The sequence below is a fragment of the Aquarana catesbeiana genome, linkage group LG09, assembly GCF_042186555.1.
Source record: "Aquarana catesbeiana isolate 2022-GZ linkage group LG09, ASM4218655v1, whole genome shotgun sequence".
Taxonomy (NCBI): Eukaryota; Metazoa; Chordata; class Amphibia; order Anura; family Ranidae; genus Aquarana; species Aquarana catesbeiana.
In genome coordinates, this window is record NC_133332.1 from 233,690,017 (window position 1) to 233,742,206 (window position 52,190).

At 44.5% G+C, this 52,190-nt stretch overlaps 2 protein-coding genes across 5 annotated transcripts in view; both read right to left on the minus strand.

Annotated features, from left to right (window-relative positions):
- Positions 1–1,708, minus strand: part of PHPT1 (phosphohistidine phosphatase 1) — a 13,052-nt gene extending 11,344 nt beyond the window's left edge. The window contains exon 1 of the mRNA XM_073599953.1: positions 1,486–1,708. Within this exon, the coding sequence (XP_073456054.1) occupies positions 1,486–1,627 (142 nt within the window). The 5' untranslated portion in view covers positions 1,628–1,708. The remainder of the gene's footprint in view (positions 1–1,485) is intronic.
- Positions 1,709–20,663: 18,955 nt separating this feature from the next.
- Positions 20,664–44,507, minus strand: AJM1 (apical junction component 1 homolog). 4 transcript variants are annotated; one of them, XM_073599954.1, is made up of 2 exons: positions 44,418–44,507; positions 20,664–27,313 (listed from the first exon to the last, which is right to left on the minus strand). In XM_073599954.1, the coding sequence occupies exon 2, from the start codon at positions 27,257–27,259 to the stop codon at positions 23,984–23,986; it is 3,276 nt and encodes a 1,091-aa protein (XP_073456055.1). In that variant the 5' UTR covers positions 27,260–27,313; positions 44,418–44,507; the 3' UTR covers positions 20,664–23,983. The 4 variants fall into 4 exon arrangements, with proteins under 4 accessions (XP_073456055.1, XP_073456057.1, XP_073456056.1 ...); XM_073599956.1 differs by having other exon boundaries at positions 44,431–44,497; XM_073599955.1 differs by lacking the exon at positions 44,418–44,507 and adding an exon at positions 43,535–43,763.
- Positions 44,508–52,190: the final 7,683 nt, after the last annotated feature.

Genomic DNA, 52,190 nt, shown 5'->3' on the forward strand with positions numbered 1-52,190 from the left:
CCCTGTCAGAACTCGACAACCACGCTGTAGCCATCATTCGCCTATAACGCAGTCAAGAAGTGGTTAGAAGTCAGCAGCTATGGTTTCCGCCTCATCCCTTTAAAACCGAACACATAATAATTACACAGGTTCTGTGGCTGATTAAGGTGGTAATTAAACTCACTTAGTGCCTTATCTGCATTATATTACCCTCAGAATCTGTGTACTTCATATGTGTTCGCATTTAAAGGGATGAGGTGGCAACCCTACACAGAGCGGTCCCTTAGCTCCTCTTTGGTGGTCCTCTGACAGTGCTCTCCACTCCTCCTCTTTTGAGTACCCCCACTGTAAGCTGTGTGCTATGGGGACAGATGTGCAGTCGGGCAGTGTGCATGCCGCTCCAACACCCCTCCCCCAATCCCAACTCCTTCCTCATTGGATTTGACTGACAGCAGCAGGAGCCAATGGCTTTAGCTGTTCTCAGCAAAGCCTGTGAGACCAGGAAGTGAACAAAAGGGGAGCTGCAGATGGGCACAATGCTGGATCTATAGAGGCCTCAGGTAAGGGTTTAGAGGCGGGGGGCTACAACAGGTAGAACAGGTGATTTTTATCTTAAATGCAGAGAACACATTAAAGTAAAAAAAAAAACAGTTTAGAACTACATTTCCATGCATCAGTGGTGCATTCATGTGCATTCTGCTGCTGCAAAAAAATGCAGCATGCTGTATGTTTTCTTTCATAGGCGTTCATAAATGCATCCGGTGTAGATGACAAAAAAAAAAAAATAAAAAATGTACAATCTGATTGTACAGTATATACACTGTACAATCAAGAGAAGAAAAGGAGAAGAGAGCCGATAACCAGCTTGTGTTAAAGGGACATCTACACTGATAATCAGTGCAGTCCCAACAGTGCCCACCAGTACTGCCAATCATTGCCCATCAGTGCTGTCAACCAGTGCCCACCAATGCTGCCAATCATTGCCTATCAGAACCTCAATAGTGTCACCTTTCATTGCCTCCTACCAATGTGGCCCATCAGTGCCGCCTATCAGTGCAGTAAATCAATGCAGTCCTAGTGGGTACACATTGATTAGGTAGGGCCGCATATTACATAGTTTTTGGTAAATCTGATTGTATGGTCAGGTTGCAAAGTGTATGGCGACCCCACTCTAGTATTTCCTATGCTCCTTCCCCTGCAGCTACATAGAAGTTTATGTAGGGAGCTCAGGGGTGGAGGAGCTGGGCCAGCACAGAAAAGCAAAGGTCTGAGGGACAAGAATGAAGGGGGAGTGCTAAAGAAGTGACTCTCCCTGGAGTAGTGCAATACAATGTATTTTATTTGTTGGGAACAATGACATTTGTCACGTAACATTCCCTAGTGACAGACAGGTCCCCTTTCCAAAGTGACGTCACTGTCAGGTCTAGCTCCTGAGCACGTGTTACTCTGAGGGCGTGGCTACCCAGGGTATGGCAGCCCTTGGGAAAGATGGCGCCCTGCTCTCACCGTGGTACTCCGCCCAGCCGTATCCCCTCACGATGTCCCTGTGGTCGTCCAGCCCCTCTCTGTAGCTGACTCGTATCAGCACGTATTTGAAGGTGCCGTCTGGGTCTATATCCACCAGCGGGACCTTCTCCAGCTCAGTCATGACTGCCTCCCGCGCGTCCAACCAGCAATCACCCCGCCCTTTCAGGCCGGCTGCCCAATGAGAACGCGGGAGCCAGACCTAAGACCGTCCCGCCAATCAGGGTTAAACAGGGGAAAACCTCACTTCCGCTCAGCGTTGTCATAGAGATGTGCTACTGAGCTGATTTTAAAGCTGAAGACAGAGAGCTAAATACAGCAATGACTGAAATAAATATGATGGAGCTGTTCTACTGACCAACATATTTGTATTGATGTCTGCTCAGTCTTTAGATTTACACGGCACAGTCAGCCTCCTGACCTGACATCTCTCTGATACAGTCATGTTATATAGCCTGGTCACCGCCCTATCTCTCACTAGCCTGTGATTGGATAATAAAAGAGAAGCTGCAGACTGATGGTGTCATCACTCTGCTCTCTGCTTCAAGCTGAACTCCAGGTATGGGTTTTATTGCATAGTTACATTGGTCTAGCCTGGATCAATGTAAATATGAATAGGCTATACCTGTGGGACCGCCGCCAAAGCGGAAAATCACAGAAGTAGATCTACAGTAATCGCTGCTGCCTTCCGGGTCCCCATGCGGAGCAGCTGCCCTGCTGAATAGTACCTACAGGAGGATGCTCGCTACAGCACCGTTCACAGAATACCTTGCAATTTTCTTCAACCCCCTCCTATCCACACTATAGCTGAAAGACGGCTACAGAGCAGGCTTACTTTGCTGGGCAGGCGTCCATGGATGTCCTGTCCTTCCGTGATCATGCTGCCCACGCACCCCCCCCTGCGGCGGGCTCTGTGGTCGCTAAGTCCTTCCGACTCAGCTGATCACAGATCGGGGTAAAGGGCCAATCACGGATGTAAACACAAGCTGGTTATCGGCACCCCATTCCTCATGCTGACAACGTGAGGAGAGGAGAAGACGATAACTGGCTTGTGTTAAAGGGACATCTACATTGATAATCAGTGCAGTCCCAACAGTGCGCACCAGTGCTGCCAATCATTGCCCATCAGTGCTGCCAATCAGTGCCCACCAATGCTGCCAATCATTGCCCATCAGTGCTGCCAATCAGTGCCCACCAATGCTGCCAATCATTGCCCATCAGCGCCTCCTCAGCAGTGTCACCTTTCAGTGCTGCCTATCAGTGCCGCCTATCAGTGCAGTAAATACAAGACATTCTCTGATTGGATGAAGTGGAGATCAAGGAATCATTGTCACATCTCTCCAGCCCATCCAGTCAGAGCTAGCTCTTGGCATTCTTTGTAATAGGCACCCCAACACATTGTATAGTAGACAGCAATGCAGTGCACATTAAACCTACCGTGGGATGTGGTGTGCTGTGTTGCTAAAATTGTGTGGATTGTTTCATTCGTTGTGGTGCACTGGCTTCTCATTCATAATAAATTGGCTGCTTTAACCTCTTGACCCCCAGAAAGTTTTACCCCCTTCATGACCAGGGCATTTTTCGCTATTCAGCACTGTGCTACTGGCAATTGCTCGGTCATGCAACAACTGTACCCAAAAGAAATCTATATCATATTTTTCACACAAATAGAGCTTTTTTTTTGGTAATTGATCACCACTGGGTTTTTTATTACATAAATAAAAAAAAGATTGAACATTTAGAATTAGTTTTTATAAAACATATCCAATAAAATTATTTTTTTTTCATTAATTTAGGCCAAAATGTATTCTGCTACACATCTTTGGTAAAAACCAAACTGCATTTTTTTGGACACTATACTCATGGGAACACTAGTATACTTCAGATCATGATCAAGATACTGATCTTTACAGACACTATGCCAGTAATGGTGGTGATCAGCGACTTATAGTGTGACTGTGATAGTGTGGTGGGTAGTCTGGTGCCAACTGTCACTGGCTGGGAGGGACATTAACAACTAACTAACACTGACTTCGTTAGTGACAATAATACAGTGATCAGTGATAATACTGTACACTGTACTAATAACATTGGCTGGGTAAGATGAGTGATCAGGGGGGCAATCAAGGGATTAACTACATGCCTAATGAGTGTATACAAGTGTATGTGTGCTGCTTTTACTTACAGATACGAATGGGTCTCTCCTTACTTTCAGTTTTTGAATAGTAACTGAAAGCAGGGAGAAATCCAGCCAGAATCTATGTGTTGTGTTTACATTCACACAGATCTCTGTGCCGCGATTGACCACAGCTGATCCCCTGGTATGCAGCCAAAATCATTGTCTGTAACCTGCTGACAAACTCATGCTGTGTTCAATCACAGCACAGATCAGACTTAAACCAGGAAGTTCACTGCGATGTATGGGTACATTTCAGTGCCTGGAGGAGCTGCTTGCCGGTGTTCTGCCGAGAAAGTTCCTCTCGGCGGATAAGGACCCCCATCTACTGCGCAGGCGCAGCGCCTGCGCAGTAGGAGCCGGCGGAAATAGCCAAAGCGAAATACAGAAGAAATCAGCTGTACACGGCGCCTGTAAGAGGGCCCCTCGCGGGCTCGCTTCGCTCGGCACTTTTTTATTCCCCCTCTAGGTCCACTTGGATGGTGGGGCTTCAGCATGTGTGTTTCGTCTAGATCTGTGCAGTAATCTAGTGTAAAACTCTGCTTCTGTGTTGGAGTTCCCTGTAATAAAGACCGGTCAAGGCTGCTCTATCTCCCTGTGCTGGGTGTCTGGTCTTGTCTCTGCCCCCTACTGTAGCTTTCTACAGACAGCCTGTAGTGGGTGTGGCCTGCTGGGTCCCTCCCAAAGCTTTGCTCTATGCACAGGCTATGCATAGTGGTGACGTATCTGCTATTTTATAAGGTAATATCAGGGTTTGCAAAGGCAATTAGTGCACACAAGGTGAGTTTATAAACTTTGTAGTAACTGTGGAAAATCAAAAGTTTAAGCCTGGGTTTACACATGGGCGGTGCGAATTGAAGCTCAGGTTTCACTGGGAAGATAAAAATCAGTTGTTCAGACGTTCATCTGCGGTTTAGCTGCGGATCAGTGAGCAGGGAGAGGGGGAGGTGTAGTGAGGAGAAGGAGAAAATCCATGTTCAGAACGCAATGCATCTGCGAATCAGATGCGTTCCCATAGAAGATAATGGGCTTGTAATTCGCACCGCAATGCCCAGAAAACGCACACGTTTTTGTGCAATGCGCAGTGCAAACGCAACGCACATATGTGAACCAGACGCATCTAATTCGCATAGGTGTGAACGGGGGCTTAGTGTCCAGAGTTCAGCAATAACGCAATGCATATTGACATACCGCAATGCCTAAAGCAGTATTAAAGGGTTACTAAAACCTCATTTTTTTTTTTTTAAATAACAAACATATCATACTTACCTCCACTGTGCAGTTCGTTTTGCACAGAGTGGCCCCGATCCTCGTCTTCTGGTGTCCCCCGGCGGCGCTCGTGGATCCTCCCCGCATCGCGAAACCACCTAGGAAAAGTGCTCTCTTTGCCCGTGCGGGCGCGCTCCCAAGCCCAGCATTTGCGTCCATAGACACAGAATGCTGGCCCGCGTCATTGGATTTGATTGACAGCAGTGGGAGCCAATGGCTGCGCTGCTATCAATCTATCCAATCAAGAGCCGAGACAACGGGCAGAGAGGAAAAGCAAGTTTCCGCCGTGGTGAACGAACGGGCTCAGGTGAGTAAAACAGGAGGGGGGGGCTGGTCAGTGTCAGAAGTTTTTTTTTTTTAAGGTGAAAAAACACAAGGGTTTACAACCCCTTTAACTACTTCCAGTCTGGGCATTTTAATGCAAAAAAATATATAGCCCATTTTTTTTTGTAAAATATAAAGGATGATGTTATGTCAAGTAAACAGATACCAAACATGTCACAATTTAAAACAGTGCATGCCAATGCACCAGTGACAACGACGTAAATTTTACAACCCATAGGCAATGTTTTAAAAGCCTTTACAAGTTACCACTTTAGATTTACAGAGGAGGTCTAGTACTAGAATTACTGCCCACAATCTGACCTTCGCGGTTATACCTCACATGTGTGGGATGATCGATGTTTGTGTGCATGCAGGACAAGAATGTTCATTGCGCGGGAGGACAGGGGCACGTTCAATTTTTTTTTTTTTTTTTTTTTTTTTTTACACCGTTGCTTTAATTTTTTTTTTTTATCACTTTTATTGCTGTCACAAAGAATGTAAACATCCTTGTGACAGCAATGGGCAGCGACAGGTCCTCTTTATTGAGAGACCTGGCCCTTTATTGAGAGATCTGACCCCAAATCCCTCTTCTGCCCTTAAAAGCATTCAGATCACCAAGGTCAGTGTTTTTGATTTTTAAAAAATGGTGCCGATGATTTCCAAGTAAACCAGAAGTGATGTCATCTCATCGCTTCCAGGTTACTATTACGAACAGCTGATCAAAGCTGATCCCGGCTTTGCTTGGCTGTCCAGCCAGGAAACGGACGTGGCGGCTGGTCCCCCGGGTCTCCCAGTGGGACGGGAGAGTTCGAGAGAGCCGCGGGAGGGAGAACGTCCCCTCCCACTGCTTGTAATAGCAATCGAGTGGCTAGTTAGCCGCTCCTATTGCTATTACAAGAGAGCCGACCGCCAGGTCTAAAAATCGATACCGAGGTGATGCCTGAAGCTGTTCAGCCATCATCCCGGTATAACTGCACAGCGATGTCTCTGGATGAGAAGTAGTTCAATCCTGAAACAAAAAGTTTTAAATGTTGCAGCTTTCTAATCCTTAGATACGTGATGGCTGAATCAGTTAAAGAGGAAGTAAACTCTGGTCGATTTTATTTTTTTTTCTTTCCCTGCAAAGTAAAGACCTAATGTGCTGGTATGCATCGCGCGGGATGCATATTGTGTGACACTTACCTCCAAACGAAGCCCGTGTCATCCCTGCTAGAGGCCGCATCCATCTTCGCCCGTCTTGCTTCCGGGGGCCGCGGACTGCGGCTGTGTGACTGGCGAGACATGTGCGCAGGAGCTGCCAGTCACGGCACTGACTTCAGAAGAAAAGGCACAGGCGGCCGTTTCTTCAGAGCGCATGCACCGATGACATCATCGTCGCAGTATACAGTAAATATATTTAGGTTCAATAAGTTACAGTAAATATATTTACAGTACCTAATAGGTAAGCCTTATTCTAGGCTTACCTATAGGTACAAGTAACACAGGGAGATTTACAACCTCTTTAACTTTTCTTAGCTTTTTTCAGGCTCTTTTTCTTTATTTTGATTTCTTCAACCAGCGTAACTAAACCCCCCCCTATCCTTTTCAGCCAAAGAATCTGCCTTCTTAGCTTCTGTTTGATCTGCAGCTGTCATAATGCTGCACATGTGATCAGGTATGACACCAGCCATTTGATGGTTTGACAGTTTGGTTGAGAACACAAGCAAATCCGACTGCTAAATCGACGGGTTTAGTTCCGCTTTAACAGATGAAACTTTCCAGTAAAAATGGCAGTTAAAGGGTTGAGACAAACATTTAACACTTCAGCTTTTATTTATTTATAAAAAACCTTTATCCCAAAAGGGGAAAAAAAGCAAAACTGTTGCTCTAACTCAGTGGTTCTCAACTCCGGTCCTCAGGACCCACCAACAGGCCAGGTTTGCAAGATAGCTGAAATACATCACAGGTGATATCACTTGCTGCTCAGTGATTGCAGTATTCTAGTCTGCATCTCCCCCAAGGTAATACTTAAAATCTGGCCTGTTGGTGGGTCCCGAGGACTGGAGTTGAGAACCACTGCTCTAACTGCCTAAGGCACCTTTCACACATGCTGTCCAATCAGGTCCTCCTGTCAGTTTTTCAGGTGGACCTGATCGGACACTTCATTCACCTCTATGGAGCGACGGATGTGAGCTGTGACATGTCCGCTGACATCCGCTGCTATCTGATCCAATCCACCAAATCCAGATGGATGGAGACTGAATTTTCCAATCTGTCTGGCAGATCAGATCGGATGGAATTGGATGAAATTGGACAGGCGGATCGGTCTGTCTCAGCACAGTGAGCAGAGATGGACCTGTCATCCGCCTGCTCAGTGGAGATCAACAAATCGATCCCCCGCTGAGCTAGCGGAGTCTGTCAAAATGGATGTGCCCTCTGTGAAAGGGGCCTAAAAAGTGTTGCATTGACCTTTTAGGCTTCATTCACATGTGTGTCTGGGGGGGGGGTGGTAAAACCTGCCAAGTGGTGTTGGGTATGGAACTATGGAGGCACCATTGGATGTGGGAGGTCAATGAACCACAGCGGAAGGAACCCCTGGAGGAACCCTGGTTGAGAATGGCCGGCCTAGACTGACACATTTTTTAACAATAATAACATACACACAATAAGGGTCATAACACAGAATGATACATTCAAGTTTATATTTTATTATAATCCACTAAAACTTTTATTCTCAGTTCAGAATAGTTTTCATTTCAAAGGATTTTCTACAACAAAATATGAAGAAATACAAGTGCCTTTTGTTTAATGCTCGCTGAAAAATAAAAGTACATAGCTTTGCATGCTTTATTACCATTGACCTGAGACGTGAGCAGCCCCTACACCCGCGTCTAAGCCCCCAAAAACATCCTGGGCCTTTAATATCCTTTACTAAAGGTACATGCATATTGATACGTGATTTATTATTGTTATGGAAATGACATGAACAAAAGGCAAAGCAGCTAATGGGTCAGCATGGGAAAATACTTGTGCCCGTGGCGGGACAGAATAGCCATAAAGTCAAACAGGAGCACCACTCAACATTGATTTTTTTTTTTTTTATATTTTATATTTTGGTAGGAGTGGATGAATCCTCATCAAGTCTGTACTTCTGTCCTGGACTACAGCAGGGGGCCTTCTCCTTTGAGTGATCCTCTATAAGGCACAGGACATGAAAATACTGTGCCACCCGCCATAAGAATATATAGAGAATGCACTAAGGCCGATGGTTTTGGCAACTTAGTTTTGAAAACTAAGCTTGACCTTTCACAGTTGTATTAGGGGTCGAAGAAAGAAGACCTTTCTATTCATCTTAAAGTAGAACTATAGGCAAAACTTTTTTTTTTTTTGGTTCATTTTGGATAGAGTATAAGGTTCTCTTGTATCCAAACATTATCGATTTAGCAACTCCACCTGCCAATTTGCCCCACTTGGACAGGGCTGGAATGTGGCATCTAAAAAGTTTATGGCTCTGCCGAAGATACACTTCAGTCTGTGAAAGAAGAGAAGCACACAGAAAAATTATACCTGCCCCTCCTCTCTGCTGCCTAGTCACAGAAGCCTTTGTATTTTGTGAATGTGTTTACATATTACAAAGGCCCCTGTGAATGGGCATATCAGCTGCAGTGCCTCTACTCTTGAAGATGCCGAAGCCAGAAGGCACAGCATCAGGTTCTCCGAACTATAGCTGTCTTCCGGAAGTTCTTAAACCTGTCAGATGTAAACAATAGAGATAAGTCCAGGAGGTGTCATGCACCTCATTAGACTTAACTTATAATGTGCTTTCACTTTTTATAAAGGAGCTGAATTCCTGGAGTCCAGCTTTAATGAATGATTAAGAAACATTTTACATAACGTACAGGGGGTTAATCTACTGATTTTTTTTTAAAAGGGAGATTTTCTTTCACTTCCTGTTCTATAGACTTAACAGGAAGTGAGAGGATATCTTTCCAATGTCACAAGAACAAATGTACCTATTGGAAGATTTCCCCTCTACTTCTGTACTAGTGGCAACTCAAAATGTTGATTTACCTTCAACTTTTATTGCTGGTGACATTGGTTATTAAGGCAATAGAGAGAGTGAATCTCCCTAACAGGGACACAGACAGCGATAACAACCTGACAATGGTTTAAACCCATCGCCACTCTACCCAATTAAAAAAAAAAAAATTTGCCTTTAGCTATACTTTAATTTACCTGCTACAAGTCTAAAGCCATACATTATACAATCTTCTTGTACAATGTTCCTTTAGATTTACCAAAACCATAAAATATGAGGTCAAACCTAAACACCTTCAATTTGTATCAGGCAGGCCCTTGCACTACATAATTGAGGGTAAATCTAAAGGAAATTGAATGAGAAAATTGTATAATGTACGGCCAAGCTTTACTCATTTTAAGGTACAAGCTCCTGGGCTGTCATGCTTATCCTTGGAACAAGTATTCAGCCAATTAAATCAGAACTCACTTTTAAAATACTTGTTTTGGGCTAGTGACTCTTTGAGCAGCGGATACATATGAGAGCGCCAGGGCTTGCAACATTCAAAACAAGCTGGCAATGGCAGCTCCCACAATTCTACCTTGATAGGTTCCATTAATGATTACTTGCAGGTAAAAATGGCCATTTAGTGCATGAAACAATTCTTGATTTAAAGGCTGCCAACAAATGCTTCAGTGACATCAGTGCACAGTGGAGGAGCAAGGCAGCAGAGACTGCAGTGCAGATATTAAATGGCTCCTTCTCTGCTGTGTTGTAATTAGTTATTGCATACTGCCACTTCAGATGCAGGACTGCTATATGCCCCATCTGATCTGCATAAACCTTTTAAAACAAACTCATATTTTGGCTAAAACGATTCCATTTAAAGGAGAACTCTAGACAAAGCCCACCATTCAGTAACAAAAATGCAATATGAATTGCTGTTTGAGCTGAATGCAAGGCTTAGAACTTGGGTGTCCAACCTGCGGCCCTTCAGCTGTTGTGGCATTACAGGACCCATGAGGCATTGCAAGGAAAGTCCCATGAGGCATTGCAAGGAAAGTCCCCATTAGGCGTTGCAAGGAAAGTCCCATGAGGCATTGCAAGGAAAGTCCCATGAGGCATTGCAAGGAAAGTCCCATGAGGCATTGCAAGGCTGACCGTTGCACGCATGGTTCCCGAAGGCAGAGGCACGATGAGAGTTGTAGTTCTGCAACAGCTGGAGGGCCGCAGGTTGGACACCCATGGCTTAGAAGGTAATGTACCTCTTTCCCAGAAAAAAAAAACAGCCATTCCACTCAATGAAATTCTATCCATTGGTAGGCTCCAATCCAGAAAGGGCACAGACACAGCTGATAGAAAGTCATATTAAAAGGAAATTGATACTTAGAACAGTTTGGCTTGGTGGCAGGAGGCTTGCTCTTTCCTTTGGCACACTCACCAGTTGTCCCAAACCTGCACTGACCACCCCAAAAATCTCCTCTAAGGTTATTGGTGTTCTGGAAGTCTATAAAAACTCCCTATCCCACTAAAAGCATTAAGGCTCTTATATCTGCCCATCAAAACGGAGCACTCCCTGATGTTTAGGGCAGGAGGAATGTACAGGATCTGTATGAAGGGGCCACATCATGCCCTATACTGAACTGGGGTCGTTTCGCTAGCTGTATCCCTCATTATGCAACATTCCTCAACCTCTTTCAACATTAAAGTTGGTACTTGTGGGCAGTCTTAGGCTTGATTCACACCTATGCATTTTTAATGCTTTTTGCATTTTGCAGATTTGCACTACAGAATGTGTTCCATAGGAAACCATGTTAAATGGACTGTAGTGCAAATCTGCAAAATGCAAAAAGCACTAAAAATGCATAAGTGTGAATCCAGCCTTGAGCCTGGTTCACACCTATGTATTTTTTAGCGTGTTTTCAGTTTTGCAGAAACACACTACAGTCCATTTAACATGGTTTCCTATGGATGTAGTACACATCTGTGCATTTTATGGAAAGGGTCAGGGACTTTCTTCTGGTTTTGGTTCCATAGACTTCAATGGATTCAAAATGTGTATTGAAAAGTGCAAACTGCCCCTGCAATATGCAAACTGCAACCTGCCTAGGTGTGAACCAGGCCTTTGGGCTCAAGCAGGAATCTCAGTATTAACTCGTATTATTATAACTGAGCAGACTTTTATTTTCTCCTAAATTTAGCTTTGCTTACTATGTGCCAGAGTGTCAGAAACGATAGCCGACCTGTCAACTGCCTGACCAGCCATAATGCACACTCAGATGATAGAAGACAAGGTCAGACAATTGATACGTCAGACTTCAGGTGATCTCTGACTTTTGATCGCCTCAGCAATGGCTTTTCCTATATTTCTAGATTGCCAGCTTGCTTTTAAAGTACATCTGTTCAATCGTCAGACAGCCCCAGCAAAGCCATTGCCTAGCATGCTTCATAAGTTATCTGCTTTTATCTTACGTAGCTTATATCAAACCTTGCTGCCCACCGAAAACATCCTAGGCAATGGCTGGTTTATCAATTGTCAGTATTTGCATTTGGCTGGGACAGCCCCACCTGTTCACATGACAGTGCCCAGGCTGGATACTGGCCATTTAATCACTAAATTTTAGAGGTAGGTGCGAGGGGGCATGTAACAACTTTATATTAATCCCTAACGCCAGGAAGTACCAAGGTATCAAGTGGCAGCATTGGCGCAGCAGACATTGCTGGCAAGGTAAAAGCAAACACCTTATTTAATCTGTGGACAAAATCTTTGAGTCTGGCTATAATAAAGTTTTTTTTTTTTTCAAATCTTTCTGAAAAAATACATTGCTATTTTCTTTCCTTCCCTGTGGAAACGAAAATTGCTTGATTCCCCAATCAACACTGAATCCCTCTCACAGCTCTATTGAGCCTTCCTTGCTGGCAGAACGCAGTAATTCGTTTCTCTGGCTAAAGCTGGCGGAACTAATTGTTCAGGAAAAACCTGACAGGCTGGTGCCCATACATGGATCGAAATTTGGCCAGTCCCTGGTGAACCAGACGAATTTCGATCCTAGTATGGCCGGCTTAAGAGTGTCTGTTATTCACAAATGAATTATATACTTAAAGCTGAGCTTCACCCAAAAGGGGAAGTTCCGATTATCTGCCTCCTCCCCCTCTCCGCTACCACATTTGGCACCTTTTGGTGGTGGTGGTGGGGGGGCAGGTACCTGGTTTTGACAGGTACCCGCTCCCACTTCCGGCTCTCTTCGTTTTGGCGAAGTGAGCCAGAAGTTCAGTCCCCTCCTCCTTTTCCCGCAGCCAGCCAATTGAGAAAGCGCAGCGTGATTTCCGCAAGGCTTCACTGCTGGTGTCCCCCAGCCAAGATGGCGGTGGCAGCACCCCAGAAGCTGATTCAAGAATCGGCCCCGTTGAGGACACTCAGCCAAGATGACAGCGGCAGCACCCGAAAGCCGATTCAAAAATCAGCCCTGGTGAGGACACTTTTTTTTTGGGGGGGGGGGCAGAATTTCTCTTTGAAGTCTCATTGTTCCTATCAAATAAAATGCAGCTTTGGGGTTGCAAGAGTTATAGCACATGACACTCAATTGTGCAAATTCATACCCCTTCCTTTTAGGAACGGTGACTGGCTGTAGGTTTTTGCTGAGATTGTGATCTCCCTACAGTTCTAAATCCAATACAGACAACCCAATGGACTGGCCACACAGCAAATGGGCAACACGGAATAGAATTTTATGATCAGTTGCACATGAGCTGTGTTTTTTCCCCTGTTCTGATGTGATGGGAGAGGAATAGCTGTACATATCAAAAAGTAAGCATGGACCCCCATATGCATTGTGTTTGGGTTTGGAGTTCTCTGACTTTTGGGTGTCAACAAGGGACCTGTTGCATGGTCATAGTATAATGTAATGGCTGGGGTACTTCTTTAAGATGTTAACAACATACTCATTTATACTAAAGCATTGTCTACCATACACATCTGACTATACCCATGATCTCTATACACACAGCCTGTTCCCCTGGGAAAGGATTAGGTGCTTCCTATAAACCACAAACACAAAGTGGGAGCTTATGGTGCTGTCTGCTAACCGAAAACATATCATGTAACAATGGATAACACGTTGCTATTAAATCATCATAAGCTTATGTAGAACTCAGTAATAAATAGTTAGCACAAGACTCTTTTACCAAGCAAAAAGATTATTCATTCCTAGTGCATGAATATTATGATTTTTTTTTTTGTGACAATAGGTGAAATCAAACAATAGCAAATTCTGTACATGACATTTCTCCAAAATTATAAAGCCCCAAATTATATCGGCGACAGCAGCACAGTGCACAAAGGTCATTGTATACCTATTTTACATGAAAGGTAAGTCCATTTTCAACGAGAATTGAGTCCTATGTAGAAAAAATAATTATGAAAAGTTGTATTTCCTATAGCAACCAATCAGATTCTTTCTTTTGAAGCATAAGCCATTATTCTTACTAATAATGACCTAGTAACTATTTCTATTGAATGGCAGATTCAATATAAAATGCCTGACTCCTTTAGCAGCTTTAACAAGATAAATTTGAATTCCAGACACACAAGTTTAGCACTGTATTCATTAATACATCCTTAAATGCAAGCCATGTAAATACCTTAATTTGACTTTGAATCAGCCTCTTCCAGTCCCTGTACAGCAGAGCTCTAAGGGGAAGAGGTAGAAGCAGCACAAATAGCCAGTCAGCTTGCAGGCAGGTGCAGTCTGCTTTCTCCACTGCAGGTGGTGCTCAACCGCAGCGGTATTGCAGAGGGAGAGGAAGTCAGGAGGAGCTTAGTTCCTCTATGGTTTTCTGGGTCACAAGGGGAAGCTATCCGATTGGATGCTGGCACCTCATGCGGCTCTAGCGACCATCAGGTAGAGTCTATTTAACCGTTAGCCGACCAGCCGCTGAAGTTATACTGCGGCTGGTTGGCACGGCTGCGCAAATCGGGGTAGCTGTACGTTGCTTCTTTATGACGTCACAGCAGGCGCACAAGCGCCTGCCGCGTGCCCCTGTCGCCGCTGCGCGTGCCCGCCGGGCACCTGCGATCGCTTGTAACAGAGCGAGAACTGGGCTCTGTGTGTGTAAACACACAAATCCCGGTTCTCTCAGGAGAGAGGGGACAGATTGTGCATTCATACTAAGTATGAACACCGATCTCTCTCCTCCTCCAGTCAGTTCCAGCCCCCCTACAGTTGGAACACACCTACGGAACACAGATAACCCCTTCTTTGACCCCTAGTGTTAACCCCTTCCCTGCCAGTGACATTTATACAGTACTCAATGGCTATTTTTATCTCTGATCGGTGTATAAATGTCACTGGTCCCGAAATAGTGTCAAAAGTGTCCAATCTGGTTGCCGCAATGTCGCAGTCCTGATAAAAATCTCAGATCGCCGCCATTACTAGTAAAAAAAAAAATAATAATAAAAATGCCATAAATCTATCCCCCATTTTGTAGATGCTATAACTTTTGTGCAAACCAATCAATATACGCTTATTTTGATTTTTTTTTACCAAAAATATGTAGAAGAATACATATTGGCCTAAACTGAGGAAAAACAATTATTTATTTATTTTTTTAAAATTGGGATATTTATTATACCAAAAACTACAAAATATTGTTGTTTTTTTTTTTCAAAATTGTCACTTTTTTTGTTTATAGCTCAAAAAATAAAAACTGCAGAGATGATCAAATACCACCAAAAGAAAGCTCTATTTGTGTGGAAAAAAGGTCATAATTTTTGTTTCGGTACAACATCGCACGACCGCGCAATTGTCAGTTAAAGCGACGCAGTGCCGTATCACAAAAAATGGCCTGATCAGGAAGGGGGCAAATCCTTTCGGGGCTGAAGTGGTTAAGAACCTGGCTCCCGGGCTTGGCATGCATTTTGTGTGTGGCTAGAGTAGGGACAGCAGCACTCTCAACCTGTGCAGAGGATAGTGTTTGATGAACTAGCAGATTTAGAGTTGACTAAGAAATTAAAGCTGAACTCCAGCTATCACCTTTTAAGCAGTTTCAGTGACAGTTCTTTTTATCTTCTGGGATAAAGGTTTTATATAGATTAATAAAAGATGCCCATTGTCCGGTAAAGGGTAGATGAAAAATAGCAGACTTACTGGCCAGATCACCAATTGAAAATAAAAAAAACAAAATCTAAAAAAGAAAACTAATGCAGCCACCACATCTAAGAATTGGTAATCTCCAATATAATAGTTTTTGAGTTTAATACTCCTTTAAGGTATAGCCAATCAAACTAATGACTGCCTAGACCAGACACAAGCAAGGTCAAATGTATTAAAGGACACCTGGAATTAGAGAAAAACGAGTTTCCTGTCTGTCATCTTACGTCCACACTTTGAGTCCCTGATATGGAACAAGTATGTAGATAAGGATCTCCAGCTTTAGCCAGATTTTTATTCTACATGCTGGTTCTGGATCAGTGACTCAAAAAGCATTGAAGTTGTTGAAACAAAACAGCCAGGCAACTAGCATTTTCAGAAGTAGGTCAGGAATGGCTACCCCCCATATTTCTTAAATGACGGATTTATCCTGGGAATTTTACTCCGTCGTGTTGGCAAGTACGAAAGGATTGTCTGCACCTTCTGGAGATGATAATATTGCAGAACACATTGTGCTATAAGAATCCAGGGCGGCTGTTTATTAATGATACCCAGGATTAGGGTTGGTGTCATGTGACATTGTGCTGCTTTTGCTCAGCTATATTTCTCTGACACTTCTGCAAAAAGGAATTTGAGACTTTATCGCCACCTACAGACAAAGTAGGGTTACTGCAAGTTCCTTAAAGGAAATCTGTTTTGGGGAAGATATGGGGGGGCAGATATTGCTGGCCTACTTATGATAAATGCTAGTGGCCTGGATGTTTTGCTTACCACCTTGCAGTCATTATTTTCTGAGCAGTTGCTCAGTTGTGTTAAAACGGTATTAAAGCCAAAACCAAAAATGTAATATCCTGCAGCTTACCAATCATTGGGTATGGTGGCTTTTTCTTTTTCTTAGGTTTTTTTCCCCCCTCTGTTTTCACCTGGTGATCTGGCCAGTAGCACTCCTTCTATATTTGAGTCCCCCCACTCTGGATGAAGGATTGTAGGAGTGACTTTGGTCAGCAGCATTTTCTGTCTGTGGGGAGGGAAGTGTTAGCTGGACTAGCAGATTTAGATACACTAACACATTGAAGCCACACTCACGCTAACACTTGTTAAGCATTTACAGCAACAGTTTTTTTTTTTTTCCTTTAGGGATAATGGTTTTACATAAATGAATGAAAGCTGATCATTGTAAGCACCCCGTCAGTGTTAAATGGTTCGTCTTAACCGTCTAACTGCTACATTTGCAGGTCAGCTTATTCAAAACAAGAGACTTGCTGGCTGGGTCACCAGGTGAAAATAGAAGAAAGAAAGCCTAAAAAGGAAAATGAATGCAACCATCACATCTAGGAATTTTGGAAGCTGCACTATAATCCCAGATAGCACACAATTGTGCTGCAAGTTTGAAAATTACTTGCTAAGCTATTGCTAGACTTGCCAGGCCAGAGTGAGAACAATAATTCTAGTAAAAGAGCTTCTAGTTAACTCTAAATTGATGAGCTGTAATGGCATTTAAAGCGTCAACTATAGTGAATTTTGGGCACCGTCATTTTTGGCAATATCGTGGGCACACGCAATTTTAAAGCATGGAATGTTAGGTATCTATTAACTTGACGCGATCTCTTTTATATTTAAACCGAAATAGAGTATTATATGCTGTGGTGTTGCATTAAACTTATTTTGGTATATTTTTTTTTTCCAGAAAATTTGCATTTAATAAACAGTTGCGCAAATATCACGTGAAACAAAAACTTGCAATGGTCACCTTTTTATCCTGCAGGGCTTCTGATTTCAGAATATATATAACGTTCTGGGGGTTTATGCAATTTTATTTCCAAAAATTTGGATTTCTGCATGTATGTAACAAAGAAAAAACAAATTGCTTTGGAGCCGAACTGGATAATCATCGCTTCCTAGGAGCTTCACCTACATGTGGAGATCTTGGGGGTGAGAAGTCGAAGGCATACCTACATCGAGGGCATACCTACATCGAGGGCATACCTGCATCGAGGGCATACCTACTTCGAGGGCATACCTACATCAAGGGCATACCTACATCGGGGGCATACCTACATCGAAGGCATACCTACATCGAGGGCATACCTACATCGAGGGCATACCTACTTCGAGGGCATACCTACATCGAGGGCATACCTACATCGAGGGCATACCTACATCGAGGGCATACCTACTTCGAGGGCATACCTACATCGAGGGCATACCTACATCGAGGGCATACCTACATCGAAGGCATACCTACATCGAGGGCATACCTACATTATATTTGTGGGGTACTACAAGCCTTCCTGTATTACAGCTGTGGTTTCAATTCATGTCATATACCTTCTGGCCTCAATGGACAAATGATAAGTTTTGCTCTGAAACTGGATTGACATTTGTTTTCTATGGTTATCTAAACTGTATGTTTTGCTGCAGATGCAACAAAAACTATAAATAAAAAATAATCACAAAAAAAAAATCTACGGTTTAAAGAAAAAAAAAAAAGATAGATCATGTTCAATAACTGGAGCAGCAAACAGTAGATGAAAATCCCACAGGTGGGTAGCAAAGGGGTCCCTCTGGCCGAGTACCCCGCTGCTACCCCGACAACTGTGTATTTGAATAAAAGGAAGTCTGTTCACATATTTTTCTGCAGATCAGAAAATAATCTGAAGACTGATTGGTTGCTTTAGGCAAAACAGTCATATTTCTTTCGGATACACCACATGAGTCTCACTGTCATTCTTCTGATCATTTGCTTTAGGCTCCTATCACACTTCTGCGACTTTTCCTGCGACTTTGGACCTGAGTCGCATGACAAGTTGTACCCCATGATTCCCAGTGATAACCATTCATATCTGTGCGACTTCAAGTCGCACCGACTTCAAAGTAGTCCCTGTAATACTTTGGTCCGACTTTGATGCGAGTTGAAGTCCATAGACCTCAAGTTTACACAGGCATTCCCCCAAAATCGCGGCAAAATCGGGCAAATTTCAAGTAGCGGCAGTGTCAAAGGGGCCTAAGACAACCACGCTTTTCCAGGCTAAGCCCTTTGTCATTCTAGTTCTGTAACGCCAGCAACCTTTTTCAATATTTTGGTCTGAACCAATGCTCACTCTCCCGCATTCTTTTACTTTGCAGTGATCTCACTGTCATCAGTAGTCCTGTAGCCCAATGGGGCCTCATCCTTCTGGAAACTGCAAGCTCCACTGTTATGACTGTCAGTACTAGCTTCAGGGCTATCATTCTAGTCCAAAGGCATCAGTATTTTCGAATCATTGAAACTGAAAAAGTTTGCAGATCAGGAGTTCTGACTTTTCTGATCTGCATGCTTGTTCCAGGACAGCATACCAGAATATACTGATGGTAGTTAGCCAGGCAACTAGTATTTAGAAGAACTAGAAGAAGTCAGCAATGGCACATATTTCACTCAGTATAGGTTTACTTTAAAGCCCAGCTCTGGGAAAATAAAAATCCTCCTTTGCAGGGGGGCTACCCCTGCACTGCAAGGGTTAAATGCTTGGTTATGTCTAGGGGACGGAAAAAGCCTATTTACTTACCCGATCCTCTGCTCACCCGGCAGACGGCGCTTCCCTATGCTCCAGCAGTGGACTGATCCTTGGCATCCTTAATTGGCCCTGCATCAGTTTTAATTGCATCAGAGGTATTTGACCACCAGATCATAGGGAAGAAGAGGCTGCATGAAGCAGTCTTGCAGCTTGGAGGAGCCTGCAGGAGAGGAGGAACAGGTAAGTAAAGCTGCTGTGCTCGGTCCCCTAAGACCCCTTTCACACTTGTATGACCTGAAAGTCGCATGTCTTTGACACAACTTTTCTGCTTGACCTCAAGCAATGCCAAAGTACTGCAGGGACTACTTTGACGTTGCTGCATCTTGAAGTCGCACAGATATTAATGGTACTCATTGGAAATGATGGGGTACGACTTGTCATGCATCTTTGCAGTCCCAAGTCGCAGGACAAGTAGTACAAGTGTGAAAGGGGCCTAAATGTAAACAAGATTCAACCCTTGCAGTATAGGGGCAGCCCTACCACCAGGGAGGATTTTTACTTTCTCCGGAGTTACAGGATATGGTCATGAGAGAACTACATAGCCTGCAACTGCTCACTTACATCAGAAAATGTATGTTGCTTGGCATCTCTGGCCTTAGTAATTTCATCAAGTCACTGACCTGAAATAAGCAGCAGATGAAAGAAGAGCGAAGTAAGAACTCCAGGTGACAGTGACACAAAAAGGATCACTCAGACAGCAAAGCAACTAGAGTTTTCAAAAAACGATCCACAACGGCAGCCTATGTATATCACTTATGGCAGGCTTCCTTTAGGATAACAATATTTTCACACAACCCTAACATCCCCCGACCATCATCCTTATCTTTTTCTGCATAGAGGACCTGTCTAATGCAAGACTGCAGGAAGACACCATTTCCACTAGGGCCTATGGAGAAAAGCCTGCTCATGTGCAAGGCAGCTTGAAGGTTCATGAGATCGTTGCCTGGTGTAAACCATGACTCCTTGTACTAGTCACCCACTGATGGGAGGTACACTATATTGTCAAAAGTATTGGGAGGCCTGCCTTTACACGCACACGAACTTTATTGGCATCCCAGTCTTGGTCCACAGGGTTCAATATTGAGTTGGCCCACCCTTTGCGGCTATAACAGCTTCAACTCTTCTGGGAAGGTTGTCCACAAGGTTTAGGAGTGTGTCTGTGGGAATGTTTGACAATTCTTCCAGAAGAGCATTTCTGAGGTCAGGCACTGTTGTGGACGAGAAGGCCAGGCTTGCAGTATCCGCTCTAATTTATCCCAAGGGTGTTCTATTGGGTTGAGGTCAGGACTCTTTGCAGGCCAGTTCCTCCACCCCAAACTTGCTCATTCATGTCTTTATGGACCTTGCCATGGTCGAAATCATTTAGTGGAGGGGGGGTTATGGTGTGGGGTTGTCTTTCAGGGTTTGGGCTTGGCCCCTTAGTTACAGTGAAGGGAACTCTTAAGGAATCGGCATACCAAGACATTTTGGACAATTTCATGCTTCTAACTTTGTGGGAACAGTTTGGGGATGGCCCCTTCCTGTTCCAACATGACTGCGCACCAGTGCACAAAGCAAGATCCATAAAGACATGGATGAGCGAGTTTGGGGTGGAGAAACCTGACTGGCCTGCATAGAGTCCTGACCTCAACATGATAGAACACCTTTGGGATGAAATGAAGTGGAGACTGCGAGCCAAGCCTTCTCGCCCAACAACAGTGCCTGACCTCACAAATGCGCTTCTGGAAGAATGGTCAGACATTCCCATAGACACACTTCTAAACCCAATGGACAGCCTTCTCAGAAGAGTTGAAGTTGTTATAGCGGCAATGGGTGGGCCAAATCAATATTGAACCCTACGGACTAAGACTGAGATGCCATTAAAGTTCATTGTAAAGGCAGGTGTCACAATACTTTTGACAATATAGTGTATGTTAAAGGGGTATACATAGCTTGGTGGGAACCAGTAGAGGTTGTTATGGCTAAGTTATGTGAAAGTATTGTTATCCTTTAACAGCTTAAAACAGTTGGAGAAGTCAGTTTAAACACACAGGAACTCCTGCTTAGTCAAATGATTATGAAGAATAAAAATTCAGTGATTCCACACAAGCTGCGTCTACAAGACAAATAGCCAGAATGTTCACAACTGTCCTGGCTATAATGGAACCTAGACATGGATCAGGCTACTAGACATGTCACTGCCAGCAGATTCTATATCTAAGGCATTATATTTGCACAGTTCAACGTCCACTGCACCAGGGCATTCTGCTAGAGTGACTCTATATAGAACTTTTATCAAAAACCCGCAAACCCGCTTGATGATTGATAAAAAGCCTCATTGCTTTCTAAACAGCACCAGACATTAGGGTGGAAACAGCCTATACATATATTCGGTGCTCATATTTATACTTGAAGTACTCAAGGGGGTGTAGATGAAGGTCTAACAGAAGTATCAGCTTAATGTGGGCCTTCAGATTTAGAGAAAATATGTGGCCAGGGAGATGGGTAGGGAAAGGAATGATTATTATTATAGTGTATTTTTTTTTTTTTTAGAAAGTTGGTTTATGTGCCCATTCTCACTTTCCAATAATGTCCTTTTTCCCAAACTACAAATCACCTTTTTCGTATATGGTTTCTGTAAGGGGAATTAATATGGTAGATAGGTGTCACAACAATGTTCTGAGGTGTTGAATGACAGTTGAGCCATTTTCGTCTCTGGAAAACCACCACTGGCACATACCTCCTCTACCCCATTACATGTATAACTATAGTACAGGTGCTTTCCAAATGAGCATGTAAAAATGGTTTGTGGACAAAACATTTTGAGGAAGCAGTCAATGTGGGCGTGACTTTATCTCTATTAAATTACGCCATGACACTTCAGTTAAAGCTAAATATACACCCCCTTGAATATCATCATATAAGAAAGACCACTCTATCCCTAGATTAATTGCTCCCTGGAATATGCCATCTTAAAAGACCTGCCCTGCATCCCTGGGAACAGCTCAAGTCTAAGGAGCCAGGGAATTTAGTCAAGTATAGGGCCCTATTTAGTTAACATGGTACTCTTGGAACACCTGAATGGTAATGTCCTTTATTCAAGCTCTGCCCCTTCTGTCAAGTAATTATTCTGGTAAAATGTAGCATGCGAGGTCAGCATGCAGTCTGACATTTCAGCTGGAAAGATCACCAAACAAGAGAAAAAAGATGCTTCTCTAGAATGCATTAAGCCACATATGTCAAACACAAGGCTCGTGGGTTGAATGCAGCCCTCACACCCAGTTTTGCAGCAGGAACTCCATTTCACTACCTTCGGTTCTCACCCTTTACTCCTGCTCCCCGCTGTCACTTGTAAACACAGAGCCATTCTGTGTTTACAAGGGATAGCTTTTTCTCAGTGACTCCCGGATCTAACAGATTCCTGCACACATTCTCAGGGACATATCTCCAGAATCTGAGAGAGAGAGAAAACAATCTCCTTGCAAGGTGAGGCAGAGCCGTCTACACAGGGAGGTACTAGAGCTGAGCCAGGTAGGAGAGAGAGATGTGAGGAGGCTTTGTGGGGAGGGGGGGGGGCTATTTGGGTTGCACACATTTAGTGCACCCCCAAACCCTGGACTCTGTACATAGCACACCCCTGAACTCTGCATACTGTGCATAGGGCACCCCTGGAACTGCACTCTGTAGGTAATGCACTCCTGAACCCTGCACTCTGTACATAATGCACTCCTAACCCTGCACTCTATAAGTAGTGCACCCTAAATACAACTGGCCCTTTGAGGACAACCATACTGCTGATGCGGCCCGCAATAAAATTGAGTTTGAACCCCCTGCACTAAGTCTTTTGACCCCTCTCATTATCCCCTGCACCCCATTCCCTCTACAGTTTTGATGCTAAATTTGGAAATCAAAGAGCAGAATTAGATAATGGGAAATTGTAAATTTTGAGGCTTGGTGCCACCCCCTTTAATGCTTCTGTTCTAGGACTAGCCCACAAGTGTCTTTATGGAAAATACAGTCCATGTCCAACATCCTTGCCCTAAACAAGGCGCCAATAAAATTATCACCTACAATCTTAATATCAGAACCATGACCCACATAAAGGTTCACCTTCTACTCAAGGTTATACATTGCGCCCACATATGCAACATGTAGAACTAGGAAATGTTGCTTCAGTTTTAAAGCAATTATGTCAAGGTACTGTTGAAGAGGTTGACTACAACAAGGGCAAGGATGGCTTGCAAAGGGGAGTGCCTAGCAATTCAGTAGGATTCCCTAGCTCCTAGCATTTGAGCTTTCCCAGGGAAGACAGAGTGACGTTTTAAAGATGGCAATATAACCCAAAGAAGCATTTAATGCAAAGGTATAAAGGGTCCTTTAATTATGACCACCCTGTATATGTAGTCAGTGTCGGACTGGGGTATACATTGCCCACCAAGGACCAACCTTAAAATGAAAAATAATATATTTTTGCAATATAGATATTTTAAATCATAAATACACACTAATCTACATTTTGAATGCATTTATTCATCACCCTCTTGTTTGAAAAGCAATAAAATATACTTTTAAAAAATATTTTCCTTGTGTCAAATGCATTGTAGGGGCCCATATATATATAGCCAAGGTCCACTAAAGGATCCTTTGGTAGGTTTTTTGGCCAGTCCGACACTGTATATAGTATTAAATAGCAAACTACCATATCATCTTACTATAAAATAAACTATTCCGTAATTATATATATATATTTATAAAAAGCCACTAGTTTATGTGGTTGTGGCCTTTGGTACATGAGAGATGTCACAGTTCTCTCAGTGCCACGATTTGTATCTTACTGCATGCCTTCTGAGTGTTTTTGAAGTTCAATGTCCTCTACCTTTGCTTTAATTAACCCATTACTGCTGATACCCACGGTTTTATCTTTCATCCAAAAAAGCTGTATCTTAAGATGGCTCCTGATACAAAAGATAACGTAAACTACAAAACTAGAAGCCAAAAAGTCAGAGAAGCGTGTTATTTCTGAAAACAAATCTCACATGAGGTCATCCAAAAGGTTTGGACTGGCAACCCAATCAAGAGTCCTGGGTTCTGAAGCTGCCATGATCATGCACATGAATTGCTTGCCAGTCCTTCTATCAATGGGGTAGATGGTCGTGGGTGTAAATCTTTTATTGTTCTCCACAAACTCACACAGCTGCTGGTAGATCTTAGGATACTCGTGGCGTAGGAAGACCCCCCTGATCCTTAGTTCCCTCTGGATATGTATAAAACAAACTTCCCTGGCTTTCCTCCCCTCCTCCCCATCTTTATCCAAATCAGCGGTTCCAGGAGGTGGAGTAAGTATAAGGGTCTCCATGTCCTTTTCCTTTTTTGTGATCTTCCTCTCTGGACTAGAAGAGGCTAAGGCTATTTTGGCATACTTGCGGATGGTGGGTACATGGTGGGCTCTGGACGACAGCCGGTCCTGGCCACTTTGTCCCACAGCCACAGTTACATTCAACAGGAAACATTCCTCAGGGTCATACTGATTGCCAGCTATTTGCAATTCCTTGGCATGTTCTCCGAGGTTATCCGAGTAGCTCTCAAGTTCCCTCAGAGACAGATAGGTGGGAGACATGAGCAGGCCCTCCAGTCCTAGCTGAAGAAAATTATCTGCAGATCCTGGATTGGGAAAGCCAAGAAAAAGCACCCCCCTTCCTCTGGACAGATAGCCCACCTTGGCAATTCGAGAGAAGGCTTTGTGGACCTCAGTGTTCTCTCTGCAAAATTTGAGCACATGTCGACAAACACTTCCCATACGCCCATAGATGCAGCTTTCTTTATGTATATCCCAGTCCTCTCGTCGGCAGTTACGGGAACAGTAGTAGGTATAGCAGCTATGGCAAGACTTAAAGTAGAGGCAAGCATTAAACATAGTTTCAGTGCGTCTGCACTTGGCATTAGAACAGGTTAATAGGTCATCTTCGTCGGCACTGAGATCTGGTGAACAGTCCTCTAAGGGCTTATGAGGACTTGACACTGGCACCTCAGGGAAAGCACCCCTTCGCTGACCTCTGTGAGACTCAGGGAAGGTGGGAGTTGGCTGTTCTTTAAGGGGGTGGTTTTGGAGAAGATGAGACATCTGCCCATAGGACTCTGGTTTTCTTGGTATCCCTATCATGTCTTCCTTAATAAGCTTCCTCAGCTGATCAGCCAATGCGTCTGCTTCACTAGGACGACGGCTTGATGGTGGTTTATAATCGATCACTAGATCAGCAATTAGTTCATCAAGTTGCTCCAGGCTGCGGTGACGGGAAGACCTGCTTGTCATCTTCTCTTTGGTAGGGTAGGGGACATGTGTTGGATAGGTGGGTGGAGAGACTCCTGAATCTATCACATCCCAGCTAGCGGAGCGCCGCTCATTTCTTCCCACTCCGTTAGCTCTCAAGTCATTGTCTGTAATGGTAATTTCTGGGGTAACAAACCAAGATCTGCCCATGGTGTACCTCCCAGTGCCGCCATCTGTATGGACTTTCTCCAAAATAGAGTTCTCTGAGAGTGAGAGGGCAGCATAGCGCTTGGGAGAGCAGGAAAGATTAACAACCACAGGCTGGCGTCTATCATCTGGCGATAAGGCACATCGTTCACGGCACAACAGGTTTTCATAGCTGCGACCTCGTGAAAGTGGGTCTTCTTTGCGCCCACCAGTGTTTAAAATGTTGTCCCAAGACCTGGAATAGTTTCTGGAATCAGTCCCAAGTCTTTGCTGGTTCATGCTATAAGAAGCATGCCAAGATGATAACATTGCTTCTCTACTTGCTGTTTGTGTGGGAAATGGTGGCATTTGAATGGTTTGGTAAGATATCGGACTCTGATCAGGAAAATACCATTCACTGAATTGAAGAGGCTGCTGAGTAGTTCTGGGATATGGATATGTCCTAGATAGCGCTTCCCTTTCAGAATATTTTGCAATATCCTCAGAGTAATAAAGTTTTGACGATGTACTCTGGAGTGGATAAGAACGCGTGTCTTCATTATAAAGACTTTTGGCTTGGGCAGTACGAGGAGGGTAAAAACGGGGGTCATCACTATAAAACGTCCTTACTGAAGCTTCCTGGATAGGATACGTTCTAGGGTCTTCTATATAATAGGCTCTGGGTTGCACAAGGGGATTTTCTTCATAATATGGGTGTGTGGGAACCCCAGGTTCAGGATAAGGACGAGGATAATATCCCCTTGGTTTAACAGGGATTTGGCTAAAGTTACCATCTTCCTCAGTGTAAAAGTAAGCAGTGGGGATGGTGGGGCTGACATATTGTCCACAGTCCCGGGTACTGTACTGTGAAAAATCCCTTGGTGAAGCAACACTTTGGTATGGGATTCCTCGCACATCAGTTCCATACATTTCCTGCCCTGGAGTGCAAGCATAGTGGGTCATTCTTGGATCAACACTGTAGGAATCACTAGGTGTGGGTGTGCGAGACACTGACATCAGTCTTGCATTTGGCACTGCTAAGCTCCTAGGGGTGCCTGGCTGCCTTGTATAATGCTGTGCCTCCCCCCAAGCCTGGTTGGGTTTGGAAGCATGAGCGGCATGCTGAATAACTGCATCATCAGGCTTTATGTCAACCCGGCAACGCACATGGGGGCTTGAGATTGGCTTCCCACCATGGGGTTCTTCCATGCAGTTATTGCTTATGCACAAAGGAGAGATGCGGCTTGCACTGTTGCGCTGGGGTTGTAATTTTATGGGATGGACCTCATTCATTAATACCTTAGTAGGAGCATATGTGACTTCTCGTTTTGGAGAGGCTACAGATTTCTGGGGCTCTCTGGAAACCCTCACAGCCTCCCTGCCTCTCCTGGCAGTGGGTGGTGGGGACTGTGATGAAGACATCTGTATGGGAACTGAGGTGAAAGCGGTTTTGACTCTTGGTGCACTCTTTGATCTTGGACGTCTCCTTGGTTCTTTTGCTGCTTCCTTTGAGGTGTCCACCCCCTGAGAAGTGTATTGTGGGTCAGCCCTGGAAGTGGACTTCCTCACTACAGGTTGATTTGAGGGTTCTGGTGTGTCAGCACGCCTGCGACCTCCTCGTTGGTAGGCATCCATGGCTGGAGCGTTGGTCAACTGGTCATCTAGAGATTCAAGAAAGTCGAAGCTGCGGCAGTGCCTTTTGTTGAATGGTGGCTGGCTGAGGTCCTTCTGGTTGGACATGAAGCTGTCACATTGTGCAGGTGAACCACAGATTTGAGAATCAGTGCTCAGGGTCACCTTAACGTCTTGGTAAACTGTAGACACAAGTATGTCAGGTGGGTCTGTTCGTGTCATTTTAATGTAACGCAGTCGTGGCGAAGTTTGTGTTCACCTCATCTCAATGCTGATCTGCAGAAAACAAAGAAGAATCAGTTTATTTGATTGGAAAAATTACCTCCCAAAGAGACCAGAAGCACAATGATTCTTAGGTAACAACAATGCTGAAAGTGCAGCATCTAGTGGGGCCTGCAGGTACTTGTGTGCTAGGCTACAAATCAATCAGTACATCCCTGTGGCATCTCCTTATATCCTAAGCCCAGGCTTTGCATTGCAATTTGACTTTTGCTTAAATTAAGATTAAGCTCTACACTTTCCTGACACTAGGGCAGAGATTAAAGGACCAAATTCAAATCTTCATGTACAGTCTAAACCTAGGACTCCAGAGGACTTCACAGGGTGACAGAGATCGAACGAATGACTAACATGGGTACTTGCAGGCAACACATAGCATCTGCATTTTAGCACCGTTTGTTGTTTCCTTATAAATGTTTTAGGCCAGCTAAGGTACACTTTTAAAGTATAACTAAAGGCAAAACTGTTTTTTTTAGTATTGGATAGAATGCAGAGAGATTAGAACCCCCTGTCAGTTTGTATTGCTGTCTGTGCCCCCGTTAAGGAGATTCACCCTCTCTAATTGCCCTGTTTACCATTATCATTAAAAGCGAATGTAAAAAAATCCCAAATTTTGGGTTGTCCCCAGAAAGGTAATAGAGGGGAAATCTTCCAATGGGGGCACTAGGTCTGGTGACCTAGGGGTCCCCAAGGAAGTCCCTTCATTTGCAGGGATTTCCTCTCACTTCCTGTTTGGCTATGGGACAGAAAGTGCAGGGAAGGGAATTCTCCCCAATAGGACAATAGGACAGAGATAACGAAACAAAATCTGACAGTGGTTATAACATTCCCTTGCTCTATCCAAAATGAAAAAAAATGTCTACAGTTCTACTTTAGCCACTTACCGACCGCCCGCTGCAGTTTTACATCGGCTGTTTGAAGTAGGATATCGTTGTTATGGCAGCAGCTAGCTGCCATAGCCCCGGTATCCCCTTCTTCAGCAGGCGGTCCGTTCAGCAGGTGGTCTCTGAGGCAGATTCACTGCGAGATCACTTTTATCAGCGGCGGGAGAGGGCCCCCCCTTCCCGCCGTGATCCGGTGCCCTCCGCCGCTTACCGGAGCCATCAGCAGCGGCGGAGGCGATCGCGTCCTGACGTTAACTGTGCATGGAGACGAGTGAGAGTAAGATGGCCCCCCCGGTCTCCATACAATTGCTGGGCGAGAGCGTCGTCAAAATGTCACTTCCGCCCACAGCTCTTAAAGGGCCATTTTTTTAAAATAATTTTTTTAAATGACAATTTTTTTTTTTTAATTGCATTTTAGTCTAAATATGAGATCTGAGGTCTTTTTGACCCCAGATCTCATATTTAAGAGTTCCTGTCATGCTTTTTTTCTATTACAAGGGATGTTTACATTCCTTGTAATAGGAATAAAAGTGACAATTTTTTTAAAAAAAAAACTGTGTAAAAATAAAAAGTAAAAGGTAAAATAAATAATAATAAAAAAGGAAATTAAACGCACCCGTCCATGTGCAGAAGCGAACGCATACGTGAGTAGTGCCTGCATATGAAAACGGTGTTCAAATCACACATGTGAGGTATCGTCGCGATTGGTAGAATGAGAGCAATAATTCTAGACCTAGACCTCCTCTGTAACTTAAAACATGCAACCTATAGAATTTTTTAAACATCGCCTATTGAGATTTTTAAGGGTAAAAGTTTGTCGCCATTCCACGAGCAGGCGCAATTTTGAAGCGTGACATGTTGGATATCAATTTACTCTGCGTAATATTATCTTTCACTATATAAAAAAAATTGTGCTAACTTCACTGTTGTCTTATTTTTTAATTCAAAAAAGTGTATTTTTTCCAAAAAAAGTGCGCTTGTAAGATTGCTGCGCAAATACGGTGTGACAGAAAGTATTGCAACAACTGCCATTTTATTCTCTAGGGTGTTAGAAAAAAAATGTATAATGTTTGGGGGTTCTAAGTAATGTTCTAGCAAAAAAAAAGGTTTTTTAACTTGTAAACAACAAATCTCAGAAAGAGGCTCGGTCCTTAAGTGGTTAAGCTGTGATGATAGTTAAAATGATGATAGGTTGGGAAACACTCAAAAATCAAACTCCCTTATTTAATTTTTAAGTGACTCTCTAGTCATTGAAAAACATTGAGTAAACCCTGATGGGTTTTTCTTCCTTTCCTCATCTCTGTAAAGTAAAGGCATAATATGCTAGTATGCATCGCATAAACAGAGGCACGCCTCCAGCTCTGCAGCTCTCATTGGCCCTCTTATGACTCATCCCCCCTCCCTTCCTGGCAAACTCTCACAAGAGTGAGAGAGAGAGCTGTGCATGATGTCATAAGCCTAGGCTTTTTTCCAGACAAGAAACAGGAAGTGGGCTGTATAAGGTATTAATTGGCTGAAAAAAAATGTTTTACTATCCAAAGTTAAAACAACAAGGGCAAAAGACTTAATAGATGGAAAGATAAAAAAATTACTGAAGTTCTGCTTTAACCATACCTTTTCTAAAACTGACTGCTCAGTAGGAGGTTTAACATCATAAGTCTCACAGTTGCCCTAAGTAATGGAGCCACCCCAGCAACCCCTCATATATGCATAAATTAAGCCTAAGTTCACACTAGTGGAGCCGATTTTCAATGCAATTTTGAGTGCAGCTTCAATGCGAATCAGTGCGATTTGGATACGTTTGTAATTGAGGTTTTACTACTGCAACTCATCCCTGCTGTCAGCCAATGATGAGTCTTCCCTGTTGTCAGTGGGGGATTTCCTGCTGACAGCAGAATGTAAACAAAAGAGCTGGCATCCAAAAAAAAAAAAAAGAAGCAGCCTGGTGGTTCCCCCCAATCCATACCAGGCCCTTCGGGTCTGGTATGGATTTTAAGGTGAACCCCACTCAAAAGAAAAAAATCATGGAGCCCCCCTGCAAAATTCATACCAGACCCTCTTCTGAGCATTCATCAGGCCAGGAAAGGGGGGTAATGAGCAAGCCCCCCCCTTCCTAAACCATACTATGCCACATGCCCTTAACCTCCCTGGCGGTATGATTATTTTGGATTTTAGGTGCTGAAAGCGGTACAATTATTTTGCATGGAAATTTGGCGTTTTATATTGTAGGTCTGTAATTCTTAACAATAACACACTTAAATCTGTCCACCAAGAGTCTAGTAGATATCCCGGGTATGATAAAGTTTGAAACACAAAAACATAAATTATAATATAATAAATAAAAATAAATAATTAAGAAAAAAAAAAAATAATAATAATAAAATAAATTTCCCCACGATTCACTATCGCTCAATTCTGCAAGTGTTCTAATTTACTATTGCTGTTTTCTAGCTGATCTAAAGCCACTTTTGACATAAAGGGACACTTTTTGGTTGCTATGGACAATCTCCAGTTTCCAGGCAGAAAGAACAGTATATATCATATAAAACTGCATGCAGGGCATTGGACAAAGCATTGGGGACAAAAGGGATGTGAAATAATTTCATACAGTACTGTAATCTGTAAGATTACAGTACTGTATGTGTTATGTTTTTACAATTTTTTTAAAAATTTGCCGCCAGGCTCCGCCCCCGTGCGTCGCGCCGCTCGCAGGGAACGGAGCCTGGCACAGAGAGGCTTCGGAGAAGACAGAGCCCACGGATACAGCGGGGAACATTGCAGGATCCTGGGGACAAGGTAAGTAAAGCCACAGCAGGATCCTGCGATGTAATCCCGAGTGTGGCTCGGGGTTACCGCTAATGGTCCTGAATTTTAACCCCGAGCCACACTCGGGAATACCGCCAGGGAGGCTACCATAGGCAGGGGCACTTTGCCAGGGGGAGGGGAGGGACCCCCCCTGCAAAGCAGCTTGTCCCCATATTGATGAGGACAAGGGCCTCCTCCCCACAACCTTGGCCCGTTGGTTGTGGGGGTGCTGGGGGTAGCTTATCGGAATGTGGAAGTCCCCAGTGTAAATAAGTATGGGGTATAGAGTACTCATTTACCCCAAAAAAATTCAAACGTAAATAAAAACACTAGACAGTTTTTGACAAAGCCTTTGTTAAAAAACAAAAATAAACATGTCCCCCAAAGAAAAATAACGATGAACGCCAGCCACCGACCCACACAAAAACAATAACCTGCCGCCCAGTGTACATGACCGATCCCATCTCTTGCCAACCGACGGGATCGGTCATGACCGAATTACAGCGCTTCCCTGTCACCCAATAACATCATCGGGTTGACACCCGCCCACAAGATGGCACTCGGAGACCATGCTCCGTGAGGTCATAGGGGCGGGATCTCATGGGCTGCATCTGTCATTATAGGACAAGGTGCTTTGGCAGGGGGAATCCCCGCTGACAGCAGGGATGACTCATAAACAACCGCAAATCATATTGTAAAACAAATCAAAAAGGCATGCAAATTTGATTTTGATGCATGTCTATTGATATCTATGGGTCACAAAATCGCAGTGCAGAGCACTAAACATGCACAGGACCCTTTCCAAAATTGGATTGCAGTCGCACTGCATGTGAAGAAAAAATAATATAGCGTGCACAATTGCGATACAAGTCATATTGTAATTGAATGTTATAAAAATTACTTTTCCTTTTCAATCTGCAGCTCTGTAAATTTCTATATATGCAATGTAAAATGGCTACATGGAGTTGTTCTGTACACAGAATGTGTACTGACCACTCCCCAGAACCATAATTTCCTGCTTGTGTGATTGGCTCACCAATTTTCCCAGAAGTCTGCCTAAGATACAAGTCAGAATTCAGGCATCCCCTGCAACAAAATGTCATTTTTGGTGAGATATTCCCAATAGGAACACATCTAAAGGGATGCAGGCTTTCCTCATTAGTGCCCTGCAGGTGCACACCTGACTGATAATTATGAAACCACTCCCATTAGACCTACTCAGAACAGTGGGGCCTCTTCAATGTCGGAGGTGCGGCAGGGAGCAGCGAGATGACATCATCTCTCACTGCCCGCCCTGCATCACCGCACTCCTGCCCTCACTCAGAACCGACAACTGCACCTGCCTCTTTGCTAAATGGACCAGTGCTGCCCGCCTGCCACCAATGCAGCGACAATGCACATTTGGTGGCACTGGCTGGCATGGCAAGTGACAATCTGCAAATAGTGGCAGGTGACGTGGCATCCACATCTGGTGGCAAGTAACAATGCACATCTGGTGGCAGGTGATGTGGCAAGTGACAATCCGCATCTGGTGTCAGGCGATGTGGCAGGTGACAATCCGCAAATGGTGGCAAGTGACGTGGCAAGTGACAATCCACATCAGGTGGCAGGCGACGGTGGCGAGCGACAATCCACATCTGGTGGCAGGCGACAGTGGCAAGTGGCAATCCGCATCTGGGGGCAGGTGACAGTGGCAAGTGGCAATCCGCATCTGGGGGCAGGAGATGTGGCAAGTGATAAGCCCATGACTCCCATTGATTCTGCATTATGTTGAGTTCTTTATTTCATTATATATTACAGTATAACAATAGAAATAATGCGCTTCAATCACCCTGACACCATATCAACAATGGTGCCGTGATGATTGAAACGCCAACACCAGCTCGCGAAAAATTACTTACAACCCACATGCCCCCCCCCGGGCCTACAAAAAGGTTGGTGACTGCTGCTATGGGCTCGAGCCCCAGATCTTTTTCAGACCTAGCAACGCCCCTGGGGGAATGTTTTTTTTCCTCAACAAAAGTGGAGTTACGCTTTAAAAATAAAGGGTGGCAATGTACAGTTACTCAAAGAAACCCATCTTCTGTAGTTTAGTTTAAGTCAGAGTGAAACATGATTGCTGATTGGCTCTTATGGGTTACTGCACTTTGCACATTGCTTTATGCCTCATTAAATGTCTCCACATGAGCCACTCTTGAACAAATTCAAGGCAAGCTCTGGTCTAGATGAAAATTGCAAGTAAATCAGGTTATGTTGGGCTGAACAAACACCAACAGCTTGGTAGTCATGACTCAATGTACCTAAACACCACCGATGATTTACATTAATGGCTACAGATGATCTATTTTCCTGCCTCCTTTAAATAGCTTGCAGGCTTCTAGGCATGACCTACTGGCTCTTGGATTTCATGTAACCCCCTCCACTCCTGCATTATGTGTATTTGCAATTTCTTTCAGTAACAAACCACTCAAATTCCCACTAGCCTGTAGCATACACAGGGCCTAATGTGCTGTAGACTAAAGTAAAAAAGTCTCCTGAGCCGTATGCCCAGAAAATAAATCTTAGGTTCCAGCTGCAAATTAAGCTGCTTCGGAAGAGCCAACATCATGTTGCAATGGAAGGAAAAAGGGGAGCAATTTTACTGGCAGTGACATTGAACTCATTCAACGCTTCTGCTCTACAATTAGCTATGTAGGGAACTAGCCTTGGAAATGCCCATCTTTTTCTGGAGCAGCCCAGTCTGAGATCCATTACTCTTCAGTGAGTTGCCATGGCTGGACTGCCTCTATGTGGTGCAGTTGGTAAGCTCAGATTGGCTTTGTCCAAAAGATCTAAATGGCAGGGACAAGACTACCCCATCGTCATATTTGTGGCCACAATGCATCAGCTGTAAAGCCCAGGTACACACGATGAGAATATTGGACAAATGATTGTCTATTTTTTTTTTTGCATGCTAGTCTCATATGGAAAATGAAGAGGTTACTCAACTTACCGCAAAGTCGCGTATGACAGAATACAACTACAAGCATAGTTGTGCTCTTCCGATATTTTGTGGGCGAAAACTGTACTGATTAAAAGAAAATCATACGATCTGGAATCGTATGAGAACATTTTTCATGTTTGTCCGTTTGGATAATTTCGGATGAACTGTCGTAATCGGCTCTTAAAAAGATGTGTACTAACGTTCAGATTACCATACGATTGCTTCAAAAGTGGCATTTTTCATCCGATTTTCTGATCATGTGTACTAGGCTTAAGGGTCAACCACTTTAACGCTCAAGTAGAATCTAGTTGTCCTACACATGCAAACAAAATCAAAATGCTAAGAGTATTATGTGGCCACTCTTCCCTCCCCACAGCTTTTAATAGTCACCATAGCTGTCAATAGTGGGGTGGCCATAGGCATCCTTTAGGTATTCAATGGCAGATCATAGCATGTGTTCAGTCCTCAGTGTCTGAAAAATGTCACATGGAAAGTCTGGGATGAGACATAGGAAGAAAAGACACCTCAGGCGTCATACTGAAGAAAGGAGGGTGTCCTCTCCTCCCTGCACCGCCTGGCCATCTCCTACACTGTGCAGGATGGAGCTGTCAAACTGACAGTTTTATATATTCCTTAATGGCCTACCCTTACACAGGCTATCCCCCCTTCAGTCTATTATGAATGCTGCTGCTAGACTAATGCACCTCACTAATCGATCCGTGACTGCTGCCCCACTCTGCCAATCCCTTCACTGGCTTCCCCTACCCCATCGTATAAAATTCAAAATGCTAACCACAACATACAAAGCCTCCACAACATCGCCCCAGCGACATCACCAACCTCATCTGCAGATATCGCCCAAATCATCCCCTCTGCTCCTCCCAGGACCTCTTGCTCTCTAGCTCCCTTGTTACCTCCTCTCACACTCGCCTTCAGGACTTCTCCAGAGCCTCTCCCTTCCTCTGGAACTCCCTGCCCCAGTATATCCGATCAGCCCCTAACCTGTCCACCTTTAGAAGATTCTTATTCAGGGAAGCCTATCCCACATCCACCTAACAACTGCCCCCCAGGCCACCCCCCATCAAATCATTCCCCCCTGCATTTATTACCTTTTGTACCACCACCCCCTCCCTTTAGAATGTAAGCTCTATGAGCAGGGCCCTCCTGTCCCTTCTGTATTGAACTGTACTGTAATTGTGCTGTCCCCCCCTCTACATTGTAAAGCGCTGCGTAAACTGTTGGCGCTATATAAATCGTGTATAATAATAATAATAATAATAATATTCTCTTACCCAGGTAAACCTTACCAAGCCCCATCTGAAGCACTGATAAACAGATTTAGCAGGACACTCTGGAGGGCTGATATACTTTATTTTTATAGCAGCCAGAATTGCCAGATCATTGAAGACACTTTCCATCTCTTTTGAATTAGTAAAAGCTAAACTTTTCTGGCTAATGACCAATTAAAAATGACCTGCAATACTAAATTATAGGCTGGAGACCTTCAGGGGTGCCTGGGACCCCTGGATACAATATGTTTTAGGTGCACAGGAGAATAAGTAAGCAGTTGACCCTTCAGTATGGATACCTCTTTCCTGACCCTTAACCAACTCTCTCCTTGACCCCGCACCCATCCTTCTCTCCAACCCCTCCCTTATCTTTACATGGAATGTGGTCAACACCAATAACAATCATTGAAAACAAAAATGCTAATACCAATTAAGGCTACTACAGTTCCCAGATGGAAAAAACTCATTTTGGGGATGGCAATATGAATAGAACCTGGCTGTGTTTTAACATACTATGACTAAACTATGCTGTAAGACCTGCCCTACATCACGTTTGGTTTGCCATAGGCCAAATGGTGCAAACCCCAGGGTTGGTGTAAAGCGACTGTCATTAGTATCCCCTGCACCAGCCTGTCCAGCATATGTCCAGTTGTGGAAGCTCCATACCTCTTGGCTCAGAGGAGAGCGCACTTTGGCATCACCTTGGTGACCAGAGGACTTTGTCCTCGTACTACTCACAGTAATTTCATTGCGATAAGTGCTTGTTTCTTGTCTTCAACAGAAAATAAGAAGGTTCCTGTATTAGTAAAGGCGTGCACAGACACCGCCAGACTGCCAGGCTGCAAATCTGCATGTTACTACACAGATTTCTGAACATGACAAGGTGCAAAAACACTGAATAAATACATTTCAATGACGGCATCTTACATAAAAAAACAAAAAACAAAGTACTGAAAAAAAAATCTTTGCACTAAACTATAAAGGGGGGCTTGGCTGAAAAAAAAAAAAAAAAAAGTATTGTGAAAGGATAATGGGGAGCCAAAGGTTAGGCATCTCCATCTTACCGCTCTCCATATGTTCTGTTCTCTTTCCAAATTTGACTTTTAAACCATCAGACAGCCCACAACTTGGTCCCTATCCAAGGGGAGGATTCAGGTTGCCTAGGTTTTGGCTGGCAATTCTCCTTTTAATTGTTCCTTGATCTGTGTCTAGCACTGGCTATCTACTAAAGTGGAATAAGAACCCCAGAGATCTTTGGTATAACCCACAAAATATTACGGCTTCACTTGTAGAACATTTGCAGATATATGTGTGAGCCACACACTACTCTTTGCTACATGCATATTTCTGGGGTTAGAAAATTGATCAAGTAACTTAAAGCATATCTAAACACAAGACTAATATACTGTATATTGCGGTTTACAGGTCCAGGGGTATAGATAGACATTTTGGGATGCCCACCTCTGATCACCTGTGTTTAGATGGTAAAAAATCTGAATGTATAACCTACATAATCATAATAAATAAAATTAGAAGAACAGAAATGTGTACATTTTGCTGTGAAAAGGTAAATGTAGCACCCCGTCGGTGCCTGTCATGTGACCAATGATCACATGGTCTTTGCCAGAGATTCTTGAAGGACTGACGTCAAGGTAGAGTTGATCAGGCAGTGGCTCTGTTTGGAAAGTAATCCTTCCTTTTAAGAATGCCCAGGCCATGGTCACATTACTGTACTGGTCCCAAATATACCTTGTTACATCAAAATTATTCACGTTACTGGACGCCAAGTTTAACCAGTGTTTATTATCTATTTATTCTTCCTTTATTCCTAATTAATAAGTAATCACAATCATGTATACAGGCAGTCCCTGAGTTGCAAACATTCAACTTACATTCGACTCATACTTAACAATGGAGGCAACGTGACGTCACGCTGGTCCCGGAAACTGCTGGGTGGCCATCTTGCTGCTCACCGCATGCTGCCACCTACTGTCTGGTGGCCCTGTCAGCAATCCTACATCACTGCATGGCCAGTTAACCCTTCCCTATGCTATCCAAAACTTAAAGTGGTTGTAAATGCACAAGGTTTTTTATCTTCATCCATTCTATGCATGAAGGTGAAAAACCCTTCTGTGTGCAGCAGCCCCCCTAATACTTTCCTGAGCCCCCTCTCGATCCAGCGATGTCCACAAGGTATTTGCCTCTCCGGAGACTCGCACTCTTGATTGGCTTTTGGCAGCAGCGGGAGCCATTGGCTCCCACTGCTGTCAATCACTGCCAGTGAGCCAATCAGGAGACGGAGGGGGTGCAGCCGAGCCACGGCTCTGACACAGAGCAATGGCTCGGGAGCGTGCCTGTTTGGGTGCCCCTAGAGTAAGCTGCTTGCTCTGGGGGCACTCGGCAGAAGGGAGGAGCCAGGAGCGCCAGAGTGGGATCCGAGAAGAGGAGGATCTGGGCTGCTCTGTGCAAAACCATTGCACAGAGCAGGTAAGTATAACATGTTTGTATTTTTAGAAAAACAAACAACCAAGGCTTTAATATCGCTTTAAAAATAGTTTTTTGGGCTGGAATTACACCAATAAAATGTACCTGTTCCAACTTACATACAAATTAAGCTTAAAGCGCAGGTCCGCCCAACAAAAAATAATTAAAAGCCAGCAGCTACACATACTGCAGCTGCTGGCTTTTAATAATAGGACACTTACCTGTCCTGGAGTGCAGCGATGTCGGCACCGCAGCTGATATTTCCGCCAGCTGTCGGTTGCTGCCGCTGCCATTGCAGGTAAAGGAACCCGGTAATGTAGCCTTACGGCTTCACACCGGAAACCCTACTGCGCATGCGCAAGGCTCTGATCCTCTCTCCTACTGGCCCGGCGACAGGGAGAGGAGGGAGCCCCGCGGTGACTTCATGGGCCTTGGCAGGGACTCCCGGAAGTGGGAACAGGTATTTCCCCCCCCCCCCCCCGAAAGGTGCCAATTGTGGGGGAAGGAGACAAATGAGCGAAAGTTCCACTTTTAGGTGGAACTCTGCTTTAAGAACAAACCTACAGAACCATGTTCATAACCTGGGGACTGCCTGTATAGAAGTCTGCTAAAGCAGATCTGAATCATATGAAGCAAAGTAACCATGTTGTAGAGTAGAATGAAACAATTTAGAAATCTTGATGCTAAGTTGCTAACGCTGGTGAGAATTTAGAACATTGGCAGCTATGGCACTTTCTATTTAAATCTGAAGCAGCGTGGAGCTCAGAGATAAAGGCACTTCTCTGTGCCTGAACACTGCTGATTACTGATAGCTATTCGGAATAGGTACACCAGGGAAGGACTGGGCTGGGGGGGCATTTGCCCCCAGGGCCAGTAGTAATAAGTAATAAGATATGTTGGGATGATAACCTAGTGCGGGGTCTCTAAACTCTTCAGTTTGGGCGCCACATTGTATATTTTAAAAATATTTGCGGGTTGAAAAAAATCAGTTTAACCACTTGCTAACTGCCCTATAGCAGTTCTACTGCTACAGGGTGACCGCGCTGCACAGGATCTTGTATATATGTGTGTGTGTATATATATATATATATATTATATATATATATATATATATATATATATATATATATATATAAAATGCATGTATATGTGTGTGTGATCCTGCGCTTCCGGGTATTGGGCATGAGTGCACACCGCCGGCAGCTCGCTCCCTCTGTGATTCTACACAGCAGGAACTGATCAGCAGGTCCCGCGGCCCATTGTCCGCCGGCACCCGCTGATCATTCAGTACACAGGCAGAACGGCAATCTGCCTATGGAAACATGGCAGATCGCCGTTCTGTCAGTAGGGAAGGCATTGATTCTGTGTTCTTGCAATGCAGGAACAAGGATCAATGCCTTCCCCTAGTAAAAGCACCTTCCACACAGTTAGAAAAGTGTCAATAGTACAATAACAGTGCATATTTTTAGCACTGATCACTGTATTAGTGCCACTGGTCCCCAAAAAGTGTCAGTTAGTGCATTAAAAAGTTTTACTTGGAGTTTTTTTATAATCAGCATGATATGATTTAGAACAGGGGTGTTCAAACTTCTGACCTTCCTGAGCCACATTGGAAGAAGAAGAATTGTCTTGGGCCACACATAAAATACATTTACAGTAGGGATGAGCAGAAAAAGTTGGGCAGATCACAAGTTAATGATCAATGATGTACCTATCTGCCGCATGCCCCTGATTTAGAATATCAGAGAAAAAATGTCAGTAAACTAAAGCAAAGAAATTTTAAATAAACTTGAGCCCATCAGAGTCTCCTTCTGGGTCACCCCTGACAAATTCCCCATCAGAGTTCCCCCTTAAACGAGAGTCCCCATCAGAGGGCCAGATAAAATCTAGCAGGGGGCCGGATTTGGCCGGGGGCAGTAATTTAGAGACCCCTGGCCTAGAGGTTTTACTTTACCATTCAGCCATCAATTAGAGCTGAACCCCCAGTCATTGACACATATTGGCCCTTTTATAGCTACGCATTCCCCATTTAAATCACAGCATCTGACAGAGGGGAATCTTTCAACACCAACTGCTTTTGCTGCTCTGGATGTCATGTGAATGAATGTTGAGAGCTGTAAAGGAAGAGGATGCTGGAAGATGTAAAAAGGTGTGTGGCAATGAAATGTATTCTTTAGAAACAGACATCATTCACCATGCCCACCAATCAGTGTGGTACCATGTCACACTCTCCATGATACATTATCTTTAACTCACAGAAATCTGTCAATGGGTGTCACTAGGATTGGGCAACCAAAGCATGTGCCGAGCATGTTTTGCTGGGTTCTCGGGTCCCAAGGCCATTACCACCCATCTTTTACCCTAAGGCTATGACCGCTCAGCTTTTACTCTAGGACCATGACTGCTCAGCTTTTATCCTAAACCCATGACCGCCCAGCTTTTACCCTAAGGCTATGACCGCCCAGCTTTTACCCTAAGGCCATGACTGCTCAGCTTTTACTCTAGGACCATGACTGCTCAGCTTTTATCCTAAACCCATGACCGCCCAGCTTTTACCCTAAGGCCATGACCGCCCAGCTTTAACCCTAAGGCCATGACCGCCCAGCTTTTACCCTAAGGCCATGACCGCCCAGCTTTATCTGAGAAGATAAAGAGCCTCATCCACAAATACCACAAAAGACTTCAAGCTGTCATTGATGTTAAAGGGGGCAATACAGGGTATTAAGAACTGGGGTATGTAAACTTTTGATCAGGGTCATTTGGGTAGTTTCTGTTGTCATGATTTAAAAAGAGTAAACACAGTTGATTGATAATAAATGGCTTCAACCAAACACTAACCATGAGTGAAAGAAAAGTTTTTGTGTTATCATTCATATTCTCTGAAAAATGGCCAAGAAATCATAAATTCTGCCAGGGTATGTAAACTTATGAGCACAACTGTAGATATTAGCGCCATATGGTAACAATAGCCAATGTCAACCTACAGCAAAACTCCATCTAGACAGACATAAAAAAAATACAGCTTATGTAAGTACTCAAATGATGTCTTTTTTTACCTTCCTTTTACTTCCAACATGGCAGCACAAAGAATGGAAGGGAAGGGTCACCACTATGAGCCAAAAAAGGACTCCATATCCTTAATTTCTTTATACAGACCTGTCAGTCTAACACAGAGGTCATACTTACAGGAGAAAAGAGCACAGGTTGACTTTATCAATGTGCTGCTTCCATCCATCATCCAATCATCAGCTGGGAGCAGGTCAGTGACCAAGCTGTAATGCTTATGTGCAAGTTGTCACCAGGACTGGCTAAATAGGATTACAAATAGGTATTATAAACAACTGACATATGTATTTCAGCTTTAAATCTTCCAATAGACCTAAAGCTGGACATACACCATACAATTTTTTTATTCAATTTTCTATAGATTTACCTTCAACTATGTAGTGCAAGAGCCTGCCTGATTGCATACAAAATTGAAAATGTTTAGGTTTAACCTCCTATTATATGTTTTTGGTAAATCTAAAGAAAAGTTGTACAAGAAAATTGTATAATGTATGGCCAGCCTAAGATCCCATACATACTATACAACTTTTGTTTTCTAATTTCCTTTAGATTTACCAAAACCATGCAAGGCCCTGCTTGATTGCATACAAATTGAAACGATTAAGGTTTGACCTCATATTATATGGTTTTGGTAAAAATAAAGTAAAAAATCTACATACAATTGTATAGTGTGTATCCAGCTTTAGACTGCGCTTACCAAATCTGTGGCCAACTCCTCAGTCCTACAGAGACTGCGAAGCATCATGACCCCTCTACCATAAAAATCGTATGTCTGCAAAACGGACATGAGAGAGTACCGCATTCAGGGCTGGCACAAGGATTTTTGACACCCTAGGCAAAACCTCATTTTGCCCCCCCACCTGGCTCCACCCCTGACTCCACCCCCTTTGGCCTGCCCATGTATACCCCACCTTTTTAATGAAGCGCCCATCAAATGCAGCACACCAGCACCTATCAAATGCAGCCTCACCAGCGCCCATCAAATTCAGCCTCACCAGCGCCCATCAAATGCAGCCTCACCAGCGCCCATCAAATTCAGCCTCACCAGCGCCCATCAAATGCAGCCTCACCAGAGCCCATCAAATGCAGCCTCACCAGAGCCCATCAAATGCAGCCTCACCAGAGCCCATCAAATGCAGCCTCACCAGAGCCCATCAAATGCAGCCTCACCAGAGCCCATCAAATGCAGCCTCACCAGAGCCCATCATATGCAGCCTCACCAGCGCCCATCAAATGCAGCCTCACCAGCGCCCATCAAATGCAGCCTCACCAGCGCCCATCAAATGCAGCCTCACCAGAGCCCATCAAATGCAGCCTCACCAGAGCCCATCAAATGCAGCCTCACCAGCACCCTTCAAATGCAGCCTACCAGCGCCCATCAATGCAGAATACCAGTGCCCATAAATGAATGTTTGCTTGCTTCCATTCATTTTAGAGTTGGGACACAGACACAGGCTGCTGCGCCTCTGACACTATGTGTGAACGGAGCTGCGGCTGCCTGCTAACGCTGAGACTTAGGGGCTTGCTGCAGATAGAAGAGAGTAGGAACACCAGTGGCTGGGTGCCCTAGGCGGCTGCCTAGTTTGCCTAGTGGTAGCACCAGCCCTGACCACATTCGGATAATGTGAGGGATTACTGCATGTCATCCAATTACTGGTAGACGGAGATTACATGCAAAGATTGTACAATGGAAATAGTTTGGAAAATTCCAAGAGAAGTGGTTCTGGCCAGACTGTTGGAAGTTTAAGGAAAATTTTTACAAATGATCAACTCAGCATTGTGTGTTTCTTAAAACCATAATCTCATATTATCCAATGCTTCTGAAGTGCCACTTTGTAACTATAAATATATACAATTAGCATCCTAGGTATATAATAAAACAAAAAAAAAAATCATAATTACGAAGAATATATGTCTTCCTCATTTGAACGAATCCTTTCCCTTTCCTTCCCCCCTTTTTTTTTTTAAATATTTTTTGAAAGGATACATTAAAATATTTCTTGACATTGTCCTACAGATTTTCAAGGGGAAAATTTAAAAAGCATAATATTGTATAATCCAGTGAATAAATGTGCCTTGTTTCATAGCGTCCCTGGAAAAAATCGTAAAATACTGGCATCTTTGGTTGTGATGGTAGTGATATCTAGAATTACTACGGGAGGTTAAAATTTATATGCAACCAGTCTAATAAAAATAAATAAATAAATAATACATATATATATATATATATATATATATATATATATATATATATAAAAATCCTCAATTTTATCCTTAAACATGTTCTTTAGAGAAGATGTGTATATGTGTGTGTGTATATATAAAAAATTATATTACAAATGAGTATATCTGACTTTACCGGAAAAAATGATTGGTGAGGGGCACTTTGTTGCATCGATCTGTACCAATGTCCCGGAAATCCAGTGATCCCCTACATCATCCATCGTACCATATGCTTTAGGTCAGTTTGTAAAAATGCTCCTAGAAATTGACCTGACAGCTTGAGTCTACCACATACAAGAAGAAGCCTCTTGTGTCCAGCCCAAGGTATAAGCCAGGGACATTTCCAGGGACAGATCTTTAAAGCCTCGGCTTGTCCTCCAGCTCTCAGCTGACAGCTGGCAACTATGCCATCGCCTTGCCGCAGCAGTTTGCCGAAGGATGAAAGCCGGGGACAGATGAAGTCATTAAACATGGCTGCACACACCTCAGGAAAGGATATGACATGGATCCCGGTGTCTCCCTCATGTGATCAGTCTGATCTCCGGCTCCTGATCTGCAGCAGCTAACAAGCTCCTTATCCTACGAGATCATTAGTCAGGGTTAATCCTCATGTGAGTTCACCCCTCCTCCCCCCTGCAGCATGGATGGGGAGAGGGATGGTGTGGTACCCAGGATGTAGGATGCTGGATGCTGAGCTGTCCTAGAGCCTGGACCAAGGATGCACAATTCACCAAGAGCCTGCAGAATCCTACAAGGCTGCATGCACAATGTGATGTGACTCTGCAGCTTGATTGCAGATCTGTAGTTGGATTTCAGGATGCTGGATCACCCTCCACCCTGGATGCAGGTTGTTGCATTAGCCTGGACCCAGGATGCTGGATCACCCCCCACCCTGGAAACAAGATGCTGGATCACCCCTCACCCTGGACCCAGGATGCTGGATCACCCCCCACCCTGGAAACAAGATGCTGGGTCACCCCTCACCCTGGACCCAGGATGCTGGATCACCCCCCACCCTGGATGCAGGATGCTGGATCACCCCCCACCCTGGATGCAGGATGCTGGATCACCCCCCCACCCTGGATGCAGGATGCTGGATCACCCCCCACCCTGGACTCAGGATGTAGCATTAGCCTGGACTCAGGATGTTGGATCACCCCCCAGATGCTGCACTAGCCCCTCTGCAGGATGCTATTACCTCTCTCCAGTGTAGGTGACAGTGGTGCAATTCCCTCCATCTGCCCCCTTGTCTCCCCACCCTCATCTACACCTCTCCATCCATAGCGCCCCCCCCCCCAAGCATTGCACTGATGGTGTCCCCCCCCCCCTATGTTGGATCCCCCTGGCCCAGGAGCCCCCCCAGGTACCTGTTATACTCACTGATGTCTTCTTAGAAGAAGATTCGACTTTCAGCCTCCGCAGCGCCCCTAGTGGCCGCCGAACGTGCAGCTTTTTTTAAAGGGCTAGCCAGGAACGTCAAGGCAAGGACGATGTGATTAGGAGCTGGCAATGAGGGATTTATGAGGCTGAACAGAGGTGGGGGCAGGGCACAGGCTCCTTAGATTTGCTGCCCTCAGTTGCCCCTCCTGTAGAAAGCAGCCAGGGATATAAGGGTGGCCCATACACGTACCGATCTGATGGAACCATTCTTTCCAGAATCAGATCTATGAATTATCACAAAGACACATAGTGGGGGGATTTACTAAAGCCAGAGAGTGGCAAAGCTTCCACGTTTTAGCCACCGTTTACACCGGTGAGGCTTGTCATGCAATTTACAGGTCCAAATAGCATTAAAAGTCGCACCCGACTTTGCAGTGCCGCACCGATTTGAAAAAAGTTTCTGCGATATTTTTTGCAATTTGCGGTGCTACTTGCACAGACATCTGTGCATGAAGTCGCTCCATATCCATGCGTTTGGCCCCCTAATCTACATGCAGGGCACCGAATGCATGGATTTTTTTTTTTTAAGCAGGTGATTAGAGCCAGAAGCTTTAATAGGCTTCCAAAAAGGGTGGGCTTAATATTCGCTATTGTCTTCCTGATTCTCCTCCCGGCCAATCAGGAAGCGGGTCCTGAGACCCGTCACCCAATTGGCCGATAGGAGAAGTGATCCTATTGGCCGCCTAGGAGAACGAGGGAGGAGACGCAGAGGAAGCCGCTGACTATGACCTAGATGGGGTAAGAGTGCGGGGCTGGTGGGGGGTCTTGCGGGTGACCTGACTGACTGGAGGGGAGGGGGTGGATGTGGGTGCATTGTTTGCCACCACCCCCCCCCCAGAAAATATGCCGCCACTGAGTCACACTGACTTTAAAATCATGCAATTTCAAGTGAATTTGCACAATTTCAAAGCTGTATTCAGTGTGAGCTGAAGTTAGAGGCTGATTGGCTACCATGCGCAGCTGCACCAGATTTTGAATGCTCCAGTTTTAGTAAATCTCCCCTAGTGCGTCATCAGTCGATTTAGATAAAACCGATCAATTTCTGATAGGTCTGGATAGAAAATCTGATAAATAAAATAAATAAATATGATCATTAATGCTGAACTTCAGGTATGGATTTAATTGCATAGATACATTGGGCCAGCTTGGATCAATGTAAGTAAACACTTCCATATGTGTGGGACCGCTGTGGAAGCAGAGAATCATTGTAGTAATCGGACGTTTCCGGATCTCCCCCCACTCGTCACTCTGATAGTAGTACATGTAATACTCCCCTCCCCCCAAGCTGACAATGCTGCTGTCCAAAGGTGCCCCTGTGCTCCTTTATCCACTGTGGAGACACCCTAAAACAGGAGGTGTGTTACTGGCAGGATCACCAGGTGAAATCGGAGAGAAAAACGCCTAAAAAAAGAAAACTAATGCAGCCACCATATCTAAGGTTTGGTAAGCTGAAATATATTACATTTTTGGCTTCGGCTTTAAAGGGGTTGTAAACCCTTTTTTTTTTTAACTAGTTGCCGCCCGGCCCTCCATCAAATGACGGCGGGGCGGTGCGGCTCTTGTTCTGGGACGCCATCATATGACGACGTCCCAGAACGGCCGCTCCGTGTTGCTAGGACATGGCGTGACCCCGATCTCTGTAAAGAGCCACGTCCGCGGCTCTTTAACCATGTGATCGGCCCTGTCCAATCACAGCTGGTCACATGTAAACACGGAGATGCCAGTAATCAGCGCTCCTCGCCTCACACTGACAGAGTGTGTGGCGAGGAGAGCCGATCAGCGGCATCTCCTCAGAGGAGACATCTACACATATAATCAGGGCACTGATCATCAGTTCCCTGATTACAATAGCGACAGCAGTGCCACAAATCAGTGCCAGCAATCAGTGCCCACCACTGCCCATAAGTGCCACCAATCAGTGCCTATTATTGATTACAGTCTATGCTGGCTATCAGTCCCGCCTATCAGTGCTGCCCATCACTGCTGTCCATCAATGCCCATCAGTATCGCTCACCAGTGACGCCTATTAGTGACCATCAGTGGCACCTAACAGTGCTTATCAGTGCCACCTATCAGTGCCCATAAGTGTGACATATTAGTGCCTCCTCATCAGTGCCACCTAATCAGTGCCCATAAGTCCATAGCCGCCGAATGTATGACTCGGCCCCACCCCCCCAATGACCGCGTCATTGGATGTGATTGACAGCAGCGGGAGCCAATGGCTGCGCTCCTATCAATCCAATCAAAAGCTGAGAACCCCGGGCAGTTCCCGCCAAGTTCCAGGGCTCAGGTAAGTAAAACGGGGGGGGGGAGCTGGGGGGGCCGGTCACTGCCAGGTGTTTTTTCACCTTAATGCATAGGATGCATTAAGGTGAAACAACACGAAGGTTTATAACCCTTTTAAATCAAAAATCAAAAACATGCCTATACTTACTGTACCTGCTCTGTGCAATCATTTTGCACAGTGCAGACCCGATCCTCTTTTTCTGGGTTGCCCCGCCGGAGCTCCAAGCCCCTCCACCTCTTTGGGTGCCCCCACCGAAAGCCGCTTTTCATGGGGGCACCCGTGCGGGCTCACTCCCAAGTCCCGCTGCTGCGTCCATTCATACTAACTTGGTCCCACACCCCGCTCCCTTGTCACTTGATTTGATTGATAGCAGTGGGTGCAAATGACTCCTGCTGCTATCAATCTGTCCAATGAGGAGAGAGACAGTGGCTAGAGCCGCTGGGCTCCTGCACATCGCTGGATCGAATCGGGCTCAGGTAAGAAAAAGGGGGAGTCTGGGGGGAGCTGCAGCACAGAAGGTTTTTCACCTTGAGGCTTTACAACCACTTTAATATCACTTTAGGTGGTTATTGTAACACTAGAAGATATCCTATACTCAGTGGTGGCTGGTGTTTATTTTCTTTGGGGGGGTGGCAAACAACCCCCTCTCCCGGGCAGCCGGCGGTACTTAACCAGCCACTCCCCCCGGGTCAGTTAGCGGATGACAGGCGGCGAGCTGTGGGTCAGGCAGCGGGTGACGGGCGACGAGCTGTGGGTCAGGCAGCGGGTGACGGGCGACGAGCTGTGGGTCAGGCAGCGGGTGACGGGCGGCGAGCTGTGGGTCAGGCAGCGGGTGACGGGTGGCGAGCTGTGGGTCAGGCAGTGGCTCCTATGTCCTCTCCTAGATCGCGGCAGCTTCCGCCGTGCATCTCTTCTCTCCTCCTGCTAGGCTTCCAATAGGATTGCCTATCCTTTGTCTCAGACCCGCTTCCTGATTGGTCGGGAAGAGGATCAGTGTGGCGATAACGAATATTCATTCACTATTGTCACACAACTGGGTGGGCTTCGGGTGCAGTGCACTGCGCCCGGAGCTCACCCTTTTTTGAAACATTTTAGAGCCTCTGGCTCTAATCGCATGCTTAAAAAAAAACACCCCTGCCAGTGGAATCCATGCATCCGGTGCCCCTTAATGTAGATCAGGGGGCCGGACGCATGGATAGGGGGCCGGCGGCCGTGCTCCCCAAATGCATGCCTATTCTCCAAAAAACAGTCCAGACACATCCGATACTTAAAGGCCCTGTAATGTATTTTTTATGCAATAATTTCTTACAGTGTTTTTCTACCCCCTTGTAATATCCCAAAAAAGCCCCCAAACTTCTCCTTTTCCAGATCACTTCCATTAGTTTGGAACAAGTAATGCACATTGGTTGTGGTCATGTGGACTGCTCTATGTACACTACAAATCCCATAGTCCATCTCAGGAGCGAGGAAGAGAGGGTGACTACAATCCTACATATAATGGGACCATGGAGAACAAACATAGTCACCCGCTAACAGGAAGTCTGATCACAGCAACAGAAAAAAAAGGGATTTAGAGACTTGGAGGAGGCTGGGAGCAATAGAATGGACTTTCCTGAGTTGGAATACATACTCGAATAGATTTTCTTTAATCCCGAGTTTAGTATCACTTTAAGGGAAAGTCCAAATTGGCGGTTGGACTGCGTCTGAATAAGAATATAAAGTGGTATTCCCGCGCTAATAAATAAATGAGGGCTAACTGCTGCAAGCACCGAAATGGCTTATCCAAGACCAAAAAAAAGAAATAAGTGTAAAATGGGGATGGTGCTGCACTGTTATAAGAGTAAATAGGTGATGCCAACGTCACTTCCAAAATCCCTGATGAAGTCACATGGGCGTGACGCTACACGTTCGGACAGACAGGCACACTGGAAGTGACGTCGGCGTACAAGCTCGCCGCTCGTGGATTATATGTTTTTTACCCTGCATGTTTATGTGAGTATAACAGCTGTTGTTTGAATAAAGTACCGTTTGTTTTTACAATATTATACTATCTGGGACCCTTTTTCTTCTATATATCATACGGGTAAGCCCAGGAGGGACATCCAGAACATACATTTGTGCCAAAGAAGCTTCTCTAATATATTTACTCATGGGAATCATCTACCAGGAGAATAAAACGCCCTAGATGAAATCGTTGGTATCCATTTACAGAAGCCCACAGCGAGATTGATTTTATCACCCAGGATCTGCAATATTATCTTCTTATACTGTTACCTTACAGATGTAAGGTGAGAGGCCACCCTGCATTTAGGTGTCACCACACAGGAAAGAAAAGACACCCACCTTTATTGGTTTTATTCTGCAGAGTGATAGAGGAAACACATCACTTCACTCACTCCCTTTTTAGGGTTGAAAATGTGTTTATTGTAAATATCACAAAGAACAACATAAAAGTTACAACTTAGTGACAACCACTAGTAAACATAGGTAATGAGTCACCCATAGCTTGACTCCCACTAACAAACAATGCATTATAAGGGTTGACAACTGTTGTCTGTGGCAAGGAGTAGTTCTGGCCGGGGAGCCTTGTTGTTCATGATAAAACTATATGAGGAAATAGTTAGAAAAAAGAAAGGGGAACCAAATCAAATAAAAGGCAGCAGTAACCCAAGTAAGGGCGTAGATAGAGTGAGAGAGGGAAGTAAAGAAGGGGAAAACAGATCATAGAGGAGAGAGAGAGCTGCTGGGGAGACACTCGCAGAGAGAGGTAGATAGTGGACAGAGGGTGGGACACCAATGGATAGACACCTCAACCCTCCCTATGTTTACACTCACTCCCTTTTTAATATTGTCAGCACTGTCACCCAGGACTCTATTTGTATGACCAACTACACCATTGTTACTTTATACAGTATCTCACAAAAGTGAGTACACCCCTCACATTTTTGTATATATTTTATTATATCTTTTCATGTGACAACACTGAAGAAATGACACTTTGCTACAATGTAAAGTAGGGAGTGTACAGCTTGTATAACAGTGTACATTTGCTGTCCCCTCAAAATAACTCAACACACAGCCATTAATGTATAAACCACTGGAAACAAAAGTGAAAGTGGTCCAAGTGAAAAGTGAAAATGTCCAAATTGGGCCCAATTAGCCATTTTCCCTCTCCGGTGTGACTCATTAGTGTTACAAGGTCTCAGGTATGATTGGAGAGAAGGTGTGGTAAATTTCGTGTTATCGCTCTCATTTTCTCATACTGGTCACTGGAAGTTCAATATGGCACCTCATGGCAAAGAACTCTCTGAGGATCTGAAAGAAAGAATTGTTGCTCTACATAAAGATGACCTAGGCCAGTGATGGCGAACCTTGGCACCCCCAGATGTTTTAGAACTACATTTCCCATGATGCTCATGCACTCTGCAGTGTGGTTGAGCATCATGGGAGATGTAGTTCCAAAACATCTTCGCCATCACTGGCCTAGGCTATAAGAAGTTTGCCAAGACCCTGAAACTGTGCTGCAGCACATTGGCCAAGAACATACAGCGGTTTAACAGGACAGGTTCCTTTCAGAACAGGCCTCACCATGGTTGACCAAAGTAGTTGAGTGCATGTGCTCAGAGTCATATCCAGAGGTTGTCTTTGGGAAATAGACGTATGAATGCTGCCAGCCTTACTGCAGAGGTCGAAGGGGTGGGGGGGTGGGGGGTCAGCCTATCAGTGCTCAGACCATACGCCACACACTGCATGAAATTGGTCTGCATTGCTGTTGTCCGAGAAGGAAACCTCTTCTAAAGATGATGCACAAGAAAGCCTGCAAACAGTTTGCTGAAGACAGGCAGATTAAGGACATTACTGGAGCCATGTCCTGTGGTCTGATGAGACTAAGATAAACTTATTTGGTTCAGATAGTGTCAAGCGTGTGTAGTGGCAACCAGGTGAGGAGTATAAAGACTAAAGTGTCTTGCATACAGTCAAGCATGGTGGTGGGAGTGTCATGGTCTGGGGCTGCATGAGTGCTGCCGTCACTTGGGAGCTACAGTTCACTGAGGGAACCATGAATGCCAACATGTACTGTGACATACTGAAGCTGAGCATGATCCCCTCCCTTTGGAGACTGGGCCGCAGGGCAGTATTGCAACATGATAACAACTCCAAACACACCTCCAAGACGACCACTGCCTTGCTAAAGAAGCTGAGGATAAAGGTAATGGACTGGCCAAGCATGTCTTCAGACCTAAACATTATTGAGTATCTGTGGGGCATCCTCAAAAGGTAGGTGGAGGAGCGCAAGGTCTCCAACATCCACCAGCTCTGTGATGTCTTCATGGAGGAGTGAAAGAGGACTCCAGTGGCAACCTGTGAATCTCTGGTGAACTCCATGCCCAAGAGGGTTAAGGCAGTGCTGGAAAATAATGGTGGCCACACAAAATATTGACACTTTGGGCCAAATTTGGACATTTTCACTTAGGGCGTACTCACTTTTGTTGCCAGCGGTTTGGACATTAATGGCTGTGTGTTGAGTTATTTTGAGGGGACAGCAAATTTACACTTTTATACAAGCTGTACACTCACTACTTTACATTGTAGAAAAGTGTCATTTCTTCAGTGTTGTCACTTGAAAAGATAGAATAAAATATTTACAAAAATGTGAGGGGTGTACTCACTTTTGTGAGATACTGTATATATTGCACCATTTGAATTCTTTATTGATTCACTTGATTTGATTTATTTTGATTTGTTTTACACTATGCACGGTGACTTATTTATCTATTAATCGGATCACCTATTTACTCTTATAACAGCGCAGCACCCGCCCCATTTTACAATTGCATCTGAATAGATTTATGCACTTGTGTTGCTTTGACTATGCTTACACCTTTGGTATTATGAGAGCAGGTACAATGCCCTGAATGTGTTATTTAGCTACAATTTGCATGCTTTTGTGTTTCTGGATCAATACATTGACATGTGATGTGTAAGTGACATCTAGTTGTACGGATACCCCCATACAGCCGGAGCTTCCCTCTGACACTCTTCAGGCCCAGCCTGTGGGGGATCGGGTCTCTGCTAATGTGTGACAGCTCAGGATTGTGTAATGACTTTCTGGCACTGTATTGTGTTTACCGGGAGTCCAGGCAACGGCAGGCCTGGGCTTGTAAGCTGGAGCTGTATGGCTCACACTGTACATGGCCACTGCGGGCAGTTCTCACATACCGTCCAGTACAAATATGTGATAAATGTGACAATGTTCTGGCAGCTTCCCTTCATCCGCTGCAGATTTATACTTAAAGCTGGACTCCGAGCAAACAGAAATACACAGATGATACTCAGGAAAAATAAATATTGTTGCACTGCAAACCATATGTTTTATTTTCAGTTTTTTAAATAAAATATGGTTTTACACTAT

Excerpts from the sequence above, each read along its gene's own strand:
- AJM1 (XM_073599954.1), bottom strand. The coding sequence starts at position 27,259 with ATGACACGAACAGACCCACCTGACATACTTGTGTCTACAGTTTACCAA.